Here is a 72,089-nt window from a genome sequence, read left to right as displayed (position 1 = left end):
TGCAAGCTTGCTCCAAAAGTAATTTCATGGTTCAAACATGAGGCTCAATGTTCTTCACCATTGTTGGATGCTGATTTTTAATTTCTAGTTAGGTTCTCAAGTCTCTTTTATTTGACTCACATTATGTTTTATATTTCATATACAATAGGTATAGTCTCGTAGTTCATGCATGGGCCCCATGAGATACATTAGAAAGCTCCCAAATGCATGCTTCACTATGTGCATGAAATTCATAGTTATATCATTCAATATGCAGTAAATTTTTAGACTGACTTAGTGGGATACACAAATTTATATTAGGTTTAGGATTAAAAAAAATACTTCAAGATATTGCTTTTCACTTGGTTCTAGTCTAGTTTGTTGGTTGAGCAAGAAGTAATCTACAAATTCTCTTTAATCTATAGAGGTTAAATTTGAGGATAATTAATACATCCATTAAAATTGTTTGGATTTAGAACACTTGAACTAATTTTAGAACCTTATTTCAAAATCTCATATTTATCATTGTGATAACTAGAGTGCAATAGAAATTTAGAAAATTCTAGTCCATCAAAAGTGGACCAAACATATTGAGATAGATATGTAGCACATATAGGAGATGATTCAAGATTACACCATTGATCTTTGAGTTGTTCAACATTAGAAAAAATTACTTAAATTTTTACAAAACCCTTTGTTGAGATAAGTTTTCCTAATTGTGAACTTTGCTTGGTGTGTAACATATATCTTTTTCTATAGGATTTTCTTATCCTATATGTGTGTATGTGTATATATGTGTACACATAAATATGTACACATACATATGTACACATACATATGTATATATATACATTCATATAGATACAAATATAGTACATATACATACATACATACATACATACATATTTTATATATATATACATATATACCATTTCTTCATCTTTCAAAGTTTGTTTGTACCTAGATGCAAAAAATCATTTTCTTGATAAGATCTATTTTAGCATTATGTACTTTCTTTAGTATATGTGTGAGATAGATTTAATGGGGTTGTTATTATATTATTAATACTTTTACAAAATGTAGTTTTAGTTGTAAGTGTATTATTATACATATATTATAAGTTTACTTATATAAATTTAAATTGAAGTTAGGAAGGAATATAGTGGACATAATGAGAGTCTATCTTTTCCATCTTCACAAATTTTAAAACTTGGATAAGTAATTCTTTCCTTTATGTATTTTTTATCGTATCTTTATTCTTGTTGAATTTGGAAACTCTAAGACCATATAGTGTAACTCTCCTTTCATATTTTTAGAATAACGAAGTTGGAATTTTGTGAGAAATCTTAGATTAGGAAACATAGCTTATTATTATAAATTTAACTTTTATTAAGATAGTTTGGAATTGGAACCACTTCTATGCACTAAATTCTTATAATTGAACTTTTACTCAATTCTAATGCAAGTTACTTATTTTTTCATACAAAATAATTCAAATATATATCGTCAAGTTATATTATTCTTTAGAGTTTCACAAACCAAATATACTAAAATTTAAAATTTACTTTTATGACATAATCTTTAATTCTTAATTATCACTCCTACATTAAAAAAACAAAAGCTTATTTTCATTTATGATATAGATATTGCATCAAAGTTCATGTGTGGGTATGTTTTTTATATGTAACTTCATCTTGATATGAAATAAGCCATCTAAGTGGTAGGAGAAGTAAATAAAAGAGGATTACTATAGCCCATATGCATGGAGCTAACCATGATTATTTTATATGCGTGAAGGTAGTTTTTATATAATATTTTATGTACAAATAACATCAATTTCAAGTCCAATGTTGTGGACTACGTGTTTCCAAGCTTTCTTTTAGAAATGCATATTGATAAATACATTTGACTAGATCATAATTTTTTGAAATTTAAAATTATTAATTGCTAATTTCTAATGTTTATATTTATATTTATAAATTGATGGAGGAGTTATAATAGTCTTGTGTTACAATAGTATATTATAATTAAAAATGATTGTTAAGATATTGGAAGATGCATGAGTGAAATTAAAAAGAATCAATGTGTTTTTTATTAAGATAGATAGAGTTTTGAAAGGACCCAAAATCTTAGAAAGATAGATAGATAGAATATGACACTTATTTTTACATCAAAAATAGTAAAAATATAGATAAAACATAAAGCACATCCTAACAACAAAACATCAGTATGTTTAAATTAACAAAGTAATTGTTTAAAATAAAATTACATTCTAAATATAAATAACTAATACATTAAAATAACATACTAATTATTTTAAATCCATATATATACAAACTAAATTATTTCTCTTTCAAAATATACCTTATCCACCAAAAGTGGTTGTTCTACAATCTACATCCCTCATGTAATATTGTACATCTTTTTCATCATAAGTATCTATGTAAAAACAGTTCAATAAAATCCCAACCGTTTGGTCTGTACGAAAACACAACTCCATAGTTGAATCACAAATTTCAACATTGTATTGAAAGAAAGGACAAAAGTAAGAGAAAATAAACATGAGCATTGAAAACTCGTTGGAGCTTACGGAAGATGAGTGCAAGAATTTCTTCCAATGGAGACACAAAGATATCTTTATAAGTCACACATTTTCATCAATAAGAGTGCAATCAGCAAGGAAATCCCTGGGCTCCAATCTTCAGTTCAAACTAGTCAGCTCCAAATTTAGCCATGTAATCTATGTGTGTTTTTATGTTGTCTATATCATCATATCTTCAGAACCTAGTTCAACATGACTGATTTGGGTTGAGACTGGCTAGATTAATGGGTTTTTCCTTGTGCAGAAGCCATCTGAAAATCTCTTAGTTGTGTGGGGATACTCAGTTGAGTAAACTTTGATTTTCAGATTTTGAAATGTGGGTAGCGATCTGTTTAGCCTGCGATCTGTGGGTTGTGAATTTATTGAATTGGAAAGTCTTTGAATGAAGTTATCTTAACGAGGTCTTGTGACACTTTGATTTGAGATTTTTGTAGAACAAAGGGTGTATTATTATAGGGTTTCATTTGCAGTCTAAAACTTAACACTTATTTGTGGAAGTCGTGTTCAAAGCTATTCTGGAATTAATCTAACGTCCATAATGTCTTTCTGAAGTCGACAATGTTATTTATTTTAGAGTTTAGTGTAGAACTAGGTGCTTTTTGTTTTAGTAGCTTGTTTTCCTTGAAATGGTGTGAATTGATTTTTTTGACAAAATTTTGGATTTCTCACCAGTGTGTGGATGAGTTATTCTGTATCTTAGTTGTTTCATTGTTTTAAATATACTAATTAAATTTGCAGGACTGTGTCCAATTTCAGGCAAGCTTGACAAGAGTTAGTGTGGAATGAAAGGCATACAGGGCGTCTGAGGGTTGTTTATTTCATTTGTCTTAGATTGTTTACTGCAAAATCAATCAAAAACAAATTCGTTAATATAAAACTGTAGTGTGTGGAACTATGCTATTTTTCAGAGTCGAAATCTTTTTAAGGAAACAAGATTTTCTAAGTAATTGTTACATAAGGTGGACAAGACTTAAATAATGTTTAAATATGGTAGTAATATTTAAGACGAGTAGAGAAAAAATTAAGTGGTTGAAGTTGTAGTAATTAGTCGTATAATGTATGAATTTTATTATATAATTTTACTTTAGGTTTAATTTATATGGAATGTGTAATAATTTGTAATTATCAAAAAAGTAATTTTTGTGTAGATTTGTTAAATTGTTGTAGTATTATGATTTCAAATGGTTTCATGAGGATGTCGCATGTAGCAAATTTTGAGTACTAGTTGGTAAATGTGATTTTATTGAAAGTTATTAATTGATGTGAGAGTTTTTCATAAATCGTCTTTTTTTTCTTAAAAAAAAGTTGGAATAGTCTTTAAAAGGAATTGAGGGTATAACTGAAGTAGTTAAAATTTAATTGATTGAAATAATGATTTGTTTCAATGATACAGACTGGCAAAAGGATGAAGAAAGAAAAATAATATTCAATGTGCAAAAGATATTTTGAAAGAGAGACTAGTGAAGAAACTTGAAGAGTTGAAAGAAAAGTTGACTTAGGTAGATAACTAGTCTAAAGTTCCTACAAAGAAAATAAGTTTTCAAATAATCAAATATATGAATTACTTGGAAAACACCTAAAGGGAAATGAATTTCTAAGGTCTAAGCTTGGACTGTATAATACCTCATGTGATACAATGATTTATATTTTATTTGGTGAACCATTTGATACACATAGTATTTTTATGGTTGTGATGATAATCACAAATGATATTTGGTAAGTAATGTGTTGGAAACTTGAGCTTTTATGTTTTGGTTCATTAATGTCAATATGTACTATGTTGTCACTGATGTTGACCTATCTTGTGTTGTCGTTGATGTTGAGGTGAGGATGGTGTAATATAAGTATCAATGTATGGGAAATAGTATTTACGAGCTGGAAAAAGTTTTTAATGCCTCGATGAAAGAATTCCTTGCATTCCTCCAATACGTGGAGATTATGTTTTGTGGCTTTAAATACAATGTCTATGTTCTATGTATATTGCACTATCATATTTACATGTTTTGTATTGCTCAAATGACAGAGTTGGTTGTTGATGTTTTCTATAATAAGGTTGTTTGTCAGAACAGGTCCAAAGAAGGTTTGATGGCTTCTGGATATTTGGATTCAAGTGTTGTGGTTTTGAGGACATGCTCATGTTGTTTGTGTGGCGATCTAGTTTAATTTTCAGATGATGATCTAATTGGCAAGTGAAGTTATGATGTTCTAAGTTTTATGTTGTCAACTGGTTTAGTTTTTGCTTGACTGTGATAATGTATCGTATCTGAGATTGCTTTGGAGGATGAATATTATTGATGGTGTTTTGATGCACTATTGAACACAGAATAAAATACCAATGGTACTCTATCCTCTCTTGATAAAAAGACTGTCAAATGCTGAAGATCTACAAATTATCACTTGAGATGACTTCAAGGTTCTTTTATGTTAGGTCTTAACGTGTCAGATAGCTTTGATGGTGTATGATGTGATTTGCTATACCTACGAGGGCACTTACATCGAACACCTGAATGATCGAATGATGCTAGAGTGTGGGATTTCATTTGATTTGAAAAAACAGAAAAAGGATAAGGGTTAAAGAGAGATCTAGTGTAACTCTAAGAATGTAGGAGCAATGGATGATCTTTGATGAAATTCTAACTAAGTCTTTCTTCGACATGCAATGAACATCTCTACAAGGCTAGTGCGATCTTCTAAGAAAAGCTTTATGATTTTCAAACCACCGCTACAAGAATGGACACCATCAAGTTGATGCATATGAATGAAGAAGCGATAATTGAAGTTAAGCTTAAACTGAATGATTCCTGTTGACTACACAAGGCAAGTTTGCAATCAACAAACCACTAGTAGTATGGATATACAAATTTCACCATTGATAATAAAAATTTCTTTCATTCATCTAAAAACATGAAATTAAAATTGAGAAGTATAGAGACCATGCAAATTGTTGAATCAACACATAAAATTCACCATTTCTTCAATGAAGTTTACATGTCTTTTGCAACAATGTTTTGGCAACAATCTTTACGTTCTCTTTCTACTCTACTCTAAAATGCTATCTACCTAATGTCTATTGACTACTAACTATTGACTCTTGACTATTTTCTAACTATTAACCTTACAAATGATGAAGTGAGGCCTTATATAGTGCTCTGATTATATTTTAGTGGCTTAGATCAATTTGAGATCAATGGCCAAGATTACAAGATAGAAACCCTAATTAGGGTTTGTTGAACCCATTACAAAGCATTTAATGCTTGACCAATGACATGATTACATTTTAGAGGGCACATGTCCTTCTTGGAAAATTTGACCAATAAGTGACGAGGGTATGTAACATCAATCTTCCCGCACATGTGGTGGTTATCTCCTTTGTTAGGTTCATCCAATCTGGATACCTTCTCATGAAATAATGTGATTGGATATAATGATGACTAGGCACTACCTTAGCTCGCTCTTCTCTGTAACTCATCACAAGTGTGCAATTGAATGCGGCATATCTCTTGATACTCAACATGTGTGAGTGCTTGATGTAGGGATGACTCCGCTTATGTTGACCTTCTAACTTTGATTAACTCTTTTAAAATGATCGCATGTCTTGGTCACCTGCATTCGTAATCACCTGCATTTGCAATCACCTACATTCGCGAACCTTCATCTTGCTATACTGGTACAGATTCTTGGATTTCCGAAGGAAATTCAAAATTATAAAAAATCTTCTTGAGTGTGTGATCCTGATGTATATCTTTTGCTTTGATGTTGATAGTTCTTCGTCACGCTAATTGCTTGCATTAGACCCTGTCATGGCCTATGCATGATCCTCATCACGCTTTGAAGTGCATGTCGTGCTTGGAATGACTCCTATGCCTGCCTTTGTAGACACTTGGATTGTCATCATAGACCGCCTTCACGCTGCCATGAGTTTCATATATCTGGATCATAGTGTCTCGCGCATTCAACGATGAGTTCATTGCACTGCACTACTAAAGAGAAGCCGATTGCCTTGAAAATGCCACTTTCCATCCGCAGGTCTTGTTGGTGTGGTGATGTAGAGCATGCCTTGAAATTTCTTTATGTCGACGTGTCCAAGGTTCGTGTCGTCACCTATATTGCTCCAATATGACTTGATCTTTGACTGGACGATGATGCTCTTCAAGTCCTCCTTGATAAGTGCCTCTCACAATTCCGCCATTACATATCTGCAAAAATTGACTAAGTTAGTGTCATGCAATGGTAGTGGCTTGCGAATATGTAATCGATTATCTAGACATGAAAACCTTAATAAAAAATCCTGTAATTTTAAGTCACGCCTTCAACCATTGATTAAACATAATCATTCTTAGTTAACCATAACTTCTTTAAAATGTCATAAAGAGGATATCACAATCAAGATCATGTAAGAATCCTAAAATAAATCGGCGCATAATTGGATAATCAAACAAAAAGAAACAACGATCTTATGTGATAGAAATGAAAATTCGATCACCCACTCACAATATTTTGGTCAAACGCAGTGATCAAAATAGGCACAGTTCGCTGTCAAAATCACCGTCTCAAATAGAAATCGCTGTCAAACTACTGGTATATCTTCAAAATGGTTCTCTACACATGGCTCGAACTATAAACAAAATCGCCAGCACTAAAGTCGCATTGCTGTCCAAGGTGATTAGTTTTGATGCCTCTAGCGATTCTGCCTGTGTAAACAAAATGAAAATCGTTGCCCTGACTGATCGCATTAACTCACAGTTCCAATCGCAACTATATATGAAAGAGTTTGCTGTATTTCTGGAAGCTAAAATCGCAGGTTTGTGAGAGTGAAATCACAAATCGAATTCAAATGTTTATCAAATGCAATGATCAACACTTGAGTTAGTCGTTCACCCAAGTTCGATACTCCATCTTAAGTATTCAGCGTGTTTGATTTAATTCGAGTGCAACGGAATGGACTCGTGGATCGAATCTCTCTTAATACCATCGTTCTGATCAGTTAAATCAAGGCATCCTTTAGAAAATAATAGAGACTCATTAACTTCGAATTACGCCACTCTTGATTGCATTGGTGAGTGATTACCATTAAACGTAACCAATAATACCTTCACATGGGCATTCAACTTTGTTATGTAATCACTTGCATTTAATGAACTGCAACTATCGAACCGTCTCATCATCGCATCTCCCAATTTGCATAAGGCGGCCTGAGTCATCGATACTAGATGTTTGCATTGGGGGACCACCTTTAACGAACGTCTTCCACTTATCACTCGACTTATTTCATTGAAGTCTAGAACCCTCATTGGTCATGGCGTAGATGTTGCCTCGAGCAAACATTAAGGTGACGTCATTAAATGTTTAAACTCGACTTTATTAAAGTCGTTACCATCTCTTTGTTGATTGCGCCGATTGGGCGACTTGCATTATGTGGAGTTTGAAACTCGGCAACCTTTATTCAATGCCTTTGATCGCCATTTGAATTGTTTGTTATAATCGTACTGATCATGCGACACAACTTAGTTGCTTGCATATTGCATCGTGGAAAGCCCTCTTGGTGAAGTTCGATACGCCAAACCGCTTCAATGATTTTGAATCGCATCGCGACATGAAAGATACGTCGTGTAATGCAAGGGTTGCGGCGATGTTCATAAAGCATTTGTGATGCGTTGATATGCTAACCTTATCGCGTGACGCACCTTCATTGTTCCTCATTCGCCGCAGGACCTCTTCGTTTGTTAATTTTTCAATTTGTGACATGAGCGAGGCATGATAAGCACAACGCTATCGCGTAAGCCCAAAGGCTTCACGTGACGTGATAAGTGCGAGAGCAATGCGCAACGAGCTGTGCATGACAGCGCTGCACAAAGGCAATGCGGGACGACTAGTGCACTAGATGTACACAAGCAATGTGCGAAGTGAAGTGCGATGGCAACGTGAAGGCGATGCGCAACAGCGATGTGACATCGCTGCACGACAACAACAGGACACCGATGCATGACAGCAACGCGACATCACTGCGAGGCGGGAACGCTACATCGCGACATTGCTGCACAGTTGGAATGCAACATTGCTGCTCAGCGGCATCGCGATATCGCTGCATGACCATGCCTTAGTCAAACCTTTTAATTTTTTAATTTTTTTTGCATTTTTGTATTTTTTTATTTTTTTGTATTTTTGAATTTTAAGACTCTTAACTCTAAGCTAAATTAAACTAAGACACCTTACTCTATAACTAGGCCTTAAAAAGTGGGGGTCCCCATTCGCAATGGGGTGATGTGTGATTATGTCACAACAAATATGGTTAGTTTTTTAATTCTCTCCATGGCATGTGTAGATCGACATTGTGCAATTTTCATTGGAGATTATTTTTTGGGCTAACTAGATAACATTCCTTAATTCTTATCTAAATATTTTTGTTAATGTTGACTTTGAAGTTGTATTAGCATGTGTAGTTCATTGGAACCATTTGAAAGGGATGTGTTATGATGTGTTTGGGTCCTCTTTATCTCTTGCGATGGGTTGCATTAGTTGTTATTGGTCTAGGTAGCCAAATTTATGTAATATTGTTTAATATATCTGTGGTAGACCTAGTTAAGGGATTTTTATGATTAATCTCGTGTATAAAGAAGTGAAAATGTATGAGTGAAGGAATGAAAGGAGTGTGAATTGACAAGTAGTAGATCTTCGTGGTTCGCAAGAAGATTTAATTTTGAGGTTGTGCAAGAGTCACTTTCAAAGAGCTTTGAGTTAGAGTTTAAAGTTAGATATGTTTGCCATGATTTTGGTCACTTGACATAATGGTTCGGGGATATTTCATGTTCAAGAGATCATGTTTCCTTCAGTTTAGCTATTCCTTTCTCTAGAGAAAGACAAGGAGTGTCTTGGTAGATTTTTGAATCGCGTCCTGAAAAAGTCTATCTTAGCCTTGCAAGTCATTTGTATCTTTCCCTAAGGTTGTGCACTTTAGTTTTGCAAGTCCTCTCAGGAGTAGTGTGTTATAGAGGCAATATTGAAAGTAAATTATATTCATGTTGTGAGTTTGATTGTCACCGTGGTTTTTCTTTGCTTGGTTTTTCCACGTAAATCTAGTGTTCATATGGTTGTTGTGCTTTATGCTTCCATGAATTATTATTGCTAAAGATTATATGGTTATGGTTTAAAGTTTGAAGATTAGAAACTAAGCAATTGTGAATTTGTGAGGTTTGGACTATTTCACCACTACCTCCTAGTCTTGTGGTTTGGTCAACAATTGGTACCAAAGGAAGGTTCCTCTTAAGAATCTCAACCACTTGATGAAGGACTAGGATTGCACATTAAAGTATCTAAAGTTTGATGGCACAAATTATGATTATTGGAGACAAAGGATAAAATATCATTTGGCAACTATGTTGCTTGAAATTTAGAAAATCATTAAGAAGGGATATATTGGTTCGCCGAATGGTCCTACTACTCTGGATGAAATCAAAGAATATGAGAGTAATGCAAAGTTTGTACTTGCAATTGTCACTTGCCTAAATGATGATGTATTTAGAAAAATCATATGAGGGAAGTCAGCTAAAGAGATTGGGGAGGAGTTGAAGAGTGTATTTGAAGGCGATGAGAAAACAAAGCAAACCAAGATTACAAATCCAAAGCACAAATTTGATAATATGAGAATGCCATATGATAAAAAACATTGGAGGATTCATTGAGTGAAGTAAATTATAAATTCCATTGGAGGTATTGTTGGAATGGTATAACAAAGTGAAGTTGTAAGGAAGATAATGACAACATTGCACAAAAAATTTAAATTGAAGAAGTATGGTATTGAGGAAAGCCATGACATGAATAAGTACATAGTGGGCTAGCTCCTTGGTTCACTTAGTACCTTTAAAATTTCTGAATTGGATTACATCAAAAGGCAAAGGAAGGAAGCTACATTCAAAGCCACAAAAAATCCTAAAAATGAATTAGAAGCGAATGAAAACTTGGATGAGATTGAAGAAAACTTTGTGAGAAGATTAAGGAGAGGGGCTAGGAAGTACAAATGTAATTTACCCCTAAAATTTTTTAATTGTGGAAGAATAGGTGATTAAGATTCTAGATGTATGTATGATGAAAAATTATGGTAAAAAAAACTAATGATAATAAAAAAGGAAAGGAGAACTATAGAGGAAATAATAGACATCTTAGAAGAGATGATAGAGACAAGAAGAAGAAGTATTTTTGTTCAATGAAGGGTTGCTCATTTGAAGAAGAAGAAGAAGAAGAAAAAAATGACTGAACTGAAGAGTATTTTCTTTTGGGTGTAGAAGAAACGAATGATGGATAGTCTGAAAGTTCTAAAGTTAAGAAATCTATAAATATGAGGAATATTATGCATGTCAAAGTGGAACCAAGGGAATGGATCATTGACTCTGGATGTTCTAACCATATGACTTGTGATAGAGATAATTTAATTAATCTTGAGAAATATTATGATGGATTAGTTAAGTTTGTAAGAGAAGAAATTGCACCTATTTGTGGAAAAGGATGTATCTCTATTGATGGCAAGCATATATTGATGATGTTTATTATGTTAAAAGTCTGAGACATAACTTATTAAGTGAGAGTTAGATATGTAGCTAAGGTTATATTTAAGGGATCTATATGTAAAATAAAAATAGATTTTGTAGAAGATTGGTTGTAGAAGGTACAAGGACCAATGACAATGTCTACTATGTAAGGGATAATAGTGGAGGTAGCTATTTTTTTACCAAAAGAAATCAATGTTGGTTGTAGTGCAAAAGAATGAGACACATCAATTTTGATAATATGATGAAGATCATCTCTAATCATGTTGTGAGAGATTTACCAAGGATTATCAAACTTGCTAATATTGTGTACAGGGAATTTCAGTTGGGAAGGAAAACACTGAGGAAATTCATTAACAAGAAGTACACCACCTCACAATGTTTAGAGTTGATACAGATAGATCTATGTGGACTAACAAGGACAAGAGGAATAAGAGGAGAAAGGTATTTTATGTTACTAATTGATAATTACTCTAGAATGTCCTGGGTTGCTTTCTTAACATAAAAATCTAAAGCATTAGATAGATTTAAATTATTTAAGTGAAGGGTTGAGAATCAAGTAGATTGTAGAATCAAATATTTAAAATTTGATAGAGGGGGAGAGTTTACATCAAATAAATTCATCAATATTTGTGAAGAACATTGTATTATGAGTCATTTCTTTGATGTAAGGACTCCCCAAAAAAATGGTGTAGTTGAAATGAAATATAGAACTAGTGTTGAAATAGCTATAACTATGTTGAAGGATGTTAACCTGCCTAATGATTATTGGAAAGAAGAAGTGCATACTATAGATTATCTTCTTAACAACATATATATCAGAGTAAATCATAGAAAGAAACCTTATGAATAATGGAATGGTAGACCTCCTATAATTAAGTACTTTAGAATATTTGGAAGAAAGTTCTACATAAAGAGAGATGAAGAATATCTAGGCAAGCTTGATGCAGAAGTAGCTGAAGGAATCTCTTTGGGATACTCTGCAATTAGGCTTATTGCTACAAAAAAACAAAATTGGTCTAGAAGGGCAAGAGACTAATGCAGAAGAAGAAGAACCAGATGAAGCTCCTATAACACCAACAAAGTATCTGCAAAAGAATCATTCAGAGAGTTAGATCATTGGAGACAAGAGCAAGTGTGTTCAGACAAGAAGACTTAAAGAATATAGTAAACAAGAAAACTATTGCTTCATATGTTAGGTTGAGCTAGAAACCTATGTGGAAGCTATTAAAGATGAAATTTGGATAAAGGCAATGGAAGAAGAGTTAAATTGGATATAGAAGAATCAAACATGAGAATAGGTACCAAGATTGATAGACAAAAATGTGATAGGAACTAAATGGGTGTTTCAAAACAAACTAAATAAAGATGGAAGTCACAAGAAAGAAGGAAATATTGGTCTACAAGGATTCAAAATTTTAAGGAATAGATTTTGAGGAGACATTTGCTCTATAGCAAGGATGAAAGCTATAATAAGGTTTCTTGAATTTTCAGCACATAACAACTTTAAGGTATATTAGATGGATGCCAAGTTAGTATTCCTAAATGGAGAAATTGAGGAAAAGCTATATATTGAACAATGAGATGGGTTCAAGTTGATAGAAGAATCAAATATAATTTCTGGATTGAAGAAGACATTGTATGGACTCAAGTAAGCTCCTAGAGCTTGGTATTCAAGGTTATATAGACAATTGTTATAGCAAAACCTCATAAAAGGTACTGCAGACAATAATTTTTATTTAAAGATTAAAGGAAATAAATTATTGATTGTTATTTTATATGTTGATGACATCATATTTATAGGATACAATAATGTTTGTAGGAAGTTTACAAAGGAAATGCAAGAGGAATTTGAGATGTCTATGATAGGTGAGCTGCCATTTTTTATTGGTCTATAAGTCACATAGTCAAAGAAATGTATCTTTATTTCTTAGACCAAGTATGTCAAAGATTTGTTAAAGAAGTTTGGGATTAATAATTCTAAGCTAGTTGTAGTCCCTATGGATACTAGTTGTAAGTTAAGAAAGGATGATTAATTTCTCGACATTGATAAAAAAAGGTACAAATCTATGATTAATGGATTATTATATTTACCTCAAGACTGGATATTATGTAGGTTATTTTTTTGGTGTCTAGATATCGGGCCAGTTGTAGGAAATTACATGAACAAGAAGTGAACAAAATATTTATGTATCTAAAAGGGACTGTAGACTATGAATTATGGTATAAGAAAGATGACAATTTTACACTAAAAGCATACACAAATGTTGATTGGGTCGGATGTGTAGATGACATAAGGAGCACAAGTGGCAGTACATTTTTCTTGGGAGATAGATTAGTCTCTTCGTTGAGTAAGAAACAAGATTTAGTTTCATTATCAGAAGTAGAGGTAGAATATATTGTAGCGACATTTTGTTGCACTTAAGTGATGTAGATGAAACAAACTCTAAAGGATATCAAGGTAGTTTATGATGAAGCAATTCATATTTCCTGTGATAATACAAGTGCTATTAATATATCAAAGAATCTGGTAATACATTCAATAACTAAACATATTGCAATCTGGCATCATTTCTTAAGAGATAAGATTGTAGAGAAGGAAATAAAAATGGAATATACATTTACTAAAGAGTAGATTGTAGATATCTTCACTAAGTCTTTGGAAAATGATGCCTTTGAGTATCTCCAATAGAAATTGGAGGTCATTACCCCTCCCTTTTTAAACTAGATGCATTTAGGTGTTGCATCTATCTAGGGGGAGTTCTAGAGTTCATCTTTCACTTCTGGATTGATGTGCTAGCTTCTCTCAAGTGGAGTAGTTTGTATTGTAGGCACCAAAGCTTATCAGTAAAGGAGAGAGAGTTTAATAGAGTTCCCTTTGTCCTTGATGCAAAAGAGGGAGAGAAATATAGATTGGGAGAGAGGTCAGTTGTATGTGCCCTTTGTTGTTGGTAATGTTTCCATCAATAAAAAAGGGGAGAGTGTTGGAAACATGAGTTGTTGTACTTTGTTCTCATTGATGTCAATGTATCTTGTGTTTTCATTTGTGTTCAAGTAAGGATGGTGTTATAGAAGTATCAATATGTAGGAAAAAATATTTATCCAGGAAAGAGTTTTTAATGTCTCGATGGAAGAATTCCTTTAACTCCTTTGGTATGTGAAGATTATGTGTTGCGGCTCTAGATATAATATGTATCTTCTATGTATATTGCACTATCAGATTTGTAGGTCATCTATTGCAAAAATGGCAGAGTTGGTTTTTGATGTTTCTGATAGCATGGTTGTTCATCATGATAGGTCCAGAGAAGGTCTAATGGTTTGCAGATATGTGGATTAAAGTGTTGTGGTTTGGATGATATTCTCATGTGGTTTGTGTAGTGTTCCGATTCATTTAAATTCAAATAATGATCCAATTGGAAAGTGAAGTTATGATATTCTAAGTTCTATGTTGTCAACTAGTATAGTTTTCAGTTGACTATAGTAGTGTATCCTACTTGAATCATATTCTCTTGATTTGGGCTTTCTTTGGAGGAGAAGTCTATTTATTGTTTTGAGTCTCACCATAGTGTTTGTAGATCCACATTATACAATTTGCAATGGAGACTAGTATTTGCACTAACTTGCTAATGTGTTGCTTTAATGTTTATCTACTTGTTTCATTTGATAACATAAATGGAATATGTATTAGTGTCTATGGTTCGTTATAACCATTTGAAAATGATGTCCTATGATGTCTTTGGGTCCTCTTTATCTCCTAGAGTGTACCACATTTGTTGTTATTGGTTTGGGTGACCAAATTTATGCAATATTGTTTTTTATTAAGATAAAATAGGTTTTACAAGGACCCAAAACCCAAATCAGAAATAAAAAATCTAAACAGGAGCAAAATAGTCTAAAGACAATGGCCCAACAAAGGAAAAAATAGGGGAAACACCCCATAGATCCCAATAAAGAAATAAAAGTTAAACCTGGGGAATCCTACCAAAGAACTAACCAAGAGCTTCCATAAGCTCATAATTTTTTTCAATAATGCTTTTGTTGATTCCTTCAAGCTCCTCCAAGATACTCCTTGTGTCACTTATCTCTTGGTTCCTGCTTCTGGTTTTGGAAGACGGTCTTGTAGAAACCTACATTTTTGACCCCTCCAGATTTTTTCTAGATTCTTCTTTTTGTATTTAAAAGTTGATGGTGGAATGCTACTGAGCGGCCCTGTGCTATATGAACATCAATTTTTTCATTTACTTTTTGGAGAATATCGATGCTATTATTCATGGCTTCTTTATTGATATCCACCAAATCCTTGAGATTACCTTGTAACCCATCCATACCCTTCTCCATCTTGACAATTCTAGCTTTGTGTTTAGTTTTCATAACCTTCACATCCTTAGTCAGATTGTGAGTCATTTTCAACACCTTATCAGTTTTATCCATCATGGGGTTCTCAGTTAAGGTTTTAATGATGTTTTTTATGCCCTGTTTGAGGAGAAGAACTTCACTAATTACCCAACAAAAATATTTCTCTTGGATAGAAGTGGAATTAGCCAAAAGAGTATCGATATCGACTTCAATATTTTCACTATTTATGGGGTCCATCTAGTCCATATTAAGGGGTATATCCAAATTTATCTCTTCTTTCCCTTTGTCCTCTGTATCCACCTCTTTCCCCACCTTTTTGTTTTTTAGATTTGTTATGTCCCATCTGTTGGGGTTTTGTACTTTTTAGCTATAAATCTAGGGCTTTTCCTACTACTATTAGTGCCCAATGTAGCTTTTTTGGTGAGGCCTCTTCCTCAGAGGGTGAATATTCTGGGTCATCATCAACCACATAAAGATCACACCTATCCATGGCCATCTCACCTGAACCCTTCTTGTCCTCATATTCGATGTTCGATAGCACATGTACATGAGGCCCAGAAGAGGGTTTCTGGTTGGACTCAATTTTGCGAGTTGGAGAAGGTTTAACCCCATTTATTTTACCATATTACACAATGAGGAGAATAAGCCCCTCATATAACACAAGGTTATCATTATTTTTAGCATGTTTAGCAAGACCATTCTCTAGAGAAGAAAAAAGATAAAACAGTAGAGAAATATTTCTATCATGTTTGAAGTGATTTAAAATAGTAAAATGATAGGAGAAAATACTTTCATTCTACCCATCTAAGATAATGTACCTCATGGTGACCTCGACTATATTGGCCCATAGGCTCAACAAATCCTTTCTGTTATATTCCCCATCAGCCATCTCCCTCACCCTTTCTCGTTCACTGTGGTTTTCAAAGAACACAGATAGGGATTCCTCGATTTCCTTGTGCTCTCTATAAAATTTCTTCCCCTCCATCAACAACCTAGTGATTTATGCAATGAAAATCTCATCGATTTTGAATTATACTCCATAAGGCCTAAGGAAATCTTTACTCCAACCTTCTACAAAACCTTCCGTCACTTTGGGGTCTTGACCATGCAACTTTTTCATATAGGGGACAAGGCCAACATCCAAGATTTCAATCCATAATTCCTTATTTCATTCCCAATTCTGGTACCAAGTTGGCTCCATTCTATTTTTATCTCCTCCCATACTCAAATTGCCTTTGTTGAGTTTGAAACCGTGTCACAAACCATAGAACAAAAAACTAGAGGGCAAGAACAATCTAGATGCCCTCAAATTGTGTCAATTCCACTTATTACAAGAAGTGGCTCTAGTCATGTGAAAGGACGACATCATTAATATTCATCTATTTAGAGAAAGCAATATCAACAACATCCCTTCATGTTAGCTCACACAAGTATATTGGGAAGGTTTCCCCTTCCATCCACCACTTGTTTTTATCATATGCCACCCCCAAATTGGCCATGCAGTTTGCAGGTTGGTTACCTTCCCAATAAACATGAAAAATTCAAAATTCATCCAGCTTGGCCATCAAATCAAAACAATCTAGGATTAAATGTTTGATAGCCCAACTAGGAGGCATCATTTTAATCTTGAATAATTAATGATATTAAGGTAATCACTTTCCAACCATACATTTATATAATATTGTTTACTCTATCTATGAATGACCTAATTAAGGGTTTTTATGATTAATATTATATATAAAGGAGTGTGAATGTGTTATTGAAGACATTAAAGGAGTATGAATTGACAAGTAGTAGATATTGGTGGTTCATAAGTAGATTTGATTTTTAGGTTCTAAGAGACTCAGTTGTGAAGAGCTTTGATGATAATATCTTCTAAGTGACAGAGCTTTGAGATAGGGTTTGAAGTAAGATAGGTTTGGCATGATTTTGGTCACTTGATTTAATGGTTCAAGGATAACTTCATCAACATGAGATTTTTTTTCCTTCAAAACAACTACCGTTTCTCTACTTTTTAAGGAAATGAGTCTCGTGGCAACTTTTTTAATCTTTCATTGAGATAGTGTATCTTAGCCCTAGAAGTTGTTTATATCTTGCACTAAGATTGTGTGCCTTAGTTCTACAAGTCCTCTCAAGAGGAGTGTGTTTTGGAGGCAATATTGTAATAAATTATATTCATACTGTGAGTCAGATTGTCACTGTGGTTTTTTCCTACTTGGGTTTTCCATGTAAATCTGGTGTTCATATGTTTGTTGTGATTTATACTTTCATGATTTATTATTGTTGAGATTGTATGGTTATGGATTAAAGTTTGAAGATTAGAAATTAAGTAATTGTGAGCTCTGGATTGATTAACTCCCCCTCTTAGTCTTGTGGTATGGTCAATATAATGTTAGTTTTAACATAATGAAAAAAGTGTTTATCATGTAAATGGTTAGGAAAAACAAGGGGAAGGAATTAGAGAGCCCAATAAACCAAAATTAAGGTCAAATATTGATGGTCTTGGATATGTTAGAGGAAAAAAAATATAAAAAATTGTTATAAATGAAATAGTAAAAATAGTTGTGGTGAAGAATTGTATTCTTATTGTAAGAAGCTAGGACAAATAGAAAAATTGCTAGTATATTCATCCTTATATTATTTGTGGATATATGAATTGTTTTAGAAAGTGTGTTGGAATATATAGTTAATATAATATTAATATAGAGATAAACTATGGATTGATTGATGTATTTAATTGCACATTGGTCAAAAATATGTTCTGAATAGTGTATAAGCATAAATGTTCCCATGTCAAAGAAATTATGTAATCAAGAAAGGCTTATATCTCTTACTTTTGTGACTAATGATTATTTTTTGTGACTAAAATGAATTCATTGAAATATATTTCTACTGGTTTTCTTCTTAAATGCAATTAACAAAAGGTTGTGCTTTGATAGTAGTATGGTATTTCTTTTGTGGAGTCCAATGTAATGCATGGTAAATATAATGCATGGTTTTTGAATATGGGAAAATAGGTTTTGATGGGTCCCTGAAACCCAGTATAGTCAGAAAATCAAAAGATAAACATTACAACATAATAAAAAGACAAAAAACAAAAGAAAGATAGCGGGCGAAACAAACACTAACAAACAAGAGAACATGAATTACAGACTAAAAATGACCGACAATCGTCCAAGATTAGGTTAATTTCTAAAGCATCTCTGCCACTTCAAGCTCCATCTGTTCCATGTTGTTTGTTGCCCACTTGATCTCCTCGATTTCCTTACTGTGGATTTGCATCCTTTTAGTGCTTGCTCTCATTCTTCTACCTAGCCCTGTGTTTGTATCATCTGGGGTATCATCCTTAACATCAATAATACCCACCGCGACCTTATCCCCTTGGTAGTTCTCTAGCTTGCAGATAAGGGCTTTCATGTTGGCCGAGGGAGTTATGTTAAATGACAATAGTCACAATGATATAAGAGTCATGTTGGATAAAAGTATAAGTTAATTTGTGGTGGTCAAAACATAACAATAGATCATTATAGTGGAGGTAAATTATAGAAAGCACATTAAAGGTATGATAAAAGATGGGAAAAACTCTCAATTTCTCAAGGAAGAATAAAATTAAAGTTATGATTAGATAAAAATGGGAGACGCCTAAACCTTTACATAACAACCATAGAGATAAAACTATGAGTCTCACGAGGGTTGAGAGAACTCAATAAAATAACTGGCTAACAAAAAATAACCAGAATAAGTTGATTACTATAAAATCACTAACAAAAGAGAACTAAATGAGAAACCAAAAGATTACGAAGGAAAGAACCAAAACCACCCGCCAAAGACACAAACCAATGGTCTACCTATTAGGGGTCTTATTAGCTTGCTACTCCTAGCTAAGTACTTTCACCTTCATAGAGAAATGAAATATTTTGTTAGAGCCTTCACCTTAAGCGATATATGAGGACTTAGGTGTAGCCTTGACACAGGAAATATTTTTCTCTGATGTAGTGATAGAAGACAATTCCATGTGGTGCTTCTTCTTTGCATGCCTTTCTAGCCATTTATGAGTTGAGGCCCACCATTGTTCTTGACTTCCTCTTGAGAGTCTCTTCATTGCTCTAAAGATCCAAAATAACCTTGGCTATCTTCTTCCTATTGTCCCCCTATTCCACCTTTTTACTAATAACCTTAATCTCCTCCATTACTTCCTATTTCTGAAGCTTCTTTGCTAGCTCATTGGCCACAACACAAAACCTTTCATCTTTTTCTTCATTTTCCCAATTGGAGGCTCTAGCATCAACCTGAACCAACACCTCTTTATCTATTAATGTTATTCTTAGCAAAACTAAGCTAGGAGAGGAGCCATGAGATAATGGAATATAATTGAAGTTATCGAAGTTATTTAAAAGTAATTTATACGGAGTGTTATTTATTTTTATTGTTTTGGTTAGTATAAATCAATATATCCTAGCCTTTTATCAATACATTAATAAATATTTTCAATCAACTAATGTAATAAATTTTTGATGTGGAAAATATATAGTATGAAATTAATTGGATTGATTTCACATATAAATAAGAACGTAATGAACAAGGAAATTACTAAACTCCAATATTCAATTCAAACTGGTTAGCTCTAATGCTTAGCCATGTAATCTTTGTGTCTAACTATTATTCTTCTCATCAGGAAGAAATTTTTGGGGTACTTAATTATTGTTTCTATTTGGTTGAAAATAGTGGAAAACATATCTTTAACATCGTGAAGAATGATCACAACTTAAGTATTTACATATTGTTCAAATAAAACTTGTAGTGAAGTTGTTGAATTTTTTTTTTTCTATTATGTGTGAATAATCTCCATGAAATCAAATTTGTTACCATTCTTTTGACTTTGGATTAAATTTATGGTTATTGGCCAGCTTGTGACACATACATAGAAATAGAAAAATATAAAATTGCTAAGGGCCAAGATTGATAAGCTTCTCCCTGGGATTTGTTTCAAGTAGGCAAAGTTGATATAAATGTTTAAATATATGAAATAGACAATAATAATCCTAAGCTAGAATAGTTGATGTGTCACTCCTACTAGGCTCATGAAAATTCCACATGTTCAAAATTGGTTAGTCTTGGATCATGTAATTGGTTCTAGGGTAAATTTGTTTTATGTCAACCTGGAACATGTTTGGATAGTCAATTCATTGGCATTTATTGTCTCTTGTCCTATTATTAACTCAATTAGGATATTATATAAGTTCTTAGCATAGTATGGAAATTAGTACACTAGAATGACTAACAACAAAAAAGACGTTTAACTAGGGTGAGAAATAAATATCTAGGGAGTCCTTTATATAACAAAAGGTATGCAAGACTTGATTCCATAATGTGAAGTGAGTGTAGTTTAAGGCCTACATATCTGATTTTGTAAATTATACTCATACATGGGCTCCCAGTAGTTCGAATCATTAAAAATAGATTCGTGTTAACCCCCAAAAGTAAAATATGAGTGTTTGGTGATGAGGAAATCACAAGAAAAATAATTTTGGGCTATTTTTTATCTTTAATACCAAATCATGATGCAATATGAGAGCATGCATAGCCTATATTTGGTGCGCAGAGTTGTAATTGAAGATGCTTTTCATATCTAAACTCGCCTTACAATGCAAGAAAATAGAATACACAACTAATATCCCATATACACTCTTATTTACATAAAAAAAATGCACAAAAATATAAAAGGATAATAAAATCATAAAATCAAACTCCAAATGGAATCAACACTCTTACCTTCCAAATTAGCATCAATAAAAGTATACATCAAAACCAACAAATGAAATGAAAAATGAAATACTTGTGCAAATCATCATCATTAAAGGAGTGGATGTCCTAAAATTGCTTGTGATAATTTTTTCTTACTATTGTATCACTTTCTTGCTTAGTTCAAGATAGGATAAATGGTGGATTAAACTTTGATGTATAGAAATTTAAATAAGGGAATTAAATAGTGGAGATCTAATCTCGAATCATGAGTTTGGTCCATGAATGAAGGGGGTGATGGAAAGAGGTTGAAATCAAATTGCAGAATAGATGGAGATGAATATGATATCAACTCACTTGATCGATGAGTTGATAATAATTATTTTTTAATCATTTTTCTTTTTGACTTAACTAAATTGATTTTCTTGTCAATTGATTCTTTAGTTGACTATTTTTATTAGATAGTTAACTCAATATATATCAAATAGAATTTAAATTATTTTATTTATGGATGATATATAAATTCAGATAATTTAATTAAAAATGTAAATACTATTTAATGAATTTAATTATGATAATGCAATAACTTAAATAATATGAATTTAATACCAAAATTAATAGTTTATACAAAATTTAACCTCTACATATTCAATATAAATTTGAATAACCATGTGCGAAAATAAAAGAACTTGTAAAATTAGTACTAAATTTCAAAATTGAACCATATACTGAAATAATAAAGTAAACACATTGAACCATAGTCCAAGCACTATGCAAAAGCTAGCGTTGCCCACATGGGGTTACACATGGCTAAAAGAGAAGGCTTTACTAAAGTTTGGTTGGAGTCTGACTCACTAAACACTACCAATTGTGTGAGACAAGGAGCGCTCTAGAGTTACCAAGATGGCTAATGGTGGCTACAATAGGAAAGATCTTATGGCTCCCTGGGCTGACATGGTCAAGTTCATAATGAGGTATATTACGCTCAATGGTAGATATGCCAACATCTTTTCCTATTATTTTACCATTTTAAATCACTTTAGGCATGGTAAAATTATTTATGTTCCTTTCTATCTAGCCTCCTCTCTTGAAAATAGCCTGGAAAAACATTTGAAGAATCCTAACAAACCTATTCTCCATGAGGGACTTATTGTGCTCATCATGGAGTACACTAAATCAGTTGAAATTGTTCCCCCTCTATCTGAGACTAGCCATCAGACTGATATCTAGGATGTCTCTGACTCAGAAATAGACTTGGAAGAAAGTGGGGTTCCTCTTGATGACCTTGAATATAAACCTGTGGATGAAAGGGAGATGATGGTCACCCCTGGGACATTTAGCAGCAAGAACTCTCCCAGATGGGCAGCTAGCAAATACAAAACCACCAGCAAAGTGATCTCTAAGGTTGAGCCCCTCTCTAAAAAGAAAAAAATTGGTGGCTAAGGAATATAGTCTGAAGATTATGGATTAGGGAATAAAATTGGACATCCCTATCAATGTCTTGAAAGAAAAGCAAGGGACATTGGCCAACGAAGAGAACAGTGGGATACGGAGGATTGGTAACCTGATGAATCTAGTTATGGAAGCTACCAGAAGCCAGGAGAGCTACTGGAAGTGGGTTGAGCATGAAATAGATACCCTCAAAGTGAGGGTTAAAGAGATTATTGATATCTTTACTGCTTTCCTTGAGCCTAACAAATCCAATAAACTCATGATTATGAACCAAAAGCTCTCCCAGAACGTTGAGATGATGAAATGAAATAACAAACAAAGGATTGATAAGATGGAGCAGTCTATGGTGGAGATTAAGAGAAATCCCAAGAACCTGGTTGACATTAGAAAAGAAACCATGAACAACAATATTGAGGGGCCTGAAAAGATTAATGCCATGGTTGATGATTACAGATCCTACCATAGCGAACCGGTGAAAGATCTTGGAGGGGAAGATATGGCCATTGTAGACAGCAAAACCACTGATCCTAGTTCCGAAACCAGAAGCAAGAGTAGCAACAAGGATACCTCTAGATGCATTATGGAGGAGTTGGAGGAAATCAACAGGATTTCCATCCAGAAGAACAAGGATCTGGTGCTCTCTCTTAATTGAGAGTTTTTCATTTTTTTTGTTTTGTTTGTCTATGTTTCCTCTGTTTTTGTGACTACTTGGGGATGCTCCCCTATTTTAATGTTGGTTCATGTCTACTTGGTTGATGGTTGGTTGTTGTAAAACTCTTGGTTTCGGGTCCATTTAAAACTCATTTAACTTTATCAAAAACATAAATCTCAAAGCCTTGTCAAAATAAAAAATAACTCAAAACTTGATTGCCATCTTTCAAAATTAAATCACGTGTTTAAATAATTAAGATAATATTTTATTCAATGTAAATCTCAAACTACATCATAAAATAGGAGGGCTAAATAAAATTGATACCATGTTCTAAAATTAAGCCATGCCTATTGATCTTAGGAGCCTCCAAATTGTCTTCTTGTCAAATTTCAATTCAAATCAGTTGGACTATGGTAGTAAGTACCATATACCATGTAGACTGGGGTGGTAGGCATCCTATACCATGAACTTCCTACAAATCGTGGTTTGGTAGCCTCTGTCTCTGTTTATATTATTCTCTTGTACCTACAAAATAAGTCTAGAACGTATTTCTAAGCCAGTAAATGCACAAAAGAAGATAAAAATAATGTTGGTTTGTAAATGGGCTTGTATAAGTCAAACCCTAGGTAGTGTTATCCTCAACTACAAAAAATATGAAAAGAGAGCTTACCCTTAGTATGGTAGAGCCTAAATCAAAAAGAAATATTGAAAGGAAATTATTATATATTTTATTTGTGATGAAATGCTCTTTAGATAAGTCCTCCAAGTGTTGATACAATAGCATAATGAATCATAACAAATCCATCATGAACACATAGTTGAAGATAACTTGTTGTAGCTTTATGCTCCTTGTACCTAGATCTATAATTGGAAGCATAGCTTATGTAAGAATGTTCAAAATTAATTAGAGAACATGTCTTATATAGGGTTCTCAAGGTATTTTTGCATTTACGCCAACTTCCGACAATCATATACAAATTTTGATACTAGATTCTGCAATATTAAGGACAACACGTTAATTTTCCAAAATTTTGGCCAAAGTGCATCAATCACTGTTCACTTTTGAACAATGAACTGACAAAATAGGTCTCCCTTTCATGAGAAGTGAGATATTAGGGCCTTAATATTGGATACAAAATTTAAATTTGGATTGACAACGTTTAAGTGTGGAATACAATACCTTGAAATTTAAAATAGGATGTAACCAAAATAAGAATGAAATGACATAGGAAAGGGAACACTACAACGTGGGCCTAAAAGAAGTGTATAATTGTATGAGGTTACAATTAAAAAATGTAAAAATGTACCCATTATTATTAAATTTTTTTCAAGTCTAGAATTTTGCCTGAATATAGATCCAAATTCTTGCACCTACCCCTTCATTGGTTCAAAGTTTGATTGACAAATATTTCAAGTTTTGGTATTAAGGGAGTGGATGCTAGTATGTAAGAATAATTTAGTTCCTTGAAAAGGAATAAAACTGGATTTATTTGGCCATCCTAAGGGAGGATAAATCTTTCAATGGAAGTGGTTTTAATTGAACAAAACTTTATTATATGGGTCAATTGACAAGTGTAAGGATTTCCTGGTCACCAAACAATTATTCTAGATTCCAAAGTTTAACTGCATAGAAAAATTTATGTTAGTTTCCAAAGTAAATTATTTTAAACTTTTTCGTTTTATAGCCACAAAAATAACATGGAGAAGTTCACTAGATGGATGTAAAGAGAGCATTTATTAATAGTGACTTTTAGGAATTTATTTACATGGAGTAGCTATGGCTTGGGTTCATTTAGAATTTATCACTTTGTTTCTAACTTTGAAAGTATCTTTATGGTTTGAAATAAGGTCCTTGCATCTTGTATGATAATATGGACTTCTTCCTTCTATCAAGCAGGTTCACTCAATTTTACTATAATTTCAAACGTATGAGTCAAATATAAGAGACTACCACCAAATTAGAAATACAAAGTAGCATCCACCAATGGTGAAGATTGTTGAGCCTCAGGTTTAACCCTTTATATAAATAAATTTTGAGAAATCATGCAATTATGCATACAAAATTTGAAGAGCATGTCAAGTGCATACTTGGGTCATGGATTGAAAATACTTGAATATTCTCAATGATCTAAATCCACCAGAAATAACAAAAAGGATTGGATTTTAACATAAAAAATAATCATTATGACCAGTTTTTTATATTGAAAGAGTGGATGAGTGACTTCCTATGATTATTGTTATTAGGATAAATAAATGGAAATGTGACAACAAACTAATAATATAGTGGGTGATTGAACAATAGCGGGTTAAACTTTTTGGCTAACTTTGACACTTGAACATTTTGAAAAAAATCTTCACTTTCCAACACCTATAAATGCTAAACTATTAGGAATTTGAAGATGATGTAAAATAGTGATTTGTGAGATCTTGTCTATAGATTCTAAATATACTCTTTTCAAAAAGTTTTGAATCAATTCATATTCTTTTTTCCATCTCCTTTGATAATTTGTTTTTAAAGGCAAACAATATTTTTTGAGAGATGTGCATTACGTACTCCTTAAATTTTTTCTATAAATGATTAAAAATTGACTCTTTCGAATTTATGTTTGTGACATTGATACCTAAGGCATGCAGTTGGTTTCATAATGATATCTTGAATATTTTTAATTTTTTTAAGTTTTGAAGTTGAACTAATTATAATTTAGACAGATGTATATTTCAAATCAAAACATGTTCTGTATATATCAAAATTCAATTTATTTTTTTCGTTGGAAAAAGGAGATCAATAGGGTGAACTCACAATACTGGTTCCCACTTTTTGACCAACTTTGACACTTATATGAATATTTTGAAAAAAAACTTCACTTTTCGATACCTATAACTTTTAAATCGTTAAGAATTTGAAGATGATATAAACTAGTGATTTTTAACATCTTGTTTGTAGATTCTAAATATATTTTTTTCAAATTTGTTTGAATAAAATTTTATTGAGTTTTCGATCTCCCTCAAAAAGTAATTTTTTACAGTAAAGAACATTTTTTAAGAGTGATGTGTATCCCGAAACGCATAATTTTTTTTTTATAAATGATAAAAACTTAATTCTTTTGAATTTTGGTTTGTAACATCAATACCCAGGGCATGCAGTTAGTTTGATAGTGATATGTTGAATATTTTTCATTTTATTAAGTTTTGAAGTTGGACTAATTACAATTTAGATACAGGTGTACGTTTGAACACATAACTTGTTCTATATATATCAAAATTCAATTTTCTTTTTTTTGTTAGAAAGAAAACATCAATACCTAGTGCATAGATATTTTTCAATTTTTTTTTGAATTAGTTTACTATTTTTCCCAATTCATTGAACAAAGAAGTTCATGTTCGATAAAAAAACTACATTCATAAGAAATAAAATAAAAATATATTAATGAAATTAAATATATTAAAATTTATACTGTTTGGAAAGCTTATAATAAGGACTATATACTTTTAAAAAGAACTTTTAAATGAATTAATTTGACCCCCCAAAAGCTAATGTAAAATTGGTTTTTTATCAGCATTTGATAGATGCAAAGGAGACTCCATTGGAAGTATGATTTAGAAGTAGAGAGGTTCTATCCAAGAAATTTTGATCTAAGAGCCTTTGATTTAACTCTCTTCAATTAATTACTTAAAATGGGACCTCTTAAAGCTTAAATCATTATATATTCTAAAAAATGTATGATTTCAGCAAAAATCAGGACGTACCAAAAAGTGGGAACCAGCTTTGTGAGTTCACCCAATACCTAGGACAAAGATATTTTACAATTTTTTTATGAATGAGTTTATTATTTTTCCAAATGCATTGAATAGATAAGTTGAGGTTTGGTGAGAACTTATTTTTAGTAAAATTAAAAAAAACAAGTTCATACTAAACTCAATATGTAATAAAATTATAATCATTTGAAATATTGCTTCTAGCATTACCATCCTACATTGTGGGTTGTCAATATTGTTCTATTTGAGCCTTCAACTAGAGTTTTGAAGTCCAAAACTTTGTAGAAATTTTCAGAGGTTGGGGGAGAGAGGCATAGAAAGGGGGTTCGATCGAACACCCCTTTGAATGAAGGGGGTTCACTCAAACCCTATTATCTTCGCTTGAACCCTTGTTCATACTTGAACACATTCGACACAAGAAAATTTGTAATGGACATGTTTGTATGAACATGGCTTATTTTAACTGTCGACATTCGTAGAAACATAACCTTACATAATTTTTTTTTGATCGATTTTTTTCTTCTTTTTTCTAAAACAAAATAGCAAATTAATTCACATTTTTGTGAGAAAAGGATTTTAAGGTGACTTTTTTTTTGTGTGAAATTTTTAAGGGCCATAATTTCAAAGGGAGTGTTGGTGCCCAAAACCACAGATTGGGAAACCAAAGACTTGCCTAATCTTCAATTGATCCAATCAGCCTTGGCCAATGAACAGGGATGGTTGAAGACCAAATCCCTCTACACTTTAGGCTCCACTAAACCTAGGTGGGTGTACCTTACACTCTCAAGCACAAAACAGGTTTGTTTTGAGTCAATTTAAACTATGGGAATTAGCAATTGCAGGGATGGCAAAAAATTTTCCTGCAACTATGCTAACATAAGTGCCTTTTATTGAATGCCTTTAAAACTGATAAAATAATTGGGAATATAGTTGTGTTATGTAAAAAATTACTGTTAGGACATTAAGCCATTATGAAAAAGAGCAGTACTTATAGAAATTAGAAGATTGTTTCTTTGATAAGGACCTAATGCATACAAACTTATTCAACAAAGATTAATAACAGTCCAGTGCCTTTATCTGATAATTAATGAATAACTTTGTGGACAAGAATCACTATCAACTCAAGAGACAATTATAAGACCATCACTATGAAAGTTTCGTTATGCGTTGCATGAACAATAAAAACCTAATTTTACATTCAATACAACATCATGTGATGACACATCACAACAAATCTAAAATATTTATCAAGAAGACATTTGATTCCATCAAACACAAAATTACACACAACAATCTGAAGATAAAAGCATGGAATCTTGTCTATTAACTTTTGGCATAAGAATGTACACAAAAGCTGCACTTACAAATACTCCAATATATTTAGTTTGCACAAAATAATATCCTCATTCCTATTAGACCTTTCTGAAATATAACACTTGCAGCCTAGCTAGCGACATAATTTTTTCTATCTCTTATGATACAAAAATGACACACTACATATATGTGAGCCAAAGGATTCAAATGAAAGGACACACCCTTTCATCTTGTTAAACTAATACTTAACTAAAACCTAACACCTAACTACTTAACTACTAGACACAAAATATAATCAAAATTAGTTCTAGCCGTCCAGTATTGTATCACACTTTTGTATGTGCTCCAAATACTTGTTGTCCTTGTGAGTGGTGGTGTTGAATACAATATCCCTGACATCAATCTCCATGGTAACCAATCTCTCCATCTTCTCACCTATCTCCTCCATATCTAAAGCATCCACCTGGGCAACATTAAGGGATGTGTTGAGTACATTCTGGCATTCTGCAATCCAAATCCCTCTGTCCTTTAACTACACTGCATCATCCACAATATCTGGTACACCATACCTAACAATATCTTTACAATTGGTAAATTCCTTCTTAATGTCTACACCAAATGCCTTATGCTTGTTCAACCTTCTCTAGATCTTCTCAAGAATTTTTAGATTGACACTCTTCTCTTTCAACAATGCCTTTAGCCTTTTCAAAGTATGTTCATAAGAAGCCATATTATCCTGGTTCTTTTGACAATTTGTCTAGAATTCTTTGAGAACTTCCAACAAATGCTCAAACTTGTTTGTCAACAAAACACAAGTAGCATCTACATTGGTAGTCCTGATTTGCCTTCTTAGCTTAATGTTTTTTTCATTTATTTTTCATATTTCTTTTTCCACTGCACACTAGTATCAGTTATCTATGGCACTTCATGACCACGACTTCTCAGCAGGTCTTCATATAAATTCTAATATTTTTGACCCTCTTTTAACACCCACTGCATTTGGGCCTTATTCAGTTTTGCAATGTCAATCCCCAAATCTGTGGTCACAATTGGATTAAGTTCTCCCACTTTCAACTTCATCATGTGCCCAAATGCCTTATCTACATCTATAATCTTTGGTCTTTTATTGGGAGGGTATAGGGCCCAAAGCAACATTTCCTCTTCATTTGGATCATATCTCGATCCAATAAAAATTTCATTAACACCCTATATGTCTAACTTTACATCCTTTCTATTAGAATGCAACAAGCTGTTAAAAATGAAAGAAGCACTTTGGTCCCATCCTCAGAACAAAATGATGTCTGCCTCACTGAGAAGTTGTCTCCCTCTTTGTGGTGCCATTCTGGCCACTTCTGCATCAATGTCTTCTTTCAAATTTTTAAGTATCTCTGCTTCATTTTCTGGGGTAACATTTGAGATGCTTTCCCTCAACTTTCTCCCTTTGTAATGGTACAAGAATGACTTAAACTCTTTAGATTGTACAAAAAATTCATCTGCAATGAAAGTTGCATGCTCTTCCATTCTCACATTTGTGTTGGTGTTTATTCTCACCATGGCTTGCTCCTGGCTCTCTGCCACTTCTTCTAACTCAGGTGCATGGAGGGTTGATATAGCTATATTCTCATTAGACCCACTCTCAAAATCTCCTTCTTCTTTTAGTTCCTGAAGCCTCTACTTCTTCTCTTCCAATTTTTTATTCAATTCCTATAAGATTGCATCAGCCTCATCTCGTTCCTTATTTCTAAATAAATCTTAGGCCTCCATGGATATATGCAAATATTCTCCCAGGTTCTAGCTCTTCCTGCAATGGTGGATATACCCCTCTAGATCATAATTTTTCTAAGCTTGGTGTCCATACAAATTGTACTCCTCTACCAACTTATTTTCTATCATCTCATAAGCCTTGTTAGATACAATGGTGAAGTCTCCAAAATGCAAAGTGCTAGGCATAAATACTTGCTTGTGTGCACCACCCAAATCCTTTGCATTTGACATACTAAGTTTCCTAACAATCTCTAAATAGGCAATCTTGTTAGGAAATAATGTACACAACATATATGAAACACCCTCAAAACCATAAACCCTAAAAAAAGTGAAATTCTGACATACAAACCAGTCACCCCAATTGTGGTTGACCTTAGCATCTCCAAAAGTATAGGGTCTCAAGAATCTCTTAATCTCCATAGACCCATCAAATTCCACTCCAAACAATCTATAAAAGGGCTTGACACAATATTCTTCAAATAACACATAGTGTGATTTGTTGCACCTTGAGTCCCATAGGGATACCCATAATTGAATTGGTTGGTTTTGTCCCTCTTTGTTCCCGAAAGTCACCTTTAATTCTCTTGGCCACAAACCTTGCATCTGACCATGAAACAAAACCATATGCATTAGCAATGAGTAAAATTTGAAAGAAGGGTTAGGCTCTATTTACAAACTCAAAAATCCTTCATGCAGCTTCTCTGCCAAGTAAGTTGCATAATCAAATGGCCTTGGCTCATGCATTTGAATGTCTACAACCAACACCAATGGGCCTATTCTTGTAACATCAGGAACTTCTTCCCTACAGACCTGGCCGCATGCCCAATATGTGTACTACAAATATTGTCTGAATAGAGTAATTTCGAAAGGAGGACCATCCTTCTCTGTGAGTCATCCCTTCTCCTTTTTGTGAATTGCTAACTTCCACACTATGTGAGTGGTGTCCATTTGGGTATACTCTCCTTCTAGGTCTATAAAGGATAGGGGCATGTAGGCCTCATAAGACATGCCGAAAACCTCCTGAATAGACTCGACAGATATCCGGATGAATGGATCCCCATCGGGCAATTGGATGCATCTTTTTTCTTTGTTGTACTTCCTGGTAAGAAATTCCAATAATCTAAGATTCAGAAAAACATTTAGGACCACCAGTCTACCCAAATTTATCATCCAAGGGTTTGACAATGGCATCTCCTTGTTCTGCCTCAGGTAGAAACAATTTGTGGCCCTTTATGGTTGTCTAGATATCTCCAAACCCTTTGTACTTGTCCTCCAATTTATCCTTGGGTGGCAAATAAGCTTTAAACATTCTTGACTTAACACTAGATGACTCCATTTGGTCAATCATGTCTTGGTTCAGTTTTCTCTTTTGCACACCCTCTATAGACTTTGTCCTTTTTGATTTAGCAGACTGTGTGTTTGAATTCTCTATGTCTCTCCTTTTCCCTTGTGAACAAGAAGCCTCCATGATTAAATGCTTGAACTTTCAAATTACCTGTGCTTCTTGTCTACAACTTCAATGTTGATGGCTGAAACACTGTGAATAATTCTGGCACAAAAACTCTTTCTTTATGCTGGATATGCAATGGTTAGAGTCTATAATGATAAAAAAATCAGCATATTTTCTTCATGCAGATCCAACCCACCTGATCACAAGCATTAAATAATGGTTGTCGTATCAAACATTCTAATGGATAATCCGATAATTCAATTACTTGGCACCACCCATATTTTGTGTTCCTTCAATGACCTTTTTGTTTTTCTGATCGATATAGGTGACTCCAATCAATCCATCCAATCTTACCTCGACCGTTTCACTCTTTTCCTCAAGGCTTGACTTATCTCGATGGATCCACCTTTCCTTTCTATTAGTCATCTTCTCTTTATGTCACATCGAGGTATGTCTCTCTGATGAAAGCTCTTTCTATTTATTCCTCCAGTTTGTCCATCGACCTTTGGAATGAAGTCTCTTAATACTTCATCTAATGGTCCCATGACATCTAACTTTCTTTTTTGTCGACGTAATTTTCATTGATTTCTTCATCGGGCATCGGCGTAGAGTATTGTCCTTGATTCCGATAGTTAAATTCTCCCCGATAGATCCATCCTTTGTGGCATTCTGCCCATCGTTCATCGACACAACTCTAAAAATGTTTCTCCGGTAGTGTAAGCCATCCCAATGAGACTTCTTGCACCTTACTCTCCTTATCGGGTTGCTTCGGTCTATCGACATAGGTTTTCCCAATGTAGTCACTTCGTTTGCGACGTGCTCATCTTCGTTATCGGGCATCGAGATAACCCAAAACGCATCTCCCCGATAATATATGTTATCCCGATGAGTCTTACTCCCTTTGTTGCTTGGTACCACTTTATCAAAGAGAGTCTCTCCAATAGAGTCACCTTCTCCATTTAGTGCATCAGGTATCGGGGTAACATAAATTAGGACCTCCCAATAACCCAATGTCGTTGCTATGAAGACATCACCCCATTAGTTGTCGGCAAGAGCTCCACTGATAACCATTGGGTATCGGGATAACATTTTTTCCTCATTGCCGATAGTGTATGTTACTCCGATGACTCCGACTTCCTATCATATCATCACCATAACTCGCCCTAATGGATTTCCACTTAGTCACACCTTTTCCTACTACTCATGCTTTAGTAAACACCATCGACATGAGTTACTCCAATCAATATACTCCTGTCTCCTTGTGTGATCTCATCGGGGTAACTTATGTTGATAAGAAGAATTTTTCATTTTATATGAAAGAAGCCTTTATCCATGTAATGTAACTTTTAATAATCATACCAAAAATTTTCTCCCACATCATTGACATCTTTGAACAAGCTCACAACCCTTCTCTATGTCGATCTATCAAAAAATTCTCTTGTAATGAGACTAATTGTGAAGATGAGGATTACCAAAATGCCATTTCACTCAACACTTCCCTTGAATATTCCCAAGTGATGCATTTTGATGAAGACAGTGCAACATATCTCCTACACATACAACCTAGTAATAAATGCTCTTATGATGGAACTATATACAAAAAGCATCCATATATAGCACAATTTTGTTTTGTAAAAATATGTGCTAACAGGGAGGACATTGGAAATAAAAAGACAAGGCAAAATAAGAGTTCAAGGAAGTATTCATCCAAGATGAAACAAATATATTGAGAATGAAAAATGCAAAGATATCAATGAGGTTTGATATCTAATATACAATAGGCATAGTCTCTAGGTTCATTGATGAGTTCCATGAGCTACATTAGAAATGAACTAAGAGGATAATTCACTATGAACATGGCACTCATAGCTATGAGATTTAATATGTAATAGGTTTTAATATTGAATTAGTGGATACAAAAATTTAGAAATAGTGGGTAATTCTTATGATCACAATTCTACTTCAAGATATTGCTTCTCACTTGATTCTAGTCTAATTTTTGGCTGAGTAAGATGTAAGCTACATATTATCTTCCAACTATAGAGGTTGGTTCTGAGAATACATTAATACTTCCATTAAGGACATATGGCTTTAGAATTTTCTAACTAAATTTAGAACTTTATTTCAAAATCCCAAAGTTACCATTGTGATAACTAGAGTGCAATAAAAATCTCAATAAGTATAGTCCATCACTAGTGGACCAAACATATGTGAGATACATATGTACTACATCTAGGAGTTTATTCAAGATCATATCATTAATCTTTAGTGTTGTTGAACATTAGAGAAAAACACATAAATTCTTGGCAAACCCTTCATTGAGAGAAAGTTCCCTCATTTGTTTCTTTTTGGGACATGTTATAGCATTGTTTAGTTTACTTAGCATCTCCCTATGCTACACTTAAGGAGGGTGTAATAATATTTGTAAAGCGGAAAAATCGAACCCTAGTTGTTCTCCCCTCCCCAACTCCAAGGAGAGAGAAGGGAGATTCACTAGGGTTGATGGTTTTCACTTAGGAGGGACTTTACATTCAAAAGAGGGGTTGAAACCCACAAGATCCAATCCCACGTAATGCAAGATTGGATTCTATATGAGTTTCAAGGGTTAAGACAGCAAGGCTACCCTCTTTTGTAAAGAATGTAGATAGAAGGATTAAGCTAGGAATACATAGAAAGTGAGAAAGATTCACTTATAAGCTGAGATAGGGATATGATATGAAGCTACGGACCTGGAATTAGTAGTAAAATGTTGAGACGGTGCTGTCCTGCAAATTTGAGCAAAAGTTGATGGGACGATGGTGCCTGGCGTGCACATGGTCCTCCGAAAGATCCGCGAAACGAAGGGGGATCTGTTCGTCTCTGCACAAGGATTCCAGATCTTCAATTTCAGCCGCGTACCTGCAACCTAGACATAGAAAAGCGAAGACGATTGGGGGGTTAGGGATTAGGGGTTTGCCCTTAGGTCAAACCCCGGTTTTGGAATTAACCAAGAAATGAGAAATGCTGTAAATGTAAATGACTGTAATGTAAAACAAGTACTAATACCTTGTTGTAAGGATGTTTGTATCCTTATATGTGAAGGTATAGATGTTGTTGTTTCTTGTATGTTGTATGTTGTAGCATGTGATCTCCTCTTCAATGGTTGAATCCTTGTCTTGAATGCAACACTTAGCCTTGAATGGAGACTTAGAATGATCAATTGCTTGAAGGAATGTTTGAATGCTTGAATGCTTGAATGCTTGAATGTTTGAGTATCGTTTCCACGTTTTTCGTCTCTCTATCCAAATGAGAGAGGAAAATGTAGTTTATATACTTGCCAATTAGGGTTGATAGACTGATTTTCCCGACCTTAGGCCGACCAGGAAATGTTATTTTCCAATTTGCAAACAAAAAGACCCGAAGTCGCATAAGAGACCAGGCCCAAAATAGGGCCAGGGACCAGGGCGCTGGGCGCCATGGTCCTGGGGGACCAAGGCGCTGGGCGCCCTAGTCCTAAAGGACCAGGGCACTGGGCGCCATGGTCTCACCTCCCGGGACAGCAGGGTGCAAGGAGGGTCAGGCCAAGGTGCTTGAAAAATGCAGTTTTTGGTGTCATAAACAGGTTTCGGGGTCTCCATTCAGGTTCCGTGTTGCGTCGCCATCGTGAAGACCCAAATGCAGTCGAAATTGCAAGTGTCGCAATTTTAGGACGCTACAATATTATTAATATTTCAAAAATTTTAGTTTTAATATAAAGTGTATTATTATACATATACTTTATGTTTACTAAGGAAACTCTTAATTGATGTTACGATGCATAATATTGCACATTCATAATATTCAATCATTTTCATCATCATAAATTTGGAATGATGGATAAGAAATCCTTTACATTTGGTATTTCTTTATTATCATTATTCTTATTGGATTTGGAAACTCTAGTGGTATACAATGTAACTCTCCTTTTATATTTTGAGAATAATGAAGTACAAATTTTGTAAGCATTATTATATTAGGAAACATAACTTAGTATTCCTAATTTAAATTTTATTAATATAGTTTGAAACTAATTCTATGAATTAAATTTGAATACTTGAATTCATACCAAGTTCTACCAAGAATTGCCTATTTTTTAATTAATTACAAAAATGTCTTTTAAGATTAGTTATCACTCGCCCAAGAATTAAATTGCATTACATAATGAGAGGTTATTTCCATTTATAATATAGATATTGCATAACAACTCATGTGCAAAGGCTTTTCTATGTAACTAATCTTAATATGGATTTTCCTATTTGAAGCCACTTGATCTAACTGGTAAGAAGGAACAAAAATAAAGAATATTAGTATAGCCCACATGTATGGGGGTTAATCATAATTATCTTAAATGTGTGAAGGCATTTTTATATATTTTTTACATACAAATTGTAGACACTAAAAAATGGTCAACACATGTGTCTCCTATTTTTTTAACATACCATGTGCATAATACCTCTTAGGTTTAATTGATTAATTAAACCCCCTTTTTACTAACAATTATTCTAAGTCCGAAATAAATAAATTTAATAATTTATTTATTTGTCCCCTTTGTCCATTAATTAAATAAATTCATTTTATTTAATTAACTAATTCTTAACTATGAAGTAATAAATTAATAAATCATTTTTATTAATTTTCATATTTATCTTCCTCAAAAATAAAGATAATTAATAAATTTTATTTATTAATTCATCTTTATTTCCTTCTTTTCTTAATTTTTTAATTCTTTTGTTTTATCCTCTTATGTGGAGATATTTAATAATTTTTTAATTATTAAATCTTTTCATAAAATCCTCCTAATTTTCAAATTTGGAAACTAATATCTTTCCTTGATTTTCAAAAATCAATATTTTTGTCAATATCTCATTAATCTTAATTTTTAAATTAAAAAATGAGGTATGCATCTTCAAAAATTTGCTTTTTGTGACAGGATATTTTATTTATTTTTTAGTCTTCTATTTATCTTTTCAAACGAAGATATTTAATAATTTTTCATTATTAAAATCTTCCTGATATTTTCAACTTGCTAATTTGGTATTTATGAGAAGATAATTAAAGATTTTATTATTTATTCTCATAATATCTTTTCATTTCCTTTCTTCTATCTTCATCCTTCCTCAAATGACAACTTTGTTATGCACTCAATTTGATTTGTTGATTATTTTCAATCTCAAATCAATCTTGGCCATCCAATCAATACTAATTTTTCTATAAATTGATCTCTTATTTCTCATTTTCAACAACCACACTTATAGTATCCTTATGTTGTCAATTTGCTATCATCTTGTCATTCTCTTTCTTTCAAATACAATTGCATTTTTAGGTGAGATCAACATCAAATTTGACGGAGAAAGAAGAACAATGAAGGAGATACATGCTTTGGTTTTCATTTAATTTTAGTATTTCATCTTCATGCCTTTATTAAATGTGCCAGGATTACATTTCATAGCATTTTAGCTTTTGCGGTTGAGATATTTTCTGTTATGATTTACTTTGCCTATTTCCTACCTCACACAAATAATACAAGTTCATGTTAAATCTTATCACCTATGTATATGTAGGATTTCCTTTAGGAATAAAAATGGGATAAATTTATAATGAATTCCAATAGTTTTGTGATCAAGATATAAACAAGACAAGATCATGATTGATTCATTAAAAATTTATTTTAAGATACATTAATAATTGTTAATTTTAAATATTTATATATTCTAAATTGATAGAGAAATTAAAATAATTTTATTTTACAATAGTATATAATAGTTTAGAATAGTTTTTATTAGGTAAAGTGGGATAGGGCTTGAAAACATTATAGAGCAAGCATTAAGGAGAAAATGAAAACCGCAAGAAGAGAATGAGTCTCACAAGGAGTCAGACTAATGAAAAGCTTTATAATGAAGAAAAAAACTAATGGGAAAGAAGGGTCCTAGATTAAAATTTAGAATTCTCTTTTAGAACTATAGACTAGAACATTGGGTTTTGAAAGGGAGCCCAAAAACTCTTACTTGTGAGAACACCTTGAATTATAAATATAGACAAATAATGTGCAAAAAAACCAAGAAGAACTTGTAAGAAAACAAAGAGACAAAATATTAATGTTGCAAATAATAAAAAAACATCTTGCTAGCAATATAATATATAATCTCACACAACATAATCCCTTAGTTAAAATATCCATCAAATAGCCTAATTAGGAGGTTTTAATGAACAACAATTTTTCACATAGCCTAATTAGGAGGTTTGAATGAATCATACAATTCTCACATAGTCTTAATTAGGATTTGGATCAAAGGACAACAAATTTCATATTTCATGCATGCAAAGGGTTTAAAATGAACAACAAATTACATTTAATAGTGGTTTAAATTGATCAAATCCTTTTCAAATTAAGGTGGAATTAACCTCATCGATTCTTAATTACAATGCAAATGGATCAATGAACATTTCATTTTCTAATGGTTAAACAATCAATGTTTGTCATGTCTTCTTTTATTTGCTTGTGTTTTTTTCCCTTAGAAGTGGGCCCACCTCCCAATTTTCCCGACACTTCATAGAGGCATTGGTGAGAGGGAATGACCCAAAGTGGTGATGGGCTAAGACCAAGCTCTTCCAAACCACTTTAAATAACTATTTTTCAATGAAAGTTGTAAGAAACAGGTGTTGGAATGGCATAGCGACAATTAAATTCTCTGGATCTATGCCCACCCGAATGAATGCCCTGTCTAAAACCTCTTGTGTTTAGAGATCAAAATAACTCTATTTGTTGACTCGGGAATTGTGATACATACATGCTGAAGAAACCTCTCATGTACCCCTCAATTAGAGATAGTAAATTCTTGGGAAGTGATGCCCTTTGAATTCGAAGCTTGTTATGCCCGTAGAAGTGAGTGTCGTGGAGGGGAGCCAATGCTACCAAGCTTCTAACTATTGGATTGAAAGAGGTATTTTATGATAAGAGGATTCAATAGATATTGTCCTTTCCAATCTTAGGAAATGTTGTGAAGGTGAATTATTGTTTTGGGTCAAAGTCCAATAAACATTTTATCTTCTTTGTTTGCCAAAAGTTGAGTCAAAAACACAAGTGTCACAAAAAATAATTTCAAGCAAGTCCAAACATTCTCCAAACAAAATTCATAACAAGGTTCAAACAAAGGTCAATAATCTTGTCCAATTATTCATCTAACATTCAAACATGGCTTGTCAAAACATTGGAAATACTTGTCTCAAAATACATGTCACTTAGGGTTAGGCTTTGCATAGTCCCAACTTAGGTCTTAGGACATAATCATTACTCTTCATTTTATTTGATTTAATTTGTAGTGTCCTCATTTTTCACTTAGGTTTAAAATCATTTTCCCTAACTCTTCATTTTATTATCATACCCATGACATTTTTGCATTATCATTGTCATACTAAAATTAGGTCTTTTCTTAGGTTGCATTTTGCATTTCCAAAGTCATTGGTCCTCACATATCCCTATCACATTTGCTTTGTCATTGCAAAGTCCAAACCATAGGTCTTGTCTTTGGTTAACATTTTCAAACACTTTCTTTTATATCTTTGGTTCATATTATTTTATCATATCATATCACATTCCTAGATCATATCATATCTTCAGATCATATTCATATCATATCCTTAGTTCATTGTCATTATCATTGTCCTCTTGCATATTAGTTTCAAAATTAGATTTGTCAAACTTGGAAAATCAAAACTTTAGATTAAACACTAAGTTGTTGTTGGGAAGTCTTAACCTTGTCCAACATTTTTTTGGTCCAAATCTTGTCCTTTTGTCATTATCATTTTGTCAAATCTAGCTTAGTATCCAAGCATATAGGTGAGACATTGTTAATTTGTCTTATTGTCATTTTGTCCTTTGTCGTCTTAAGGTCTTGACTTCATTTCAATTTCCTAAGGGTCACATCTTTAGGTTTGCATTCCAAGAGCTTGTCCAAATCTCAAAACAACAAAAAACATAGATTGCATTCCTGTCCTAGATTGCATGATCATTCCCTAAGACTGCATTTAGCTGCATACCATCATCACTCCCAAAATTTAAAAGTCCAAAAGCATATGTTGCATTGTCAATAATTTAAGTTGCACTTATTTGAATTGCATTCACAAAATCCAAATAGACCAAAAACATAGGATGCATTTTCATCCTTTTAAGTTGCATTAGTTGCATCCATCATTCAAAAATTCCAAAATTTTAAAAACATTGCAAAGTGACATGTCCATTGAAACAAGGTTCCAAGCTCCTATGATGCAACTAAGTTTTACAAATCAGCCGATTATTGGACCAATGAATAACACAATGCAATCAAGTTTTAATCCAAGGCAATCACAACTCTATCCAACCCAACAAGAAGGCAATATCGGTCAAACTATTTATGATAAAACAAGTGTCCAAATACAACAACTGGAGGGAAAACTAGCTCGAGAAAAAGAGATCTTGGAACAAAAATCAAAAAACCATGAAAAGATTAGCTCCCAAACGTCTAAACTATTTCAAAAATTTCAAGGTCCAAATCTATATATTAAGCCCATTGATGTAAAAGCTCTCATCAAATGATCAGATATATCATATCTCCTCGCACAAGTAGAGATGATGAAATAATTTCAAGCAACAAGCACAAAATACAACAAGCCCCAAATCAAACCTTGTTCAACCAAATCCCAAGACAAACGTTATTTGATAAAACTTCGTTCAACCAAATGATGAATCAACAACCAATGGTCCAACGTTTCAAACCAACACAACTAGTCATCCAACATACACAAACAACAATTCAACAACAATCAATGCTCCAACATACACAACCAATTATCCAACAACAACCAATGCTTCAACATATCCGACTAGCACAACCAATGGTGCAATTCTAACAATATGCTCAAGCAAATACACAATGTCAATAATTGGCCCAACCAATAGTCAAGTATCAACAATAAACTCAGTATCAGCAACTACAACCATAAATTCAAAAACAAAAGTTGCAAGACATACCAAACCAAGTTTCAAATATGTCAAATCAATTCAACCAACATCAAATTCAAAATCAAAGCACAATACCAAACCAAAGCCAAATCACCTTCAAACAAATTCAAAATCAAAACTCAATTGGGTCAAAACCTCACAAGGATTCAAATGTGTCTCCAAAGAAAGGTAGCTCTTTTACAAATCTCTTAAAGCAATTCCTCTAAGTGATCTTTCTAAGATAGATCAAAATCATGCACCCATGTCTAGAAATGACCCACCATCCCCTCATAAAAAAATTGACTCTCCAATGGCATCTATCCCTAAACCTTTGGAAGATTTATGAGCACCTCCCATATCATCCTCATCAAACAATACAACCAAGGATGAAATCCCCCAAGGGCTAGCCATAATTGATTACCAAGCTAATCCAATTCATTATACACATCCTTGTCATTCTTTAAAAATGCTAGACCCAATGCCACCATGTGCTTCATTTTCCATCACACCTATTCCACAAGATCCTATTCAAAATCTATCTCTTTCATATTAAATCATTAATTCCGTACTAAAATCCCCCACGCATATTTAAATTCCAACCCCATGTCAAAGGACAATCTAGAGCATGATGAAATGAGTCCTAAAATAAATCAAGATCAATATCATGAAACCTTATCATTCCATCCAATTGTTTACCAAGATCCCAACTTCCTAGACACTCATGATGATCCCACCATCCTTGTCCATCCTATCCAAAGTCCCATTGACACTCCACTTGTTGAGCAAGATCAAGAGATCCTAGTCTATCCTATCTTAAATAATCCCTTCTATTTCATGAACAAAATGGCTTTTTAAATCCCACTGACATTCCACTCCTTAAGCAAGACCAAGATATCCCTTTTGTCATTCCTAATGATCCCATTGAAAGTCAAGAGCAGAGCATCTTTAAAGATGAATCCAATTATCTTCCTCCTTGACAAGATCAACGCATCCTTCCAGATTCATCTCCACCACAAGACTCTATCATCCTCTTATATCCTCCATAGGATTGCATTGCTCCTCCATCTCCATGTCCTAATCCTCCATATACACTCCAAGATCTCATTTCTTTTGATGATCCCATTAATTCTTTCATTCTATCTCATGAAGAGTCCGTCTTTGATCCCAATCATCCTTATGATCCTAATCCCCCTAGTGATCCTGATCCCCATCACAATTCTACCATTTTTGTGACAGATAATAATGAACCCCCTACATGCATAATGGGTTCCTCCACTTTGGTCTAGTTTGATCCACTTCATGATCTTATTATTTCTTTCATATCATATCCACCTCATAATGGACTCACGTCTTTTTCCCAAAGCGAAAAGTATCCTACAAGTCAAGATATTCATAAAGGTGAAGGGTTTGACCTTCACAAGAAATAACCCCTTCATAGTAAAGAAAATATTAATGGTCAAGGCCTCACTGATATTCATCAAGACATTGGTATCCCTGTCAAACCTAAATCCAAACATATTCCTTCCTCTTCATCTCTTCCATCCATTTTAGGTCCTTGTCTCCCTTTGTCCCCTATTCAAGGTCAGGAAAGGTACACATCTTTGAGAACCTTCCATGCATCCAAACAACCTCTATTTCATTCCTATACATTGATATATTCCTTTCCCTCTCCAAGAAATTTGGATGTCAAGCACAATAGTCATAAGTCTAAAAATCCACATGTATTCAAGGATCAACATATCCAATCTAATTGACATGTCAAAAAAAAGAAAAATATGGTCCAAAAAGAAAAATAAATATTCAAACGGATACAAAGGCCCATTGAAAAAATAAAATCAAAGTCAAAATCTATATGGGTTTTTTAAATCTCTTGTGCAAGAAATGCATTCCATGGAACTACAAAAGAATGAAAAGTGAAAAACTATTTGGATTCCTAAGAGGCTCCTAGGATCACAATAAGAAAAAACCAAGTTGGCATCCAAAATTGCTACTCCTCCATCCAATTATTTTAAATCTATTACTCTATCACCTCCTTCATCCATTTTGGGTCCTTATGTCCCAAAATCCATGTCCTTATCTCCATCAAAATCTCAAAATCTGAGATCCACTTCCCCTCCATCCATCCACCACCCTCAGGGTGTGTTCCAATATTGATCTTGCCAATAGTTTCATCCACCCAAGCTCAATTCTTCCAATACCCTATCCATTATCCAATGCATATTTTCCATCCTTTAGTCCCTCTAATCCAATCCTTTGCATAAATCCTTACCTTAGTTTCATCTCATTTCCATGTCATTATCTTGCCAATATCTTTGACAATAATTTTATTAGTGATTGTCCATTTTTCAAGGCTACTATATAAGTAAAAATATGCTTGAGTACTTCATCCATATCCTATCATGTGTCCATTTTCTTCCAAAAAGTCAAAAAAAGAAAAGAAAAAAAATGAAAAAAAATAGTAGAGAGAAATAATTCATCCACTGGTGAAAACCTAGCAAAAAGGCACCTTGGGCAAGTACCATGATGAAAACATGACAAACAGGCATCATGCGTAATCATAATAACTTCTTCCATGCCATACTTGGGGGTAGGTTTTGTCAATCTTATTTCCCTTCCTTATCCTATTATCCTATCGTAACCTCCATTTTCTTATAGTCCCGCATGTCCATATCCCCTTTTCCACTTTTGATCTTGACAAGGTTGAGGATCTTCATGAACGTCATACATCACGTTCACAACTTTTAGTCTATCACAACTTTTTGTCTTTATCCATTTTCTTATTACAACCTTTCTTCCATATTCCTTGGCTTATTGCAACCTTTTGTTACTATCGCTTAGCCTATCACAACCTTTAGTCCATATCCCTTATCCAATTTTGGTCTTTCTTATCCTATCCATATCCTATCACTATCCATACACTTTTTTTGATCCCTTGATCTTCATCCAACATAAGGATGTAAAATGCAAACATGGTTTCAAAAACCTCTTGACATGTCCCTCATGCCATTCCATTGCTTTACATTGTCATATATAGTTCCTTATCCCATCACACAATAGCCTTGGGGAATTGAATCCACTCTATCTCCATAGTAAATGGCATTTGTCTTCCCTCTATCCACTAAAATTTCAGCAAGCTTATTTATCCATTTGTCATATTCCCTACCTTGCTAGGAACTAGGGACAAAAAACATAAATCACTAAAAATCAAATAATGTCCTTAAAAAATAACTAAAAATTATAAAATGTCCTGAAATAATTGAAAAAATTAATGAAAACATCTTGAAATAATCCAAAAACATTCATAAAATGTCTTGAAAAAAAAAGACAAAATCAAAAAGTTCAAAAAACCCCTAAAAATTGGGAAACATCAAAATCCAAAAATAATCATTTTCATTCCATCAATAAATTGTCTCTTTTCTACATAGACAGACATTTGAGCAGATGTCAGAAAAAAAAAATGATAAAGATTACACTTAACAAATCACGCATTAACAGATGAACTTTTCAACAAACCAAGCATTCAAACTGATCAAACTTGTCATATCAATCAATCAATATCAATATCATCGGTCCTTTGTCAAAATTATCATGGGTCTTATACAGGGTGTAGTATACTCAAAACGAGACTGTTCCTGTCTTAGACGGGGTACTACATTCCAGTGACTTTTTTAGTGGCTAATATTCACTAATTGGCTATTTTTTAAAATTTGAAAATCAAAATTTGGCTAATAGTTCAAGTTTTTAGGTGACCTAAATCGCCACATTTTTACAAAATTTTATTTTAGTCCTATTTAAATCGCCAAAGAGTTTATTTTATTAAATTTTTGAACTCAAAGATTTGCCAAAATTTTATAATTTATTCTAAAAAAATTAATATGCATATAATCCATCATAATTATTAGTTACTTTAGAGTTTTATTAACAATGTTTAGTTTCCACCATTGATTCAAGATATAATCTAATGACCACCATTGCATTCCATGAGGTAAATTGTACTTACAAGTTGTAATGCTCATGGGAGTTGAGTTGCTTTTCAATTGTTGATCTCAATGGAAATCAATTGTATAAAAATAATTTTGGGCACCATGAGTATTACACATTTTAAGTACATTTTATTTGACAAACTACAAAGAGGGCTATTATATTAATTTAAATTATTGGAAGTAACTAAATAAAGTAGTGTCTAGCCTTTAAAATCATTAATGATTTCCACGTTACACCTCTACTTTTCTATAAGATTTTTTTTAAAAGAAAATTATTTGAAATAGTAGGGTGAACTCACAATACTGGTTCCCATTTTTTGACCAACTTTGACACTTAGATGAATATTTTGAAAAAAACATTTACTTTCTGACACCTATAACTTTTAAACTATTAATAATTTGAAGATGATATAAACTAGTGATTTTTAATATCTTGTTTGTAGATTCTAAATATATTTTTTGTAAATTTGCTTGAATAAAATTTTATTGATTTTTCCATCTCTCTCAAAAAGTAGTTGTTTGTAGCAAACAACATTTTTTAAGAGTGATGTGTATCCCGAAATGCATAATTTTTTTTTAATAAATGATAAAAACTTAATTCTTTTGAATTTTGGTTTGTAACATCAATACCCAGGGAATGCACTTGGTTTGATAGTGATAACTGATTGGTATAATGTATGGGGTTGAAATTCCCCCTATTCCACATCCCCAAAAGTTATACAATTTTTAGTGGTATTGTGGTATAACATATGGGGCTGTGGAATAGGGGTTCTGCTCTATATAAATGAGTGAGGGGGTGCCCTATTATTATCTAAGGGGGATAGCAAGAGGTTTAGGGTTTGCTCATTGACCCATGTTGAATATTTTTTATTTTATTAAGTTTTGAAGTTCGACTAATTATAATTTGGCTATAGGTGTATGTTTGAAAACATAACTTGTTCTATATATATCAAAATTCAATTTTCTTTTTTTTGTTAGAAAGAAAACACCAACACCTAGTGCATAGATATTTTTCAGAATTTTTTTGAATTAGTTTACTATTTTTCCCAATGCATTGAACAAAGAAGTTCATGTTCGGTGAAAAACCTACATTCATAAGAAAAAAAATAAAAATATATTAATGAAATTAAATATATTAAAAGTTATACTATTTGGAAATTTTATAATAAGGACTAAATACTTTTAAAAAAAACTTTTAAATGAACTAATTTGAGCCCCCAAAAGCTAATGTAAAATTGGTTTTTTATCAGCATTTGATAGATGCAAAGGAGACTCCATTGCAAGTATGATTTAGAAGTAGAGAGGTTCTATCCAAGAAATTTTGATCTAAGAGCCCTTGATTTAACTCTCTTCAATTAATTACTTCAAATGGGACCTCTTAAAGCTTAAATCATTATATTTTAAAAAAAATGTATGATTTCAGCAAAAATCAGGACGTACCAAAAAGTGGGAACCAACTTTGTGAGTTCACCTAGTAATTAATGCATAGTAATATTATTTTCAAAGATTCACCAAGATTTTATACAAAATCATTTTGATGTAAAAAAAATCGTCAATAAAATTAATATTTTTCTTTTAAAAAATGAAAGATTTGTCAATAAAAATTGTAGTTTTTATCCAAAATTAATAAAAATTCACCAAGAAGTTATATCATTTCTTGAGGGGGGTTTTCTTAAAGTTATCACTGTTGCATTCCCTGAAACTAGACTGCATGATCGTCCTTTTATCACCACACTATCACTTTGACAATGAAGATTAGAATGTTTGTTTGACTTGATTGGATTTGTGAATCTTATTTTTCATTGATTTATCTTTGATCATGTTCCTATGCTAATCGATGATGTCACTGAGTGATTTAGAGTGGCCAAGATGGCTCATGGTCTTTCTTTTTTTTTTTGTCTTTTTGTTTGTGGGGTGTTTTATAACATTTTGGGGCAAGTATGTCTTAGGATGGTTGAGTCATTCCTTTTCTGCAACATGTTTGGTTTATGCAAAGGGATTGCCTTATCACCCCGGCCTTCATTTCCATGATGCACCGCATCCATTTTGCCATATCAAATGAAGGTTATCACCTACTATTAGCATTTGTGAAAGTAAGATTTCATCACACCAATCATTCTTCACTTCTTACTAACATTTTTTTCTTTTGTCTAACATTCTTCTCTTCTTTCAAGAGATCATTTATTTCTTTCATACATAAACAATCTCTCGAGGGGGTATCCTATCTCCATCCCTTGGTTTGTTGGGACATGACTTTATTTTTCAAATTTTTTGAAACAAAGCTCAAAATCGCATTGTCTCCAAGAGGGGCAAAATGTAGACACTAAATAATGGTCAACACCCATGTCTTCTATTTTTTTAACATATCATGTGTTGGCAAATGCACACTCCAATGAGACATTGTAGGTAACTGAAGGTTTTGTCATTGATGGCAACCTTACAATCCTATGACATTGGCAAGGCAATCCACTAGCACTAGCAAAGTCAGATTCTACATCGGCACATAGACCATCGGCACCAACAATGAAAGGAAGCATATCGACACAAAAGCTGACATGAATTTTGTTTGTAATTTATTTTGTTTATTATTTTAAAATCATTGTAAGCGAACTTGGCAAATTGTAAAATGACTCATATATATAAGAGATCATTGTAGAACAATTATGTAAGCATGGAGAAATGTAATTAGGCGAAATAAGGTAGACCTATTATGCGAATTATAGATTAAGGATTTATGTAAGAAATAGAGCTATAAACCGGTACTGGATCTGGCATAGTAGATGCTATTTTGAAGCAGTATAAGACATTGGATTTATATAATCCATTTTGTAAGTCAGTGAGACTTCCCATTTTGTAATTGAGCAATGAGATCTAGGCACTTGGCCTTCCTGCATGTGCAGGCCCCTCTTGTAGCAGTAATATACTCTTATTGGCTAGTAAGTGAATATTGTGGGTCACAAATCCCACCGAGATATTTCCCACACAGGGTTTCCTTGTTAAACTACTGTGTTATGGTGTGTTTTTCATGTGGTTGTTGTTATCTCTGTTTATTGCATTATTTCTTGTTTATCGATATAAAATATTATTATGCTTTACATGTTTTAAGTCAAGAAAATATTATAACCGATTAGATACTGATTCACACCCCCGTCTCAGTATCTGTGGGAATACTAACAATTGGTATTAGAGCCTGGTCCTCTATTTTTAGAAGCCTAATAGCTTGAGGAAGATCTTGACACGGGTAGAGATGGAAAACTTTATGAAGCAATTAGAAGGATCTCTCTCAGACTATGATGCAGAAAAAATTGAAAAATATCAAACTTGAAGATGATCTATTTAAGGTGCATAGGATATTATTCAAGCACTTCAAGAAAATCTAACCATTTCAAGAAACAAGAGAAGAGAACTTTGTGAAAAGACGCAAAATGAGAATAATGAAAGGGAAACTCTTAGTGATCTGATGAATAAGCTGAAACAAGAAAACATGACAACAAAGAATGAGATGCAGGATATGACTATGAGATTTTGTAAAGAAATTGAAGATAGGAAGAAGAATGAAGAAGACTTGACTAGAAGACTGAATGATGTTGCAAATGAAAACACAAGACTTAGTTATGAAAATGATATGTTGAAGACAGATCTGATGCATGCACATAATGACTCAAATGAACTCATGAGACAAAAATGTATCTTGGAAGGAGAACTGGCTGCTGCAAATCAACATAAAGAAAAATTCAAGAAAAGCTCAAAAGAACTTGGTGACTTGTTGAAGAATCAGAAACCTAATGGTGACACTAATGGTCTTGGCTTTGAAATTGGTGAAAGCTTCGGTACTGCAAACACATGGGATCATAGCAAACTGGTAAGACAACCTACTGCTTATAAATTCAATGGCAAATGCTTTAACGGTAACAAGTATGGTCATAGAGAAAATCAATGTAGATCTAGAAATTATCAGAATACCAATACACCCACCGATCAATATTCAAAATGCAACAAAGTTGGTCATAATTCAGAGAATTGCAAAATGAATGTGAGATGTTATGTTTGTGGAGGATTTGGACACTTATCTAATCAATGTAGAACACAAACCGGCATAGGATATGGAAAAGCTATTCAGAAAAATAATGTGACTTGCTATGCTTGTAACAAGATTAGACATATTGCAAAATTTTGTAGAAGCAAGTCCTCACCGGTAAATAACAAAGGTCCTAGTTTGAAAGGTAAAGAAAAGGTTGAAGAAGTAAAGCAGGAATTCTAAAAACAATGGATCAGGAAATCAGAACTAAATGTTGGTAGGAATACTCCTCCACTGGCAGAACAGAGTAACACTCCACCTATAGAAGAAAGTAACACTCCACCGGCAGGAGAGTCTTCATCTAGCTAAAGAAAATTTCTTTGAGGGTTTGGCAATCAAATGTGAAACATGCTATTATTCCCTCGGTTGATGGTCAGAAGTTGAAATTACTTCTATACCAGTAGACAAGTTAAGTGATTACTTAACGAACAAGCATTAAATGTGGCGGTTGGCAAAATTAACATTATAAATCAGTGTTTTTTGGCTCCATTCTACTTCACCGAGCATTCAAACATTCGAAGAGCGCAAAAATTATGAGCAAAGAAATTTCGAGCAAAGTAGCAAAGCAATTTAGCAATCAATCATTCCTAAGGTAGAGGAAGCTATTTATAATCATGGCATCTTCTTCTCTACCTGAATTCATAGAAAACCCTACTGTAGTTGAAGTAATCAAATGCCCTAGGCCCATATTTTAGTTAGTTCCTGAAATTTCTAAGAAGGATGATAATGTTGGTGCATTTTCTCAAAATCCCAAAGGAGTAGTTTTTGTAGAAGACCCTAGAATGTACATTCATTGTCACATAGAAGAATTAGGTGATGAGTAAATTAAGAACATGTATAAGACTATAATTTGTGATGATTCCGGTAATCTGAAACCTGAACACAAAATAGTCGAAACCCTGGGATTCATAGAAATCCTCAGTATTCCAGAATTCCCTAAGGATGTTATAAGGATAGTTTTAAGCATGATTCATGGTGAATTTTTCTGGTTAGACTTAGTTCAGAAAATAACTAAAGAGGCAGTAAAGGCTCTGATAGGGTTACCTTCCACCGGTAATAGACCTGATAAGACAAAGAAGGTCTCAAATGACCTAGTGACTAACCTGATAGGTACAACGTCCAATAAATGGTCTTTAAGATTAAATGATGTGACTGACATCAATGTCAGATTCATTAGCATGATTCTAGGCTACAAAACAAGACATGCAAACATGTTAAATTCAGTTTCTAGTTTATGCATAAAGAGTGCCTATGATATGATCAAGGATAATGAAAAAATAGATGTGTGTGAATGGTTGAAGGATGAACTGATTGATAATCTTGGAAAGATCAAGAAAGACAAAAAGAGGACATTTAGATTTGGTAACCTACTTGTCTATTTAATGCTGCACATAACAAAACAGGTGCCTGGTATTAGCAACAAAAATCTAGGTTTTGACATATTGGTATGCAAACAATTGTCTGATTTACTAAATAACATGGGTGAAAATAGAGAAAAGAATATATATGAGTATTTTCAAGCATTAAAGGCCCAGATGAATACTAGAGTCAAACTTTCACAAGCAATTGTAAATAAGAATAAGGATGAAATATACTTTGTTATTAAGAAGGATGAGATTTGGATGGAGGCAATTGTCCCAAGAACCATTTGGGTTACTGAAATGGGTTATGAAACTGATGACAACATAATTGAAACATATTTAAAAGCCCTTCTAGAAGCACCCAAGGAACCAAAAGAAGAGGTATTTGGTAGTGCTAAGACTACTGAGAATCAAATTCAATCAAATAAAAGAGTAAAGATGGTAGAAGGAATAGTAAGAAGAGGATCTAGGCAAGCAAAGGCTATCAAAGAAGATGTACTTAAACAAATCGGTATCACTAAAGATGAGTTAGAGACACTACAACCAGAAACTCACCTTTCATCGGTAGCAACTTCTTCGGAGAGTGATATGCCAGCTGCATTTAAAAGAGTTGTGAGGAAAAGAGAACCTTCACCAGTATCCACACCTTCATGTAGAAGAACCAGACAAAAACAATAGGCAGTAAGGCCCCCGACTAAGAAGACAACTCCAAAGAAGAAAAAGTTAACACCAAAGAAAAAGACTCAAAAAACTATTGCTCCAATTGACAAAATTTTAGATGAAATAACAGAGGAAGGAAAGCTTAAGAACATCAACAAATTATATGATACATTATTAGTTGATAACAAGGAGAAAGTTGAAAATAGTGTAATTCTATACTTGGATATCTATAAGAAATTTTTGATGCAAGTTGTAGATGAATTATCGGCAAAACTGTTTAAGAGACTTGAAGCTAGAAGCCAAGTTGTTGTAGAGCTTGACAAGAAAATAAAAATTGAGAAACTACTTGTTGTTTATCTTGTTAACTCACCAAAGGAGATAGATGATATGATCTCAAAGGCTAACCGGATAGTATTCTCAACTGCACACTGGCATGTAGCACTTATGGTTGGTAGAGTAAATGAGGTTGCAGAGGAAACTGCTAATGCATGGGACATATTCCTTGTTGAGAAAGAAAAGTAGGAAGAGTATAGAAATCCTAAACCTATCAAAGTATATTAGAAAGATAAGGATAAGGGTAAAGGAAGGTTGGTGGACCTCCGAGCATAAAAATAAAAGATAACTTATCCCCACCACCTCTGAATACTCCACCGATAGTTACAACTAAAAGTCAACCAGCTAATGAGAGTATGGAGATACCATAAAAGGACACAAATCCAAACTCTGAGGTGTTATACACAGTTGAAATTGATACTCAGAAAGTTAACATTATGGTAGATAAGGATACAACTGGAAAGACAGATATGGCTAGTGAGACACCAGTAACAGATAACACAGAAGGTAAACCAGCAGATGGTAACACAGAACAACAAGCAGAGAAAAAGGCTCCATCACAGCAATAGGTTCACATAGAGTCAGTACCACCGACATCGGCTGAGAAAGATAAACCTTTGCTTAAGGAAATGGAAACACAAACTGACCTACCAGAGGTCACCACAAGAAAGGATATTGCTCCCACTGGCAGGATACAGAGTGTTGGCACTTCAACTGTAGGATTCAAATCAACTAATGTAACAGAAGTTCTTTTGGACTCCTTAAAGAAAGTAACATATCGTAGCTCACAAGCATACAAGGCTATAGATGATACAATTCCAATTCTGAAGATGATAGCTCCAAAATGTAATGTAGATAATAAAGATTCTATGAGTCAACTTGACACTTTGTCTAAGTATATTATTGAAAACACTATGACAGTTGAACAAATAAAAGAGGAAGCATTCAAGGAGAGATTAGAGAAGGAAAAATGAAAATTCGTTGAGGAAGAAATAAAGAAGTGTACAAGGTAGTTTGACACACTTCTACCAAAATTATGTAGCACATTAAAGGAATTCAAAACTTTGTACAAAGATACTTGTAAGAGTAAATTTTTGACAGTTGATATAGACAAGAAGATCAGCAAGATACAGGAAGAAATAAATCAACTAGCTGACAATTTCATTAACTCATCTGATTCATTATCAGTTTTTAAGTAGAAGATAATAGGTTTTGAGGAAGAACTATTAAAGCTAGAAAATGAAAAGGAGAGAATAAAAGGTAAGGCTAAGGATCTTAAATGGAGACTAAGTCCAAAACCGGACTACCTCGCCACCTTAAGGAAAGAAATATCTAATGCTCTAATTCAAGGATAGAAAACATTGGCAGAGCAAATGCAACACCTCACCAGTATAGTTCAGAGGATAGAGGGCGCAATAAAAGATAGCAAAAAGTTCATTGAGAGTTTGAATCTGGTTTTGGCAGATCTTTTTCAGATTGTAACCAACCGGTTATAAGGTTGAAACAGGAAAGTACACTCTATTGAAATTTTGACAACCTTTGTCTTTGATGCCAAAGGGGGAGTAGTGGTATGAGAAAAATCCAATAACTTAGGGATCATCTGCTCAGGGGGAGCACACATTTTTGGTAACAATTTTTGGACTTCAATTTTCTGATACACTTTTTTGAATTTTTCTTATGAGTGTTGCCATCAATGCCAAAGGGGGGGATTGTTGGAAAATGTACACTCCAATGAGACATTGTAGGTGATTCAAGGTTTTGTCATTGATGGAAACCTTGCAATCCTATGACACCGGCAAGGCAATCCACTGGCACTAGCAAAGTTAGATTCTACACTGACACATAGACCACCGGCACCAGTAGTGAAAGGAAGCATACCGGCATAGAAGCCAACAAGAATTTTGTTTGTAATTTATTTTGTTTATTATTGTAAAATCATTGTAAGCCAACTTGGCAAATTGTAAAATGACTCGTATATACAAGAGATCATTGTAGAACAATTATGTAAGCATGGAGAAATGTAATTAGGTGAAATAAGGCAGACCTATTATGCGAATTATAGGTTAATGATTTATGTAAGAAGCAGAGCTATAAACCGGTACTGGATCTGGCATAGTAGATGCTATTTTGAAGCAGTACAAGACATTGGATTTATATAATCCATTTTGTAAGTCAGTGAGACTTCCCATTTTGTAATTGAGCAGTGAGCTCTAGGCACTTGACCTTCCTACATGTGCAGGCCCATCTTGTAGCGGTAATATTCTCTTATTGGCTAGTAAGTGAATATTGTGGGTCACAAATCCCATCGAGGTTTTTCCCACATTGGGTTTCCTTGTTAAACCACTGTTTTATGTTGTGTTTTTCATGTGGTTGTTGTTATCTCTGTTTATTGCATTATTTATTGTTTATTGGTATACAGTATTATTATGCTTTACATGTTTTAAGTCAAGAAAATATTATTACCAGTTAGATACTGATTCACCCCCCCCCCCCTCTCTCAGTATCTGTGGGAATCCTAACATCATGTGCATAATGCCTCTTAGATTTAATTAATTAATTAAACCCCCTTTTTAGTAACAATTATTCTAAGTCCTAAATAAATACATTTAATAAATTATTTATTTGTCCCCTTTGACCATTAATTAAATAAATTCATTAATATGAAGCAATAAATTAATTAATTATTTTTATTAATTTTCATGTCTATCTTCCTCCAAAATAAAGATTTTTAATAAATTTTATTTACTAATTCATCTTTATTTCCTTCTTTTCTTAATTCTTTTATTCTTCCATGTTATCCTCTTATGTGGAGATATGTAATAATTTTTAATTATTAAATCTTTTCATAAAATCCTCGTAATTTTCAAATTTGGAAACTAATATCTTTCCTTGATTTTCAAAAATCAATATTTTTAGCAATATCTCATTAATATTAATTTTTAAATTAAAAAATGAGGTATGCATCTTCAAAAAAATCTGCTTTTTGTGAGAGGATATTTTATTTATTATTATTCTTCTATTTATCTTTTCAAATGAAGATATTTAATAATTTTTAATTATTAAAAACTTGCTGATATTTTCAACTTGCTAATTTGGTATTTATGAGAAGATAATTAAAGATTTTATTATTTATTCTCATAGTATCTTTTCATTTTATTTCTTTTATCTTCATCCTTCCCTGAATGGCAGCTTTGTTGTGCACTCAATTTCATGTGTTGATTATTTTCCGTCTTAAATCAATCTTGGTCATTTAATCGATACTAATTTTTCTTTAGATTGAGCTCTCATTGTTCATTTTCAATAACCAAACTTATAGTATCCTTATGGTGTAAATTTTCTATCATCTTGTCATTATCTTTCTTTGAAATACACTTCCATTTGTAGGTGAGATCAACATCAAATTTGAAGGAGAAAGAAGAACAATGGTGGAGCAATGAAGGAGATACATGCTTTGGTTTGGATTGAATTTTAGTATTTCATCTTCATGCCTTTATTGAATGTGTTAGGATTACATTTCATAGCATTTTAGCTTTTGTGGTTGAGCTATTTTGTGTTATGATTTACTTTGCCTATTTCCTAGCTCACACAAATAAAAGTTCATGTTCAATCTTATCACCTATTCAATGTAGGCTTTCCTTTAGGAATGAAAATGGGGTAAATTTATGATGAGTGTTAATAGTTTTGTGATCAAGATATAAGTAAGACAAGATCATGATTGATTCATTACAATTTTATTTTAAGATAAAATTATTAATTGTTAATTTTATATGCTTATTTTCATATTTATATATTCTAAATTGATAGAGAAATTAAAAAAAAAAAAATTTACAACAGTATATAATAGTTGAGAATAGTTTTTATTAGGTAAAGTGGGATAGAGCTTGGAAAGATTATAGAGCAATCATAAAGGAAAAAATGAAAACCACAAGAAGAGAATAAGTCTCACAAGGAGTGAGACTAACGAAAAGCTTTATAATGAAGAAAAAAAATAATGGCAAAGAAGGGTCCTAGCTTAAAATTAAGAATTCTCTTTAAAAACTATAGACTAGAACAATGGGTTTTGAAAGGAAGCCAAAAACTCTTACTTGCGAGAACACCTTGAATTGTAAATATACAAAGAATGTGATAACAAACCAGGAAGAACTCGTAAGAAAACAAAGAGTCAAAATAAGAAGGTTGCAAACAATAAAAATAAATCTTTATAGGAATATAATATATAATCTCCACACAACATAATCCCTCAGTTGAAACATCCCTAAAATAAAGGCCTTTGAAAAAAGAAATCATGCACCCACATCTTTATAGCCTAGAGACAAGATCCCAACAAAATCTATAAGAGAATACACCCCAATAGAACAAGCAGGACCAAAAATCACAATATAATCTACTTCAATTGGACTAGTGATCAGAAGAATTTTTGAATTGTATATATTTTTTTAGTTTAGTTTATCTATATCTTAGTATTTTGCAATTTTGAAGGTCTTAAGGGTATTTTTAGCCCTTGCCACCGACATAGCTAAAAGATATCCTCTTTCAAATTTGGGTCTACATCTCTTGGGGACCTTTCCAACGAGATCAATGGCTCGTAGTTTCGAGTACCGAGTAGAAAGTTATGTCTAGTTGAAGTTAGGATAAATTTTCATATAATTTTTTTGAAAATTTCATAGTTTTTAGATTTTATTATGTAATAAACAAATATGACTGTTGGGCTTCAATTCTCAAGAGGTCTCTATGACCCTTGGAATCTCATGAACTTCTATATGTTGGATTTTTGAATGAAATAGATTACTTTTTGGCTTGCTTCAATTCGATGATTTCTGGTTCTTGTAAATAGAATTTACAATACCGCAAGTTCTCACTCAGGTGTTGTCATCCAAATCCATAATTTGAATTAGTGGTATCAAAGCAAGTTCGCTCTTGTATGTCATATCACACGCGATCAACATATCAAAGATTGGGCTTGGAAACAAGGAATCCTTCAGACTACCTTCCTTTGAGACACACACGATCGCAGATGGCTAAGTTGCAAATAGATGATGACATTAAAACATTAGTTGAAGATGCACTAGCAAAACAACGTGAAGAAATGATGGAGTATTTCAAGCAAATGCTGGAAAGTCGTGGGTCACAAGCAAACCCACCATTCACAGGGCATACACCATTCAAGGTGCAAGTGAATTTCGATATACCCACATTCCAAGGAAAGATCGATGCAGATGTTGTTGATGATTGGGTTTCAAAACTGGAAAGATATTTCTCTGTCAATCAATTTTCAAATGAAGAGAAGATAACTTTCGCTCTCCTGAAAGCTGAAAACCATGTGAAAGGTTCGTTGGAAGCAAAGTTAGCATCCAAGGCAATAGAAAATGGCAGGAATTGTATTTTTGACCAAAAACCCACATGGGGAGAATTCATGGAGCACATAAAGGAAGAATATTTTCCTATTGACATATATGAATAGAAATATATGCAGTGGCAATTGCTTCGACAGAAGAAGGACCAAACTATTCAGGAATATACTAATATGTTTCATGCCTTAACAACAAAGCTTGGCATCAGAGATTTTGAGAAACACCAAGTTTTAAAATATCAGAGTGGACTCCACAGGTACATCCAAACCAAAATGGAATTCCTGAACATAGAGACTTTACCTAGTGCATATAAATTTGCTAGCAAAATTGAGGAGAAATTAGAACAGAAAGGAAGGAGAGATAATTTCACAAACAACACATGGAAGAGTGAAGGTGACAAAACTACATGGAAACAAACCTCTAAGGAACCCTCTCCCAATTCACCCACAAAAAAAACATGGAGTATGAAGAAGACACAAGAAAATGGTATGTGGTGTGAATTTCATAAGAGTCCCTCGCATAATACAAAAGATTGTAGAACCATCAAAAGCTTAATGATGGAGACGCATGAAGACAAGGCATAATCTAAGGTGGTAGAAACATGCACAGAAGGAAATCATGAATAGTTCATTGAGGCTGATCCATATGCCACAGTAGCTACTACAAGGATATTGCCCTAGGAGGATAAGGAGAGATTGTTCCATTCACAAATGTGGGTCGGAGGAAAAGCTTTACACTTTATTGTTGATAGCGAAAGTCAAAAGAACCTAATATCAACAGAGACTATGAAGAGACTGAATCTGAAAACAACAACCCCCCCGCAACCCTATTCAATGGGATGGGTTAGTCAAGGAAGAGATATCCAGGTGCACCAGTAGTGTCGCCTTTCATACTCCATAAAGCCTTTCAAAGATGAGGTAATTTGTGATGTGGCTCCCTTAGATGTTTGTGATATTTTGTTGGGACAAGCATATATGTACCAGCGACATGGTGTTTATGAGTCCAGGCCTCGCAGTGTGACCATCAGATTACATAAGCAGAAATACCGAATACCAAACTTAAGCCCTGCATACACTACCTCTTTGATTAGTGCCAAGCAATGTAAGAGGTTAGTTGACAAACCTGGAACATTCATTTTATTGATGATTCATTCTGAAGAAGAAAGGAAATCTGTTTACAATTCCCACACCATCACAAACACCACAACACTGCAGAAAAAATCTATGGATCAAATTTTGATGAAATATGACAATTTGTTTAAGTTATCAACTGGGGTACCTACACACTGCCAAGTGAGACATACTATTGATTTGATACCAGGAAATCCATTACCTAATGAACCATTTTATCATAGGTCAATATTAGAGAATAATGAGATTAAGAGGCAAATACAAGAATTGATTGAGAAGGGACATATTCGTCCAAGTGCATCACCCTGTGGCAGCCCCATTGTTCTAGCAAAGAAAAAGGATGGAACTTGGAGACTTTGTATTGACTATAGAGCCTTGAATAAAATTTCAGTCAAAAATAGGTATCCACTTCCCTGGATAGATGACCTCTTGGACCAGCTTAGAGGGGCCCGATTCTTTACCAAAATTGATTTGAAATCAGGGTACCATCAAGTACCAATTGAATCAGCAGATGTGTGGAAGACAATGTTTAAATCTAAAGAGAGATTGTCTGAATGGCTAGTGATGCCTTTCAGTCTAACAAATGCTCCAGCGACATTCATGAGAATGATGAATGATATACTTAGACCATTCACTGATTCCTTCGTGGTGGCATATCTGGATGACATACTCATCTTGAGTAGAACTTGGGAGGAACATTTGCAACATGTGGAAAAAATTCTCTCAACCTTACAAGAACATGGGCTTTATGCAAACAAAGAAAAGTGCTCCTTTGGTATGCAGAGTATCAGATACTTAAGATATGTTATTGATAATGAGGGTGTCCATGTTGATCTAGAGAAGACACAGGTTATTAAGGACTGGCCATCTCCTAGAAATCTCACAGAGTTATGAAGTTTCCTCGGGTTAGCAAACTTTTATCGTAGATTTGTGTTGGGATTTTCCCATCTGTCTTGGCCTCTAAATAAGTCATTGAGGGGGGGGACACAAGCAAAGTTTAAATGGACAAGTGCTCAACAAGAAGCATTCGAGGGGCTAAAACAAAGGTTATGTTCTGCACCAGTTTTATCTCTTCCTGACCTACAACAGCCATTTGAAATACAAACAGATGCATCAGAATATGCTCTAGGGGTAGTCCTCATGCAACATGGTCATCCAATTGCATATCATAGTTAGACCTTTTCTGATATAGTGCGTCAATATGCTACTTATGACAAGGAACTGTATGCTATTGTTCAAGCCTATAAGTAGTGGAAACATTACATTCTGGGTAAGGAGACTATCATCCACACAGATCACAAACCCCTTCAATTTTTGCAAACACAAGGGAAGTTGCAGAATGATCAACATCAATGATGGTCAGCATATCTTCAACAATTTCACCTCAATATTCACCACAAGAAGGGAAGCACTAATAAAGTAGGAGACTATTTGAGCAGGGCTCCAATTGCAGCCATAAGTATGGTTTTGAACTCGTGTGGTCATCAAACTGAAGCCTGGGCTTGTTTGTATGAGAACGATGTTGAATTTGCAGATGTTTATAATCAATTAGTGAAGGGACAGCAAGTGAATGATTTCTATTTGCAGGATGGAATGCTTTGTCACCTTGGCCAAATCTATGTGCCCAATGCAGAATGCAAAAAGTTGATATGGGAAGCTCACTATAGTAAGGTTGTTGGTCACTTTGGTATAGGTAAGACTACTGCTATACTTCAGAAGTACTTCTATTGGCCAAAATTACGGAATGATGTTATTTCATATATTGAAGCCTATACTGCATGTGCTATTGCTAAGCTTGGCAATCGTAAACTTGGGCTGTACTTACCACTTCCTGTTCCTGAAAAACCTTGGCACTCAGTTTCTATGGACTTTATGTCTAGTCTTCCTACCATCAAAAGAGGCCATGATTGTGTGTATGTTGTGGTAGATAGGTTCTCGAAAATGGCAGTAATAGTGGCATGTAAAAAAACCATTTCTGCAGAGGACACTGCAAAGCTATTTTTTGAATACATTTGGGTTCATTTTGGTCTACCGAATACCATTATCTCAGATAGAGACAGCAGATTTCTTAGTAAGTTTTGGTTTACACTATGGGAAAAGATGGACACAAAATTGATAAAGTCTACTGCTTTCCACCCTCAAACAGATGGCCAAATAGAGGCAGTGAACCAGATGATCATACACATCCTATGAATGTATCACTCAAAACATCCCTGCACATGGGATGAAAGCCTTTCATATGTTCAACATAGCTACAACAGGGCAATTCACAGTTCAACTAGCCACAACCCATATGAGGTTTGTCTTGGTTATCAGCCACTTGCACCCATGGATGTTGCCATACCAATTATTTAGCCTGATTTGGTTCCACATGTTGGTAAGGAGGAAGATAAGGCAGCCCATTTCATCAGTAGAATTCATCATTTACAACAACAAGTTCATGAAATTTTGGAACACACCAACAAGAAGTATAAGGCGAGACATGATGAGCATCATACTCCTCATGTCGGGGACAAGGTGTGGTTGCATATCCAGAAGGAACGATTATAGGGTGCCAATAAGAAGCTTCATCCTCTGCATTATGGGCCATACACCATCATCAAGCAAGTTGGTGATAATGCTTTTGAGCTTAATTTACCTCCATTTTTGGGTCTTCATCTAGTCTTCAATGTGGAACTCTTGAAGCCATATTTTCCTCCACTATTAGATGTTGCATATGTGGTAGAACCAATCTCCACTATAGAATTGAATCCAAATGCAGCTGCCCCATTCCAATGCAATCAGATTGTGGACACCATGGTGAAAACACTCAAACAACAGCAGATTTAGTTGTACAAAGTGGTTCGAGCGGGGCAGATTGCTCAACAAGAAAAGTGGTTTACCAGAGAGTAGCTTCAAGAACATTTTCCTCATCTCATTCAAAGTGATGATGCAATGGGGCCCATTTCTTTCCAAGGGGGAAGTAATGATCAGAAGAATGTTTGAATTGTATATATTTTTTTAGTTTAGTTTATCTATATCTTAGTATTTTGCAATTTTGAAGGTCTTAAGGGCATTTTTAGCCCTTACCACTGAGCATAGCTAAAAGCTATCCTCTTTCAAATGTGGGTCTAGATCTCTTGGAGACCTTTACAACGAGATCAATGGCTTGTAGTTTCGAGTACCGAGTAGAAAGTTATGTCTAGTTGAAGTTAGGATAAATTTTCATATAATTTTTTGAAAATTTCATAGTTTTTAGACTTTATTATGTAATAAATAAATGTGACTATTGGTATTTGATTCTCAAGAGGTCTCTGTGACCCTTGGAATCTCATGAACTTCTATATGTTGGATTTTCGAATGAAATAGATTACTTTTTGGCTTGCTTCAATTTGATGATTTCTGGTTCTTGTAAACAAAATTTACAATACCGCAGGTTCTCACTCAGGTGTTGTCATCTGAATCCATAATTCAGATCAACTAGCCAGAGTAAAGAGTATGGTTAAGATAGAAAAATCCCCCTCATTGTAGCCATCCAAAAAAAATTGGGATGTTGAAGACAACATACCTAAGATGTCAATAGAACAGGCATGGCATTGACATCCAACCAATGTAGAGAAGGGATCCTAACCACATTTAAAAGAGATTAATCCACGTCTAAAGGAGGCTTAGGAGGAATAATTAGAAGCAGTGGAAACCCCCTCAATCTTGCTCCAGTAAGGCCCAAAAGAAAATTCCAGAAAATAAGTGCTTTCAACAAAAAACAACTATTATGAGGATATAGAGAAGATTCAAGAGAGGAAAGAGGAATAAAATCCAAAATGTGGGCAACAGAAGCTCCCACATAGATGCCCAACACCATATAGACCCATCAAAGAATGATCCACCTAAGGCAATATTGGCCTTCACACAGTCATATTAAAGAAATCTGAAACTAGTCCAAAAGCCAAAAGGATAACCATAAGAATGAGGATCCACAAAACCCTATTGAACATTATCTACCACCAAATGGCACTTGCAAGGATATGATATAGTAGAGAAGGAGAAATGAAATAATGCAACACAAAAAGCCTCCAAAACCATAAGAGGAGAAGGCACAAGGGAAAAACCCTCCACCATGGACAATCCACCAAGGCATCATGGAAGGAAAGCAAAAGTGGGAAGAGAATAAAAACCTAAAAAGAATATTTAGGAATGGAAGCCCCCTCATTGAAACGAAGCATGCAAACAAACCTTGCACCACCCTTCATTTAAAAGGCCATCACATGGTGAGGGCATATCGGCAACATAAGCCCTAGTAGCTTAACAACCTCCACACCGCTGCTAGGTCTAGCCCCTTGTAAAAGAGGAAAAGGAAAAGGGGAGAAGCCCTCCACTAAGGACACCTCTGATGACAGTAATAGAGGCAAGCATAAGGGGAAAAGATAAGAAGACCCAACAAGAAGACGAAAACTAAAACACCCTCATTGAAATGTTGAAGGTAAACATGTCCTAGCTTGAATGTCAGTTGAAAGGCTAGAAAAAGAATTCACAAAAGTGATGCAAACTCCATTTCACCTATAGAGCTAGTCCCTCCCCACCTCCATCAAACCTATAGAAGAATGAAAACACTAAAAACACTAATGCAATAGCCACCACAAAAAACTAATAGGGTCAACTCCAAACACAACTTTCTCAGCCTATTGAGAGCCAACTCAACCCCATCCATAGCAAACAAAAAAGGCATCTCTTCAACCATCCTTTCATCTTTGAGTCATCGTCAATTTCACTATTGTTGTCATCATATATTCTTGTGTGGACCCTTAAAGCTTTGCCCCCCTCTCTTAGGGTTTCATTCGATACAAAGCTCATGCAGTTACGTCTCTCAAATTCATTTGTGTAAATGTTTATAATTGTAAGATGTCAAAAACAAGTATCAATGAAACTGAAGAGCTGCAAAAATTAGTGTGTTAGATCTAACATACAAATTGTTTATAACAAAAACATGTTCTACATATAAATAACTAATACAGTAATACAATACTAATTGTTTAAAATACAAATAAATCTCATATGTAAACAAGCAATTCATTAATTTCTACATATAAATAACTAATACAGTAATACAATACTAATTGTTTAAAATATAAATAGATTTCATATGTAAACAAGCAATTCATTAATTCTAATACAACGAAGGTTGAAAAAATTAAAATAAACGACTATTCAATTATGTCTCTTTCAAATACACATTAACCACCAAAAGTGGTTGTTCTACTATCTACATCCCTTATCTAATATTATACACCATGTTTTACATCAAAAGTGACTTTGTAAAAACAATTGAATAAATTGCCAACCGTTTAGAATGTGCGAAAAGACAACTTCATAGTTGAATCACAAATTTCAACATTGTATTGAGAGAAAGGACAAAAGAAAGAGAAAATAAACACGAGCACTGAAAACTCGTTGGAGTTTATAGAAGAGGAGCGCAATAATTTATATTCCAGTGGAGCCACAAAGATAATTTTATAAGAGTCGCACACAGTATGATTAACCTAATTGTCAGAATAAAATATGTAGCTGTTGGTCGGCACAGACCACGCCGACTCGACCACCTACCAGGGCACAGCATCACTCACTTTAATAAATGCATTCCACTACCTGATATGAATAATATACAACGTGGGAAATGTGGAGTGTCAGATCTGCTGGATGTATTTTGCCTATAAATAAAAGTGCAATGAGCAAAGAGATTCGTGGGCTCCAATCTTCAGTTCAAATTAGTCACCTCCAAATTTAGCCATGTAATCTGTGTTGTTTCTCTCATCACAGCAGCAGAACCAAGTTGAACATGACTGCTTTGTGTTGAGACTGGCTGGATAAATGGGTTTCCTTGTGTAAGAGCGTAGGAGCCCTTTTAAAAATCTCTAAGCTGTGGTGTTAGTTTCAGTTCTGTGAATTTTTATCTTTAGGTCTTGTAATGTTAGCAGTGAGCTATGTTGGATGCCATCTGTGGGCTGCGATTTTGTTGAATTGATAAGCCTTTGAATTAAATTCTATTAAGCAATTTTTGTGGGACTTTGATTTGAGATTTTGAAGAGCAAAGAGTGTTTTCTTATTGGCTTTCGGTTGCAGTCTCAAAATAAAGACAGAAAATGGAGAGAATATTGCTGTGTGTCATTTGTATTATATAATATAAGTGTAATTCATCTAATTTCCATAATTGTCTTTCTGAAGTCGATATGTTTGTTATTTGTTTTAAAATTTTATGTACAGCTAGGTTATTACTGTTTGAGTAGTTTCATTTTTCCTTTAAATGGTGTGGATTGATTTTACTCAACCATACCATAGATGGATCGAGATCGACATTTAAGAGGATTTTCCACCAGATTGTGAATATGGGTTGTTCAGGATTTGTGTTGTTTCATTGTATTAGATATGTCAATTAAATTTGCAGGACTGTATCTAATTTCAGGCAAGGTTCACAAGCGTTTAACAAACTAATAAAAAACAAACTGGTTAAAATTAAACTTTAGTGTATGGAACTATGTTATTTTTCATAGTCCAGATCTCATTATAAAAGGCGAAGTTGTTCTAAGTAGTTGTTAAATAAGGTGGGCAAGACTAAAAGAATGTTTAAATATGGTATTAATGTTCAAAACGAGAAGTAGAGAAATAATTGAGTGTTTGAAGGGGTAGTAATTAGTGATATAATGTATGAAAACCTTTATGTATAGTTAGTTTGCTTTGGTTTTGAAATACATGGAAAATAATTTGCAGTTATGAGAAAATAGAATTCGTGTAATGATTTGCAATTGAAGATTTTTTATCATATATAAATAAAGTTCATGTAATACTCTTTAAAAGATATTTGAGGGTATAGATTGGCAAAAAGATGGTGAAAGACCCGAATATTCCTTGTGGAAAAGATATTTTGAAAGAGAGGCTAATGAAAGTTAAAAAGAAACTTTAAAGATTTGAAAGAAAAGTTTATTCAAGTAAATAGGTAGTATAAATTTTTTTCAAAGAAAATATGTTTACAAAAGAATAAAATATTAAAATAATAAAAAGAAGAAAATAATCAATTAATTGGAAAAAACTAAAAGGAAAGTGAAATTTTAAGGTCTAAGTCTTGACCATATAATGATTCATGTAATACAAGTGAGTGACTTTTCATTTGATGACCCATTTCATAGACATAATCTAGTTTAAGATTCTTAAAATAGTAATTATAAGGTTGAAGATTAATATGTTTAAATTTTCATATCTTTTTTATGGTTGTGATGATAACAAGAAATGATACTTAATAAATAATGTTAGTTTTCACATTATGAAAAAAATGATATTTGAAAATTAATGTTAGTTTTTACATCATGAAAAAAAAGGGTTATGATGGAAATGGTCAGGGAAAACATTGGTAAGTAGTTATAGAGGCAATGAATCAAATGTAAGCCTAAAGATTAAAGGCATTAGATATGTTCTAATTGGTTAAAGTAGGAGAGGGCCTGGACCATTAACATAACATGGGAGAACACACAAGCAATGAGACTAGCAACACCAAAAAAGAGGAACACCTTTTTTTAGAGAGAGATTTTGACCAGAGCATCCAACCAGGGAACCAAAATGAGAAGACCTTTTTTGAAAAGAGAGGATTTCAACCGGAGCCCCAACCCAGTGGCAACAAGGGTTCCGACCCTTCAAAGCTTCACATATTCAGAAAGAGGAGTTATGGAAGGAACCATGCACTATAAACCAAACAAAAATCATTGCACTAGAAACAAACTAACCAAGGAGGTAGAAAACTAACAATAGGTTTTGAAAGGCTTCCCATAAAACTTTTACCTGAAGGACCACCTTGAACAGAGACATTATCACACAAATATCTCAAAAAGAAATTGGTTTTGGAAGGTACCTAAAAACCTTGTGACGAAAGTAACAAAGTAACATAAATAGCTTAAACAAACCAAAGGGGAAATAACCAGCTATCATCAATAGTTGAACCATAAATAAGGGAAAATAATCAGCTAAATGTAGTAGCTAAAATAGTAAGATCCACTCCATAGGACCTATTGGACCACAATAACCTCAAAAAACCACCTATATAGGATCACGAGTAAGATTCATAGCACCAACAAATGTAAAAATAGTTGTATCAATAGGATCAGTAGTAGAAAAGAGCATAATAGAACCTACTTAATAATCCACCTCGACATGACCAAAAGTGTGAGAAGCAACAAAGACCAATGCTATAAAAAGAGTCACCTTCCTAAATTTTGTTGTAACAAAGTACACAATGAAAGCCGAATCCAGGCCAACAATTATGAAAAAACCAAGGCCCATCACCACCTAAACATCCAAGAGGGTATTCATAGATGGAGAAGGAATTAGCAAAGAAGGTATCCCCCCAGACATCAAGGCACATTGTTATGAAACCACCTAGAAAGGTCAACTATAAAATCCCTAAAGAAAGAAAAGAGACTCGAGGTAACACCATACGAGATCCCATGAATAGGTCTAACTAGGGATTCGTGGCATCTAGTACCCAAACACCCACCAGGCACAAGGCCACACCACCCCCACCAACACTACTACAAATAATGGAGGAACATGAGAAAGCATATCTACAAGAAGCTTGATCTAAGAAACAAAGAGATTCTACACCATCTAGATCTGAGAAGGATAAAAACCCAAGAGCCCGAACAAAGGGCCTATGAGAGACCTACATAGGCCAAGATCTTATCCCACACAACACGACCCACATCATGGAAGCCCCAAACAAACTCTTCAAGGTAAAAAACGTGCCCACAATAGCTAGGAAATATTCTAACCAATAGACAAAATCCCACCCTAGGATAGCAACCTCCACAACCAAAGAAATTTCCAAGTATGTAGAGTCCTTGACAATAGAATCTTCATACTCTACTCCATCCTCTCCTGAATCTCCAATATCTCCTAAAACACTAGCACTCTACTCTCATACACCTTTGTGCTTCATCGTGTCAAATAAATATTATCATAGGCAGAGAACTTTAGTGGAAAATTCTTGTGAATTGGTGAACAGTCAGGATCAGGGATTTTTAAATTCATGAATATGAGAGTCAAGGGTCTATCTCTCATTCGCCCAATTTTCTAGCATTTTTGGCCATAAGAAAAGTGCTTCACCATCATCTTTTGGGTTCAGTCATACATTGTGTGCCTCTTTTGCCAACAGCTTACAGAGTTCTAATCTACATGCACCCAATTATTCACCAATACCAACTAAGCAATTGGATACAACAATAGTTTAGGATGACCCATTTCATCAACTGTTTTGTAAGTTATCATTGAGGAGGACCCATTTTCGCCAACCTTGTTCCAAGGGAACAACAATTATAGGTCCATGATCGCCTTGGAAATCAAAATGTATCATTTGTTTAGCTGGGGAGATCCACCTATTTTCACTCAACGATGCCAATAGCCCGCTTATATTAGCCAAAATTTAAGATTAATTTTAAAATGACTTGTGAAATTCACCAAATTTGGATTGGTATAAATACACTCAAAAGTTGGTACTTTATTGTCCCAATTTTTAATGTTCTGAACTTTCTATAGTCAATTCTAATAAACAATTTTCTACTATAGACATTTCTATATACAAACTTCGACAAAACCAATTTGTAAGTGTGAGTAAAAATTTCCTTTTCAGTATTATAAGATTATTTATCCACATAGTGCGGATTTTAATTCATTTTTTAAAATTATTTCGTAGGGTTTCATTTATTGCCTGAGTAATTAGGACTCATGGGACTAGGGTCTATCTTCTTAGTTCTTAGTTTCTATTTCTTTCAATTTATATTTCTTGAGAGATGTCGAGTATCTAGAGTCCTGAAAATGTTGAAAGGTGGCCATCAAAGCATTGAAATAGAAGCATAAGGTTATACTTCTCTAATGTTAATATTGGCGGTCCATTAGAGGGAGGTACAATATTTGTACTTGCAGATGCACCAAAAAATATTGTTGAAGGAGAAACCTCCAAGAAAGATCGAAATGAGATAATCGAGATAGATACCAATGCTGTATCTAATGTTCTAATAGATTTGGATTACTAGAATAGTCGAAATAAGTCAATTTAAGTTGATGTCAATGCCGCAAGAAATGTTGATGTGAATGACCCAGATGATGTTGCTGGAAGTATAGGAAAGGGAAAAAGAAGAAGAAAATCAAAAGCAGGTCATGAGGGGGAAATGAAAATGAATTTTCAGTTGGACTGGGTGTCAAGGTACCCATTCATTGAAGAAGTGCCAAATCCAAACAAAGATGAGCCTTGAATAGAATGCATGTGTACGATCTGTAGTTGGAAACTAAAAAGGGACAAGAAGTTGCAGCTAAAAGTGGACACTATAGAGAAGCATATCGGTAAAGTTTATGAAAAATAAATCATAGATGGAAAACAAAGGAAGAATGTAAACATGTTAAGTACGAAGCAGATTATAAAAAGAATATGAAAATATTGGAGAATAATTATAAATGTCGAGGTTTGATTGAGGCTCAATTCAAACATATCATATCAGAAACATTCAAGTCAAAAATTGTCCAGTTGAGTGTTGATTTTCATCTTTTGAAAAATGGTTGTCCTATGTCAGACTACCTTGACTTTTCTACTTTATTAAGATTTTTTAATGTTCCTGGATTTCCTTAGAAGCATTGGTCAAAAAATAGTGGATGGGAATGGGCAAGTTGTCTTGGCAATGTGGAAATAGATGATGTAAAGGAAAATATTAAGCAGCCAAACTTTATTGCATTATCTTTACATTGAGTTACAGTAGTAGATAATAATTCTTGGATATGTTTGCATGTGTATACCGTAATGAGACATAAATGCAAATCTCATTTACTCTATGTTGTTAATAAAGGAGAATTCCATAGCACAAAATATATTTGAGGCGGAGGGGTGTGATACTGATGGCTCGGCGTCAAGAGAAGCTATGGGAGAAGGTTCTTGAGGACTCAATGGAGGGGAAGTAGGGCCAATAGGGGATCCAATTGATTGAGAGTATTTCGGTCTTTCTTCCTCCACTACTTGTACTGGAGGTAAAACCTCCAAGAGGGGCCTTTCCTAAGGTAGAGGCATTCTATCAGCATCTATATAAGTGGAAAAAAGTTGTCTCATTCTAGCCTCTATAATCAGTAGTGCTTCCAGGAAGGACAATATGAGTTGTCCTCTCTCCTTTTGTTATCCTCATAATGGATCTTGTACCGTATTTCTCTTATTTTCCATACTTTCTTATAATCCACCACATTTCTTATGAGTTCTTCATCATTCTCTTGATCCCATTGATCCTCTTGTGTCTTGGCCTTGCCAAGATTCTTGACAAACAATTGAGAATCATAGAACCTATATTTAACCTGGGGAAGCTTATACCTATTTTGTAGAGAGTCAAGGATTTCATATGATTTCCTATTCAGAAAATGATACATCCCAGTCAATACTTGTCATGGGATCATTGACCCTTTCTTGTGTGATCCCCCTACCAAAGTTTTATCTACTTCAACCAGTTGATACATGATCTCTAGGAAAGCCACCTTGTCTTGAACGGTAATAGGCAAGTGTCTAGGGGTAATAGGGATACCAAAAATATTATGATGGTGTGGTCCTTAAAATAAAACCATGATCTCCAATTGTGAGTGATTCCTAGTTCAGGCTTAAAGTCCTTAGGCCTGATAAATTCTTTACCCTCTTGGGTTAGAACCCACCTAACCTTCTTCTGCAAAATACTAATAAGCTTTCTAACAAAAAGATTGCCAAAATTTAAATTTTTAGACTCATTCATGTGTGAGTTCCAATTATAGGTCCATTCCTGAACCAGGAGGGGTTCTCCTCTAGCCATAGTAAAAAAAAATTCAATCAGGATACCACACCTTAATGCCTTGGTACAAGAATATATGCATTAAGAGAGAATAATACATGAAAATATTTGACTTTCAAATTTTGAAATCAGATAAGGCATTGTGCAAACCCTCGGCCACCATAGAAACATAATAAAAATGTTTGTTGATTTCCCTACTCTAGATATCCATGCAAATCATTAGCATCCAAGTTGGTATCAAGTCGTTGGTATCCGTAGCACATACTTGACACAAAGAATAGTACATGTCTAGAAAATAGATGACAAACAACCCTACACTGTAAGGGGTTGTCTGCTTTGGTGTAAGATTCTTATCCTCCCCTTTAATTTTTGGATGCAGGAATGTTGCCAATTTCCTTCTATATAGGTCTTCATTCTTCTTGTATTCCAAATTTGGCTCTTGTGGATTAATAGCCCAATAAATGTTAGGATTGAGCATAAACACTTCATTGAACACATCTTTGGTAATCTCTGTTAGACCGTCACATTCACTAGATACAATCTCTTTAGTGTTACGCTTATAATTTACTGCAATAGCAGCAACTAATTCAGTGCTCAAATAAAAATTTGGCACAACAACTCTACCCAAATTGTTGTTCCAAATATTGGATACTGGAACTCTTTCCTTATTCTTGTTATATCCTCTCCTCCAGAGACTGAAACCCCATGGTGGGATCAATGCATCCCTGATACCTCGAGTCTGGTTCATAATGAATTCATCTGCCTAGACCCAGGATTTGATCTCTTTTGTGTCTCCATTAATCCAGGGAGTTACTTTATGATCTCCTCACAAAACTTTAACTTTCCTAGACTAGAGGACTCCCCCATTTCAATGGTTAGGTTTTTACAAGCAAAATCAATGAAATGATGATGAAAATATTCAAAATTCAACACAGGATAATCTCTCTGTAATCAGAGCCTCAATCAATTATAAGCAATAGAGAATTTTGCATAAAAGATCAAAAAGCTAGGGAGAATGTAATTAAAATATAGTCGACAATCATTTCTCAAAAATCCTAATTGTCAAAGAACAAGCATATAAAACACTAACTGTGAAAGCAAAAATGTACAAAATAACCCAAAACATATGCAAAGTGTTGCAAATGCAAATTAGAGTAGGATTGATGCTAAAATAGTTGAAAATATGGTTCATAATGGGAAAACTGGCCTCATTTTCTACACGCATGTATGCTGGTTTGATGGCATTAGCGAGAGAAAGTTGTTATGATTCATATTTTAACCCAGAAGTCGACAAACTAATAAATTTATTATTTTTTATTTGTCATCGAATTTAATCTTATCTACTGCTTGTTCATCATCTCACTTATCCAAGTGTTCACTCTTTCATTGACCCGGTCATATGCCATAAAATTTTGTGGGTCCTACATGCCACATCCATTGTGGCATTGTGGAGTTACAATTTTGATGCACCTTCACTCAATAGTGCAATCACCCTAGCTGTTGATCTCATGGAAAGTGGTCACATTATAAGTTTTTTGGGTCCACCCAGGCTATGACTCATTTGAGTGGGGCTCATATGCTAAGTAGGTTGTAACATAGACCAATCATTGACACCTAGCCTACTGCCTAGGATGTCAGTGTTATGTCAGTCGATGCCACATCCATAGTGGCAATACGGAGTTAGCTTGGTCGTGCAGCTTGACTCAATTGTGCAAATGCGCAACAATCACAACCATTGACCTTAGCAGAGGTGCACAGTAATAAACGAGCCCATGTCAACCTTTGTGGGTCCTACATGCCACATCTGCAATGGCGTTGTAGAGTTAGACTTTGGATGTACCTTCAATCAGTCATGCAATCACCCTAGCAATTAATCTCATGAAAAGTGGTAACATTATAAGTGCATCAGGTCCACCAAGGCTGCGAATCATTTGAGTGGGGGCCATGTGCCAAGTAAATTGTAACACAGACCAATCACTAGAACTTGACCTACTACCTAGCATGTTAGTATTATATCAGTTGATGCCACATCCACAGCGGCAATGTGGAGTTAGCCTGGTTGCATAGTTTGATTCAATCGTGCAAATGCACAACAATCACAACCATTGATCTTGGCGGAGGTGCACAATAATTAAAGAGCCCATGTCAACCTTTATGGGACCTATATGCCACATCCACAATGTAATTCCGAGGTTAGACACATTATAAGTGCATCGAGTCCACCCAAGATATGAATCATTTGAGTGGGGCCCATCTACCAAGTAAGTTGTAACATAGACCAATCACCGGAACCCAACCTAGCATGTCAGTGTTATGTCAGTCGATGCCACACCCGCAATGATACTGCAAAGTTGGCCTTGTCGCATAGCTTGACTCAATTGTGCAATCGCACAACAATCACTACCATTGATATTAGCGAAGGTGCACAGTAATTAAAGAGCCTGTGTCAACCTTTGTGGGTCCTATGTGCCACATTCTACATGGTCCATGTGCCATGTGTGTAGGTGGGGCTGTAGAGTTAAGGTGAATGAGAACTTTGAACTAATTGCACAATCGCATGTTGATCTCAAGGAAGGTCCATAGTAAGATAAAAAGGCTTGTAGTTAGAGTGAGTGGATGACTAACACATGGGTCTGGTCATGACAATGATAGGATAGGCTTAGGTTACAACTAAAGTGATGGGGGACTAGCTACACAAAGTTAAAGATCAAATTGCATCCACTGTTAGATCATCAAATATCAATGACGAAGATTCAATTTTGGGCTAAGCTATAACAGAACAAA

The sequence above is a fragment of the Cryptomeria japonica genome, chromosome 7 (genome assembly GCF_030272615.1).
Source record: "Cryptomeria japonica chromosome 7, Sugi_1.0, whole genome shotgun sequence".
NCBI classification, from domain to species: Eukaryota; Viridiplantae; Streptophyta; class Pinopsida; order Cupressales; family Cupressaceae; genus Cryptomeria; species Cryptomeria japonica.
The sequence above is the reverse complement of the archived record's forward strand: the minus strand, read 5'-3'. Positions refer to the sequence as shown.